Source organism: Lutra lutra, chromosome 1, assembly GCF_902655055.1.
Source record: "Lutra lutra chromosome 1, mLutLut1.2, whole genome shotgun sequence".
Taxonomy (NCBI): Eukaryota; Metazoa; Chordata; class Mammalia; order Carnivora; family Mustelidae; genus Lutra; species Lutra lutra.
Window position 1 is genome coordinate 60,468,080 of NC_062278.1, and position 60,948 is coordinate 60,529,027.

Consider the following 60,948-nt stretch of genomic DNA (forward strand, 5'->3'; position numbering starts at 1 on the left):
GGAACAAGTCCACCTTCCACATTTTGTGAACACAGCTGCTGACTGCCTTATCAGAGGGGCAAAGAATGGTCAGCACAGCCCACAAATTTATTTTTCTTAGTTAAAAATAAAAACATAGCCAGACAGCAGTCTGGGGATTGGCAGCGAATGGAAGGATATAGAACACTATTATGGAAAGGGAGGAGAAAAATGGCAACACTCAGCTCCATGGAGCCTGGCTTTTTTATAATTTTTTAATGTCTGTGAACTGATAGCTATTGATGGAGTTTGTGAAATCAGCTGACTCCAGCTGTATTGAATTTATAGTGAAGATCAGTCCTATCCTAAACTCCCAAACTTCTATGTATAGTACGTTACCCCAGACTTTACTGGGGCCCTCCAAAAAAGCCCACATGCCACAGGTTAGGAGATCGAGGATACTGATTCTCCAGCATTGAATGTAGAACTTGTAAACAGTGTTCTCAACTTGAGCTGCATATTGAAACCCCTCAACAGCTTTAAAAACTGCTAATGCCTGAGCCCTGGTCCTCGGCATTTCTGATTTAATCGAGTTAGGTAACCTTAGGCATCAGAATTTTCTCATTCATCATTTTCTCATTCATTGGTTTTTCTCATTGTAGACAAAACTGAGACCCACTGCTGTGGAATGCCACATCTGAGGTCCAGACCCCCTGCCTGCACACCAGAAGATTCCGAAGGATGGGGAAGCAGGATTTGAAAGAGTGCCAGTGAATATGGTTTTGGCCATATGAGGCAGTCTGTGGCTTTGCAAATCACTTCTTTAAATGATGACTACAGTTTAAGGATGGAAGTCTACCCAAGCATACCCACATGTCTCACTTTCCAACAATATAAAACCTCACAGATATGAGTCAAAACTACAAAGACTGATCAAAGCCTCTCTTTCCTCCTACTCACCAACAATAAGTAGTATTAGTGGGCCAAGGATGAATCCCTCTAATCTGCTATTTGCTTCCTGGATATGACTTTCAGCCTAATTGAACTTAAACTCAGAATTAAATCATGAGAACATATCTTTGCCCCATAAATCAGGTTGACCTGAAAGATATGCTACCTCTTCCCTTATTGCTGTGTCAAACACAGGTATTTGTCCCTCAGAGGACTAGGAATAGGGCAAGGTCTTCAGAATTCTCAGAATTAGAGGTACATCCGATTTGACTTTAAAGATTTCCTGAAATCATGCATTAAACAAAGGCCTTAAGACCTCTCTCTGGTTCCCTTCAGAGTATGTGAGTAATAAATTTATTACCCATGTTACATGAAAGTCCTTTGTGGACTTTTCCAGAGTCTCGAATCTAATCATGGTTAAGCCAACAAAGGGATTATAGCTTTATTGGGAGCTTATTTTGCAGAAGTGCCACATAGCTTTGCCAGAAAGAATATCCTGTTTTTCCCACTATGTTGAGCTCAAAGGTCCCGTTAAATAAAGTTGAGGTCTTCAATTATGCAGAAATATAAACAGATTGCTCAGTGTGATTTGGAATTATATTTTTATTTAGAAAAAAATACTGTCCAAATACTAAACAATGTTGACCTCCATAATTCAGAAACCTGGATATGATAGAAGGAGAAATTCTAAAGTCTCTCCACTGGAAAAAAAGGCAATACATATTCAAAGCATACACACACACACACACACACACACACACACACACACACACTTTGCCATTTTCTGTATCCTAACCATGGAGTCTACTTGATTATTAATGATGCCTAAAGTTTTTCAATGGATAAACTATTAAGAACTATTAAGAATATGGGACAATTTGGGTAGAAAGCTTTGTAAAATCAAGTCTAAACCTTTCTCTTTTTTTAAAGATTTTATTTACTTATTTGAGAGAGAGAGAGTGAGAGAGAGAAAGCACGAGATAGGGGAAGGTCAGAGGGAGAAATAGAGTCCCACTGAGCAGGGACACCCATCCCCCAACACAGGACTCTCCTGGAAGTCCAGGATCATGACCTGAGCCAAAGGCAGACACTTAACTGAGTCACCCAGGAGCCCTAAACCATTCTGAGATGCAATTAGTTTAGCCTAATAGGAGCATATGGTATTTTGTGGGCTTGGTGATAGGTAGCTTGAGAAAAATATTATAGATAGGCTGAGGTGGCTGTATTATGTAGATTTCCATAGACTAAAGATCTAATTCTGCCTTAGTTGTAAGTAAGACAAACTAGTGAAATACCAGGTCCATGCTCACATAGGACTAGATCCAATCAATCACTTTAAAACAAAATAATTTCCAATTATATGTAAAATTATGAACCTCAATTACAAGGAAAAAATCTCTTGTATATCCTCAGATGGCCGTAACTTTCTACTGATAAATGAAACTTAAACCACATCTCCTCAGGTGCATTTCTTACAGTGCAGTGATGAGTGATTTAGTATAAGATGGTGGCAATGGAAGAGGGCTATAGAATTGGCTCTTCTGCAAGGACAATGATAACTCAATTCCACATTGCATTTTTGTCCACTCACATTGTGGCTATAAAAGCAGCATGGTTGAGCCTCTGGCTGTGGCCCCCATGTAATCAAAGAGATTAAACTTTTAAAAATGGTTGCCATAAAATCCCCCATTCTTCTCTCTCTTCTAGTATAAGAGCTTGCCACCCCCCCATCAAGAAGGGAGCCTCATTCCTCTTGGTGTGAATCTGGGCAGAGCTTGTGGCTGCTTCTACTAGTAAAGCATGGTAGAAGTGATGCTGTGTGAGTTCCAAGATGGGTCATAAAAGGTAATGTAGCTTTGTCTTGTTCTCTAGAATACTTATACTTGGAGCCTGGAACTGTCATGTAAGAAGTTCAACTACCATGAGGTCACCATGCTATCAGGAAGCCAAACCACATGGAAACACCACAAGTAGGTGCTGCATCCAACAGTTCCTGTGACACTCCCAGCAAATAGTCAATACCAACTCTCAACCCTCTGAGTGAGTCATCTTGAACATCCAGCCCCATCTAGCTTTCAGATAATAGCTCCAATGACATCTGATTCCAATTGCTGGAGAGACCCCAAGCCAAAACCATCTAGCCAATCTCTTTCCAAATTCCTGACTCAAAATAATAATAATAATAATAATAATGAGCAAAATAAAATTTCTGTTTTAAGCCACTAAGTTTAAGGGGTAATTTATTATGCAACAATAGCAGCCAGAACAGAATCTTTTCAGAATTACTTTTACTTCCTACTATTCAAAATATTTTAGAATTTAAGAAAATCAGAAATTTCTGACCACCTTCAAGAAAGGAGCCTCTTTTTGAGACACTTGACCCTGAATCTTCCAACATCCTGCTGTTCTTAGAATTTTCTAACAACTAACGGCTCTGACAAGCAGTTGTATTATGTAATCAGGTAGAGAAAATTCTATCATTACAACTCTTCTAAGAGAGATTTCTCTATATATTTGGGAAAATACTCTTTGATCACTGAATTGTGGGAATGAGATGAGAGTAAGGCAGAAAGAGATATTTAAGTTCATGTTCAAGTAGTAATAAGTAGTTGCTGAACTTCCTTTTATAGGGGGGAGCCCTATTCACTGTAGTAGACCTTTTTGCTTTGTTAAGCACCTAGCCGAGAAGACATTTCAAGTTTAGGAAAAGAACTGCATTGCTTAGCAAAACAGAGGAAAATGGACCATGTTTGGGAAAATGAAAAGGAGAACACCCTGCTTGCTGAGTAACCAAAATGAGAACTTTGGGGAACAGAGATGCTTAACAGTGTGTTAAAGGAGTTTGCTATTGAATTTATAAGGAAAATTTTATCCCTTTTCAACCTTATGAGAGTTTTTGTAAATAAATTATTGCTCAATAATTCTCTGTTGCTAGTGATCTAGAGAGGTAAAAAGATGTTCAGGTAAGCAAGAGGATGAAAAATAGAGTCCATATAGCATGAGCTGGTAGCTAGGGTATCCATATATTTGTAAGGATGTAGCAGTGAAAAATTATTTTTTGAAAAGAGAAAGAAAACTGTCAAAAAGTAATTTACCCTATATGGTGAGTGCTGTGAAGTGTGTAAGCCTGGCAATTCACAGACATGTACCCCTGGGGCTAATAATATATTATATGTTAATTAAAAAAATAATAATTTACCCTAGCTATCACCCAGTCATGGAAGGCCCATTTTATTTAATTTTTTAAAGTTTTTTTTTTCTTTTTTTTTTTTTTTAATTAGAGAGATAGTGCTAGTAGGAGCAGGGGGAGGGGAAGAAGCAGACTCCCCACAGAGCAGAGAGCTTGATAGGGTGTTTGATCCCAGGACCCTGGGACCCTGGAATCATGACCTGAGCCAGAGGCAGACCCTTAATCTACTAAGCCATCCAGATGCCCCAGAAGGCCCATTTTAAAGGAAGAGTTTTACACGTACTGTTGTCCCTTAAAAATTGAGAAAAAGGACAGGTACACAAAAGAATTCCCGAGCATTTTTTACTATTTGTTTTGCTTTGTTTTTTTCCCCAGTGCTAACAGTTGTTTAGTTTTGATGAAGAAATTTGTGGGAAAAGTTGAGCTGTTGAACACAGAAAGGGTCATTTACCAGAGTCGCATAAAAATGGCCCAATGTTTTTACCAACAGCTAACAGTGAGCTTTGTCTCTTGCTATCAATTTCAACCCTTTAAAAATTTTCTTCTTCTCTGCCCCATTTTTGAGAACAAGTCCTAATGTGTTCTATTCTGATGAACAAATCTGCACTGATAATTAATAACTGGCAATAAGTGAGTCTATTTTATGCAGTTTAGTTCCCTGAGTCATTTGCATTTTATTTGTGGCCTATTTGAACTTTGCCCCACAAACTTGGGCAGGAGGAAAGGGTATTATTTTTTTACTTTTTTCAAATTAAATCCAAGTTTGAGCCTCTTCCCCCCTGAAATTGTAGAAAAATTCTACTTCTGTCATTATTTTTATTGGTAGAGAGAAGTCTTTTCCTTTTTAGTCTCCAATTATAAATTAGGAGCTCGATGTGCTTCCTCAAAATAGAGGGGAAAAGTGTGAGCCTTCCGTCCCTCTTAACCTGCTGATGGACACTGTTCAGGTTCTGTTGCTCTCTGTAGTCTGGTGACCCCATAGTTTCCTCCACCATATATGGATATTAGAGCTAAGGCAGGATCCCTGTACTAGGGTTCAGTCTCCTCAGGTGCAGCATTCCTAGTCCTGTCTCCAGCCTGAGTCTCTTTCATGGGGCAAGATTCTCCATGGAGAGTTTCTCCCTCCAGTCTTGGGAAGTCTCCTTTCCCAAAGAAAATTCACTTCTTTCCCATCTCCCTAGCACAACCCTCTCAAGGACTGGTCTCTGGGAACATAAAAGCCAGGAAGCTCTTCTGCTACTGTCCATACGTCATTTTCCCTTCCCGTACCCATAACACAAACCTCCTCAGAGGCAAGAGAGGGGCTCAGAGAGTAAAGCTACTTTCTTGGGAGAGGGAGAGGAAAACATGTTGCAAAAAGAAAATACAAAGTGATGTTTCAACAAAACACTCCAATATGTATTTAACGAGACCCTGCAGAAGCAGTAATATTTTTACTCAAAGGAAGGGGACTTTTTAAATGGGTCCTTTAGTACTCCTCAGGGCTGGGCAGTGGTCCCTCTCCAGACAGGGTCCACTAAATTTCAAAGCACAATGCATTTGAGAAAATCCTGAGTTTAGGGATGTTGTTCTTGGGGTTGCCCCTTGGCATAGGAGACATGCCTGCAAGGACACAGTCCTTAGGAATATATTTTCCTATCCCGGTCCCTACCCTCCAGGAGAACACCAGCAATAATTCTGGGTTAGTTAGCCAAAAGGCAGGCTCTGCCTTACCTGACTCCTGCCAGAAGCAACTCCCTTTGAACATAGCTTTCTGTGTCAGAAGGAAGGAATAGGACCCTGGCACTGAGCAGACCTCGTACTTCCCTCACACTTGTTTACAGGCAGCACAGAGAAGGGAAAATAAGGTCAAGGAGCTGTTGCTATTTCCCTCTTTACTGAGGGAGGGGGCAGATGATCTTCAGTAGCAGATACCTTGATCCACTGCTTGGTGTCAATGAAGCTGTTAAACCTGACATGTGACTTCAGAGAAGTTCTACTGAAACCCCCTGTTAGTCGTCCAAGAATGGTAAACTTAGAAGTCTAAAGGGATATAGATCTTCGTATTCAAACTAAGAGAGGTATTCTAGAAAATCACAGGTTATATTTTTCATAGGACATTTTTTTTTTTTTTGCCTTTCACTTTGATAAGCAACCATCAGCTGAAGACCTTCTGTCCAGTTTCTTATTTCTTTTAGCAGCCTCACTTTACAGATCAGGTAAACTGAGGCTCAGAGGGATTAAATGACTCATTTCAGATCCCATATCTAGTAAATAATATAGTCCAGGACTGCAAGCTAAGATTTCCGATTGCATTTACCCATTTGTGGTCTTTTTGGGTGAATATTTCACCAAAACATTTTTAGGATTATCTGTTCTTTTAAGATAGATGCTTGAAGAAGACAAGCTTCCTAGCATTAAGAGGGGTTGAATCCGTGTTAGGAAAACCAGACAAGTATTAACAAAATTCTGAGTAAATTGTCTGTCTCTGCAGATACCAGTAGATCACAGTTGGCAAGGGAAGTCTAAACAGTTCTGTCAATTGCTTTACAAAAAGTTGCTTTCTCTCTATGAACCGTTAGCTCAATTTAAGCATTAGTGTGTATATTGTGTGTGTGTGTGTGTGTGTGTGTGTGTGTGTGTGTATTAGAAGGATCCAGCAGGTACACAAACCAAGCTTTAATATAGAGCTGGAAAGAGCCAAAGAATAAGCACATTGTAGACAACAGAACAACTAGAGTGTTCTGTAGCTTTGAAAAACATTGTGGCCAAACAAAATGTTCTGCCAGGGGCAACATGGTTAGCTTTCTATCATTTCAGTATGAACAGGTTATATTTTCAGGTGCTATTGACCTTCAAGGCCAGCCTAATAAACTCTGTACTTGGGTTGTTCATTAAGACCAACAGTGGCATTTGGGGAGCTGAGACAGGAGGAGCTAATGTTCAGTTCCCTACAGAGAACTGCATATTTTCCAGAAAGAATCTTAGTCCTCAAAGTATCCTCTAAAGAAGGGGGGGGGATATGTTTTCTTTAACAAATTATAACATTTTGAAAGCACTTTTTTCAATTGGATGAGGGTTTCATTAGGACCATGTAATAGTAACTTAATTGAATATTAATTAGTAAAAATTAATTGAACATTTACTACACAGAAGTACCATACCAACATGATCTCATTTAATCTTGAAGAAGGCTCAGAACAAAGGCAGCATTTGTCAGACTTTCAGACACAGAAACCGGGGTTCAGAGGTTTTAAATAATTTGCTTACAAAGGTGCTATAAAAAGTGATGAAACTTTCTGATCTCAGCTCAAGTCTTTCTGACTCCCAAGTCTTACCATTGAGCACACATTGAGCACACTGCCTCCCAATTTGATATAAGGGAAATGATACCCACATAGGAGAGGTAGGTGTAGGTTCTAGATAACCAAGCATTAATCTGTGAGGATCCATCCTTCCAAATTAGAGTAAACTTGTAACCTTGATGTTCACTTTGAAGGGAACTCCTTTCCAGAAGCACAGTCTGTATTTTTCCAGTTTTCTGCTGGGTCTGCTGGAGGAAGAAAAGATATTAAAATAAATTGCCTTGAAGGAAACACTACTTTTTTCAACTTCTGGGACATTAAAAAGAGCAACCCAGCCACATAAAATTAGATCAAAATTAATTTACATGTAAAAAATTCTGAGCTAATCACAGAAAGATTATTTTTTCCAAAAGGAAAATTACATGAAAATTTAAATGTCTATTTAAAGACACATTTAATGTCATTTGGATGTTCTTGGAAAGTAAAAATGGTAGCACCAAAAATTGCTAAATTGTGATTGGTTTTGTCTGCTTGGTATTATCAATGCTAAGGTCAAGTAGATAAATCACTTTTTTCAGTGCATACACAGACAAAAATAATGTATATCCATAATATACAAAAATACCTATAAATCAATAGGAAAAAACAATAATGCAATAGAAATATAGACATAAATATGAACAAGCAGAGAAACACATGGCTTAAGAACATATAAAAAGCCACTCAACTTCACTAATAATCAAAGATATGCATTTTAAAATCCTGAAATATTTCTTAAAACATTCAGATTAGCAGAAGGTAGAAACAACAATTACAAGCACTGGAGATAATTTAGAAAAATAAAACTCTTCGTGTGTAAATTGACACAACCAGTTAGAACAATTGGTTGTATTTTACTAAAATTAAATACATAAACCTATTGCCTAACAATTTCGTTTTGCAGATTATCCCCAGAACTCTCAACATATACATAATGAGACACATGGAAGAATTAGCAGCATAATTTGTCATAGTCAAAACGTGGGGAAATATATCAATTGTAGAATATCTAAATAATTGTGATATATTCATATGACAGGATACTACTGAGCAGTAAAAATGAATGAACTAGAGCTAAACACATTATCATGGATGAATATTGCAGACATAATGAGAAGTAAAACAGATATTTCATGAGAATACACAAATATGCATCCATTTCCATTAAATTTAAAATGTGTAAAATTAAATATATGTTATAAGAATACAAACAAATGTGAAAGTTATAGAGATTTTCATAACAATGATACACTCCTAATTTAAGACAGAGATTTATCTCTGGAGGAGAAGGAAGGAAGTGAAATCAGGGTGGGGTACATGGAGGGCTTTAAGTGGGTTTGTTTGTCAGGTTTTATTTCTTAAACTGGGAGATGGCTGAGATATTTCTCTCATACTATTTGCATCTTTTGGTTTCTTGAAAAATTCATACTTTTAAAAGTTCCTCAGTAACCAACATTCCCCCCCAAATGATTAAAGCAAAGTCCTGCTCATCTCCTTTGGAAAACGTTACCTTTTTTTTGATCATGGTTGTGATTGAGTTTTTGAGAACTTACATTTCAGATGAAATAATGCAGACAGCTCAGAAGATCCCATTGTGGAAGAATGTGAAGCTGTCTCAAATTTACAATCTGTGGCCTATCCAACAACACTCAAAAACTCAGTATGGATTCCACGCCCTTGCCCTCTGCCTGGAGCCAGTGTAGCAACGACACTGACTTTCAAAACAAAGCTAGATTTAGGTTTAATTCCACCCTTGCCACTTTCTGGCCTTAGTTTCTTCACCTGTAAAATGGAACTAATAAAACACTTCATTGAACTTTTGTTGAGGATGGAATTAATTACCACATGCAAAGTGCCCACGGTGCAATAAACACTCATAAATAATGTCATCCTGATTTACAGAAATTGTGAGGCTAGAAAGTCATTCTGGTTCTCTTTCTTGCTCTCTCTTTCTCCCAGGTGTCTGCCATTTTGGAGTTTGCCATGTAAGTAAATATTCTCATTCAAATCACTTTTTTGAGGCTTATAGTAACATGCATCCCAATTCATTCTTTGGATAGTCAATTTTCTAGGTATTTCTGAACTTAAAATTGAAATGTTCTATTTATTCACATTTCTTTCTTCCTTAAAAACACTAGTTGAGATCATGAGACCATTACCTCAGAGATCTCAGACATTATTAAAACAAATTACTCTGGATCAGTGTAAGGGGAGCCCTAACACCCACTCTTACAGAGGAGGCTGGGAGGTCCCTTGAGAAGGAGTGAAAGAATGGATCTCTTGTTGGCTCACACATGGCATTATTTAGACATAGCTTGTTTTGCTAATATCAGCAGATGGTTCCCAGCCATATATAAAAAATTCTAACCCACACTGATTTGTTTGACAAGTGTCCCACAACAAAAGTAGTTAACTGGACTGAAAAACATGTGTCTATTTAGGAGAAACCTTATTCAAGGTTCATGTCTGCTGAGGAGAGCTCTTTCTTGCAAATAATAAAATCTTAACGCTAATGAGGAAAGTACTTGCTTGAGCCAGAAATTATGCATTTGTAATTTTATTCTACTACTTCCTGGTGACGTGCATGAGTAAACTGTTTAATTTCTAGGCTGCCATTTCTTCATTTGTAAAGCAGAGATAATAATATGTATCTCACAGTGTTCTAGTAAGATTTAAGTGATTATTATGAAAGAATTTGGAACAGAGATGAATCTACAGCAAACATCCAACAAATGTTAGGTGAAATATTAGTTGACTCAGTAGATCAATTTGAATATGTGTCTTCAAATTTCAGAACCTAGTTTCATGAAGGTAGAGACAATAATGGAGTGGAAAAAGTGTTAAACTTTGAATTAAGAAAAAAAAACTGTACTTACTACTCACTGTGTGGATTTGGGCAAATTGCTAAACCTTTCTGAGTCTTATTTTTTTTTAAAGATTTATTTTTTTTTTTTTAATTTTTATTTTTTTAAGATTTTATTTATTTGACAGACAGAGATCACAAGTAGGCAGAGAGGCAGACAGATAGAGAGAGGGGGGGAAGCAGGCTCCCTGCAGAGCACAGAGCCCGATGTGGGGCTCGATCCCAGGACACTGGGACCATGACCTGAGCCGAAGGCAGAGGCTTTAACCCACTGAGCCACCCAGGTGCCCCATAAAGATTTATTTATTTTAGAGAGAGAGAGGGAGAGAGAGTGTGTGCATGGGTGGGGGAGGGAGGTGGGGGAGAGAGAATCTCAAGCAGACTCTGCACCAAGAACAGAGCCCAACATGGGGATTGAGCCCATGACCCTGAGATCATGACCTGAGCAAAAATCAGGAGTCAGAGGTTTAACTGACTGAACCACTCAGGTGTACCCTGAATCTTATTTTTTTTAATGTGAAAAATGGGACATAATAATAATAATAATAATATCTCCACTCTGCAGTTTCTAGGATTACTGAGGGGGCAAAATTTGTCTCTCTGTATCCCCAACCTTCAGATTCTTCCTTCCCTTCTGTTCCTAAATGTAACAACCATTGTTAAGTGTGTACTTGTGTTCTCTCAAATTACTAACTTCTAATGGAATGAACAGCTTTCAAAAAAAAAAAAAAATCCAGTAGTAGAATTACAGTTGAGTTCTGGAATTCAACAGTCTTTTTTTTTTTTTTAAGATTTTTTATTTATTTATGACACAGAGATAGCGAGAGAGGGAACACAAGCACAGGGGAGCTGGAGAGGGAGAAGCAGGCTCCCTGCTGAGCAGGAAGCCCATATGGGACTCGATCCCAGGACCCTGGGACCATGACCTGAGCCGAAGGCAGATGCCCAACTGACTGAGCCACCCAGGTGCCCCTCAACAGTCTTTTCTGAGGGAGGACTTTATATGCATAGATGAATAGTAACTGCACAGCAGAACACTATTAACAGCAGTGGTTAAGATAATTATCCATCTCTGGAGAAATGCCACCACATTCTGTGACATTATGCTTTCAAATTCAATAAGATGGAGTAATTTAATGATAATTTCAATCTCAGAACTACCTTTACTAAAAGTCTGAATATTCATTTCTGAACACTCTACAAATCAAATTTTACAGCCAATTGGCTGCTTTGTTGGATAAATCAAAGAATAAGCCTAATGAAAGCCTGAGTTCATCAAGGATTCAGACCCAGTGAACTGGGTGGTATTCTAGAAAATAGGGTATGCATGGAAGTTACATAACATTGCCCAGAGGACAATAGCTTGAGTTTGATTTAATTTAGTTGAATAGAAAAATGCTTGAGTTAAGTTCTCTTCTTTCATTGTTCTGGGGGGGGGGACACCTTCTCTTTAATTGATAAACAATACATGAATATATTCTTACTTGAAAAAAATATAAATCTTTTAAAGTTGCAGTCTCTTGTATCACCATTTCCCTTCTCAAATGTAAGTTTGAGTGCACTGTGCACTATTGTCAGTGCACTGTGTAGATTTATTTTTTATTTATTTCTTTATTTTAGAGAGAGAGAGAGATCTTGAGGGGTGTTGGATAGGCAGAAGGAAAGAGAGAAAGAGAGAGAGAAAGAGAGTCTCAAGCAGGCTCCACCTCGAGCATGGAGCCTGACATGGGGCTTGATCTCACAGCCCTGAACCTGAGCTGAAATCAAGAGTTGGATGCTTAACTGACCCCAGGTGCTCCTCATTGTGTATCTTCTATGGAGCCCAATACAGGGCTTGAACTCATGATGCTGGGATCAAGATCTGAGCTGAGATCAAGAGTCGGACACTTAAATGACTGAGCCAGTAGGTGCCCCTGTGTATCCCTTTAACATATTTTCTCTGCCTTTTCTTTAATATGTAACATATTTATAGAAACACATAGTTTTTTTGTGTGTATTTGCCCATAAATATACAAACTGTCCTATAACTAGCTTTTTACCTCCAATGTATGCTAGAGACAGTCCCATGTCAGTACACAGTTATCTGCTTCATCCTTTTTAACTGTTACATAATACTCTACGATGTGAATGTGTTCTCATTTAACTATTTAGCTATTGACTTACAAGGGAGTCATTTCAAATGTTTTGCTCTTATAACTGCAATAACCAGTTCTTAGGCATATGAGTAAATATAAAAAAGTAATTTCTGATCATAAGATATATACTTTTAAAATTATAGCACTGTAAACTTATCTTTCAAGATGTTTATGCCAGTTTATACTCTGAGCAGCAGTATTTCATGGTAACCACTTCCCTATACTTTCACCAACATTTGATAACAATATTTCAATGTCTTGCTTAATGGCAGGAAAATGGTATCTCATTGTTGTCTTTATTTGTATTTCTTTGGTTGATAGCAATACTGAGCATTTTTAATGAATGTATGGGTTGTTTGTACCTTCTCTTAAATAAACCACTGCTAATGCATGCATAAGCTCTTTCTGTACTTTATTCTATTCCTTTAATCTATTTTCATATTTCTACAGAGATGGAACATGTGTTTAATCTAGATTTTTAATATGTTTTAAACCTTCAGGGGAGAGAGTTCTTTTCCATGGATGTTTTCACTTGCAAACTTCTTATGCAAGGTAATAGCTAATCATGTATTGCACCTGTGACCAACAGATAGCTATTACTCTTTATTTCTTAGAAATAAGGAAATAAAACCACAAAATGTACAAAGTCAGATCTAAACCCCAGATTTTTGGGTCTAGTGCCTTTGCCTCTAAAGTTCTGCAAATATACCCAGACGCGAGAAGCTATTAGAGGGGAAGTAGAATAATCTATTTAAACTCCTCATTTACAGATGAGCAAACTAAGGTATGGGAAAGCTAAATATCTATGACATGATACTAGAACACAGGTCTACAGGCTCTCAGTTTGGATTCTTTCCACTAAACCATGTAGATTTATATAATGGCAACATTTCACAAGCAAACTCTAGTGTTTTAGCCCTACCAATCACCTGGAAGGGGAAAAGAGTTGAGAACTCATTGCCAGACTTTTAATTTTGTTTCCATTCTCTTAACTCACAGTTAAAACCGAACACACAAAAGTTAAAGCTCAATAGTCATATATCTTCACAGTGGCTCTGTGAAAAAGACAAAGAGAATAGGGACATCCTCAGTTACAACAATGTATTCTGTTTATCTACTGTCCACCTACTGAATGTTTCAAGTATTTCATGAATAGTGCTGCATCTATAAGCAAAGATGGGCAAACATGTTTGGAATGAGCAGACTTGAGTTTCAAGAGGACTCCCCTGGAACAAAAGTTGATTCAAGCTCTTCCCTTGATCAAGATCCATCACACACTGGTTTTCAGTATTCTCAGCTGGGAAGTACAGGAACACGGGATTTCAACAGCTCTGTGGTTTTACCTGATAACACTTTTGTTTGCCTGGACAAAGGACAAGAATAGATTGACCTGTGTCACAAACTTCAAAATTTTTGTAACTACTCTTGGAAAAACAGATATTTAAGACTACCCTGAAAGAGAGCAATAAAATAATACTAGGTGACTTCAATAACACACTTTCAACACTGGATAGATTATCCAGACAGAAAATCAACAAGGAAAAGTTGTACCTAAACTACACATTAGATGAGATGGACCTAACAGGCATTTATAGAACATTCCATCCAATAGCAGCAGAACACACATTCTTCTCAAGCGCACATGGAATGATTTCCATGTGTTAAGATATAAACCAAGTCTTAATAAATCTAAGAGCATTGAAATAATATCAAGTATCTTTTCTGACAGTGATTTGAAACTGGAAATCAATTAAAAGAAAAAAATAGGAAATTCACAAGTATGTAGAAATCAAGCAGCATGCTCCTGAATAACTGATGTGTCAAAGAATAAATCAAAGTCAAAATTAAAAAAAAAATATCTTGAGACAAATGAAAACTGAAACACAGCATACTAAAACACGAGATTCAGCAAAAGTGATTGTAAGAGGGAAGTTTATAGTGATAAATGCCTGTATTAAGAAAAAAGAGAGGTCTCAAACAGCTTAACATTACACATCAAAGAACTAGAAAAAGAAGAACAAATAAAGTCCAATGTTAGTAGAAGGATGAAAAACTACAAAGATCAGAGGATAAATTAATGAAATAGAGACAAACAAGACAATAGAAAAGAACAATGAAACTAAGAGCTGGCTTTTTGAAAAGATAATCAAAATAGATAAAACTTTAGCTAGACCTACCAAGAAAAAAAAGAAAGAAAACTCAAGTAAATAAAATTAGAAGTGAAAGAGGAGACATTAAATTACAACTGATACCACTGAAATAAAAAAGATCACAAGAGACAACAATGAACAATTTATGCCAACACATTGGACAACCTACAATAGGATAAATTCCTAAACACATACAACCTACCAAGACTGAATTATGAACAAATAGATAAACTGACCAGACCAATTAATAGTAAGGAGATTGAATCACTAATCAAAAACCTCACAATAAGGCCCAGAATCAGATGGCTTGACTAGTGAATTCTACTAACCATTTAAAGAATAATTAATACCAATCCTTCTCAAAAGTTTCCAAAGAATTAAAGAGGATTGAACACTTTCAAACTCATTTTATGAGGCCAGGTTTCTCTAATACCAAAACCAGAAAAAGACACTAAAAGAAAAGAAAATTAAAGCAAATAATGCTGAAAAAATAGATGTGAAAATCTCAACAAATATTAGCAAGAATTCACAGTATTTTTTTTTTAAATCATACATCATGATCAACTAAGTTGATTCCAGGGATGCAAAGATGGTTCAACGTCTACAAATCAATTAATGTGATACACCACATTAACAAATAAAAATTACATGATCATCTCAATTAGTACAGAAAAAGCATTTGACAAAATTTGACACCCTTTCATAATAATAACCCTCAAAGAAATGGATATAGAGGGAACATAACTCAACATAATAAAGTCCACATCCGACAAGCCCACAGCCATCATATTTAATGATGAAAAGCATTAAGAGCAACTGTACAAGAAATAAAAATTAAAAACATCCAAATTAGAGAGGAAGAAGTAAAATCATCTCTGTTTTCAGATGACATGATATTACATATAGAAAACCTTAAAAATTCCACCTAAAAACTGTTAGAATAAATGAACTCAGTGAAGTTGCAGTATAAAAAATCAATATGCAAAAGTCAGTTGCATTTCTATACACTAATAATGAATTATCAGAAAGAGAAATTTAAAAAAACAATCCCACTTACAGTAGGATTCAGAAGAGTAAAATACTTAGAAATAGTATCAAGGACATGAAAGATTTTTACATTGAAAATGATGACCTTGATGAAAGAAACTGAGAAAGATATAAATAAATGGAAAAATATTCCATGCTCATGGAGTTAATATTGTTAAATTATCCATGCCACCCAAAGCAGTCTACAGATCCAATGCAATCCCTATCAAAATCCCAATGGTATTTTTCACAAAAATAGGGAAAAAAAATCCTAAAATTCATATGGAGCCACAAAGTATTCTGAATAGCTAAAGCAATCTTGAGAAAAACAAAGCTAGATACATCACAATTCTTGATTTTAAACTATATTACATAGCTATAACAATTGAAACAGTATGGTATTTGCATAAGAACAGACACATCAATCAATGAAACAGAATAGAGAGCTCAGAAATAAACCCAGGGACAATTACTTTATGACAAAGGAGCCACGAGTATACATATGGGAAATGATAGTTTTTTCAGTGAATGGTGTTGGGAAAACTGGATAGCCACATGCAAAAGAATGAAAGTGGATCCCAATTTTACACTGTACAGAAAAATCTAGTCAAAATGAATTAAAGACTTGAACATAAAACCTGAAACTATGAAACTCCTAGAACAAAACATAGAAAGTAAGTCCTTAACATTGGTCTTGGCGATGATTTTTTGGATTTGATACCAAAAGCAAAAGTAACAAAAGCAAAAATAAACAAATAGGAATACATCAAACTAAAAAGCTTCTGCTCAGCAAAAGAAACCATAAACAAAATTAAAAAAGCAAACTTTGAGATGGAAGAAAAATATTGGAAACCACATAGCTTATAAGGAATTACTATCCAAAATTTACAAGGAAGTCATACCACTCAATAGTAAAAACATAACCCAATTAAAAATAGGCAAAGGATCTGAATAGACCTTTTTCCAAAGAAGACATACAAACAGCCAACAGATACATTAAAAGGTGCTCACATCACAAATCATCAGGAAAATGCAAATCAAAACAATAATGAGATATCACCTCTTACCTATTAGGATGGTTATTATCAAAAAGACAAGAGATAGATAATGCTGGCAAGGATGTGGAGAAAAAAGAATGCTTGTACACTGTCATTGGGAATATAAACTGGTAGTCACTATAGAAAACAGTATGGAGATTCTTCAAGATATTAAAAATAGAACTACCATATGACCCAGCAATTCTACTTCTGGATATACAAAAAGGAAACAAAATCATTATCTAAGACATAATGTATTCCCATGTTCATTGTAGCATTATTCACAACTCAAAGGATACAACCATTATTCATTATTCAGAGTATGGAAATAATCTGTGTCCCATCAGTGGATGAATGGATCAAGAAAATGTGGTATATACATGCAATGGAGTATGATTCAGCCTTTAAAAAGAAGAATTCTTGGGGCACCTGGGTGGCCCACCTGGATAAGCCACCAAGTCTAAATTTGCTTAGGTTATGATCTCAGGGTCATGAGATCAACCCCTGTGTCAGGCTCCAAACTCAGCAGGGAGTCTTCTTGGGATTCCTTCCCTCTCCCTCTGCCCTTCATTCTACTCATGCTCTCTCTCTCTCTCTTTCTCTCTAAAATGAATAAATAAACCTTTAAAAAAAAGAAGAAGAATTCTTATCATTTGTGACAACATGGATGCAACTGAAGGGCATTCTACTAAGTGAAACGAGTCATCACTTATATGTGGAATCTAGAAAGACAGAGAGGGAGGGAGGGATGGAAGAAGGAAGGCAAGAAGAAAGAAAGGAAGGCAAGAAGTCATGAAGTCATGAAGGCAGGAAGCAAAGGAGGGAGGGAGGGAGGGAGGAAGAAAGGACAAAAGAAAAGAAAGGAAAAAAAGAAGGAAAGGAAAGGGGAAAAAGGAAAGAAGGAAGGAAGACAGGAAGGAAGAGAAGGAAAGAAAGAAATGGAGGGAAGAAGGGAGGGAGGAAGGAAAGGAAGGAGGAAGGGAAAGAGAAGAGAAGTTGAACTCATAGAAAAAGCAAAAAAAAAAGTGGTTATCAGAAGCTGGAGGAAATATAGAGAAGTAGGTAAATGGATATAAATTTCAAATATAAGGTCTGAGGATCTAACGTATAACATGATCAACCATAGTAGGGAGCACTGTATCACATAATTAAAATTTGCTCAGAGAGTAGAACTTTCTGCAAACACACAAACTTAATATGTGAGGTGATATATTATAAATTAACTTGGGAGATCCTTTCATAACGTATATGTATATCAAATCATCACATCGTATAACTTGAATATGTTACAGTTTTATTTGTCAGTTTTACCTCAGTAGTGCTGGGTGGAGTGGAGTAACAAATGAGGCTGTCCTTGTCTCAATATCTTCTGGATTTTGAGCCAGAATGAAAACAAAACAAAACAAAAATACAATGCTTGAGGTTTTAACCAAGTTTGGATCAAAGGCCTCAGAACCTCTGCAGGGTAAGTTACACAGCAGGAACGGAAAAGTCCACTACAGGGTCATGAGCCACATAGTTTGAATGAATAATTCCTGCTTATTCTTGGGGTCCCCAAATTTCCATCTTACAACCTGCATGTACTCCATTTGTAGTCCTCAGGCAAATTCTTTAAGCCTTTTGGTTGCATTTTCTATTTCATCTTGTTATAAATAATAAGTCAGAACACATGTCTTGAATAGCTTAAGATCTAAAACATATGTTTGTGCAGTGAGACCACAGAAGTAGAACTACAGAACCTGAAACCAATTTTGTTTTCAGCAGAGACATTGGATGTCTGTTCAACACATTATTAAAAAGTAATTGTTGTTTATCCCATGTGCCATGCTGTCATGAAACATACCAAAGAAGATGACCCACTTCCTGTCCTCCAGGAGCATATAATCATTTTGGAGAGAAAATAGTCTCATTCCTCAATGCCCTTCTTCATGCATAGTGAATACCAGTTTAAGGAACTAGAGGTTCAAAAAAGGTAGTCAGAATAAAGTTAACCTGAAGAGGGATGCATTGTCCCTTTTAGGTCAGTTCCAAGCCAAAGAGAAATCCTTCTATTATCTTTGAGCCCTTTAATAAGGGCTATAGATCTGTCAACTGAGTATGATGGCTCAGGTCTAATTTATAAAAACGTTCCTTTGGCTCCTACAAGAATGCAGTTCTCCTATTCATGCACATAGTTTCCTGGCTCTACAGCAGAAACTTAGATGAAAAACCCATTTCGTAGGTCAGCCTAGCTCCTTTCGATGAGGAAGGTTTTGTCTGCTCAGATATTTCTCCCTTAAACTTCCTGTCTTTCTTCACTAACTTGGAGATAACTTCCTGCTCTCTCTGGAGATTTCTGGTCCGTAAATCATTTTACTTCTTCCTTTCCCTTTTCTCAATTTGCTTGAGGAAGGTCTGGGAGATAACAGTACTGTGGAAAAACCCTGAGTTAGAACTTTGGCTCTCCACCACTTACTAATTAGAGCATCAATGTTCTCAACTGTAAAATAGATAAAATCATTAATAATTGCCTTCCTGGGCAGATTGATGAAATTATTATAGCACACAAAGCTGGTGCCTTTATAAGTATGAGCTTCTGTCTCCTTTTCCTAATGAAACCTTAAACTCTTCCTCTAGGCTGTAGACTTTCACAGGCTGATCTGCAGTTATCTTTACTTCTCAAAAAAGCCTCTGGGGTTCTAGATTCTAAATATATCCCTGAACCAGTTCTTTCTGTCCTGTGAGCATTGCCTCACTTGGACCAACCAGCTTTATTTCCAGATGAAGCTCAGTTTTTTTTTTGTTTTTGTTTTTGTTTTTAAATATCACCACCACTACTACCTACTGTTGTAAACTAAATCATGGTACCACCTTCTCAGGGTGTCTCCATTGTAAACATCCTATAGGTACCAGGAAATTGGTGAATTAGTTTGCTAGGGCTGCCATAGCAAAAATATTACAGACTGAGTGGTTTTAACAACAGAAATGTGTTTGCTCACAGTTCTGGAGGTTGGAGGTCCAAGATCAAGATCGGCAGGTTTGACTTTTTCTGAGACCTCTCTCCCTAACTTGCAAATATCCACTTTCTCACAGTGTCCTCACATGGTCTTTCTTCTGGGCATCCATCATCCCTGGTGTCTCTTTGTGTGTCCATTTCCCTCTTCTTATAAAGACACCATTCCAATTGGATTAGAGCCTACCATAAGGGCCTCATTTTAACTTAACTGCCTCTTTAAAGGCCCTATCAGCAGTATAAACATGTTCTGAAGTATAGGGGTTAAGGTTTCAAGATATGAATATTGGTGGAAAAAAAGATACGAATTTTGGGAAGAGATAATTCAGCCCATAACAACTGGTTCTTTCACAAGGTGCAGGGGATTAAAGAGGGAGCCCTGAGTTGCACCATGATGTAAGTATTCCTACTGTGGCCTACTTCAAGCTACCAATAATAGCTTGGTAACCAATTGCTAAAATTTCCTGAACAACCAATTGCCAAATTGCCTGAACATTTGGTATTCAATCTCACAATCTAGTAAGAGCTGGCTCCAGCACATGGCTAGTACAGATTCTGGCCAAATGTTCTTTCTTTTATTGGGATGGGGGGGGGGTCTCCTCTGTATTCTGTATTACCCTATCAAACTTCGTAGGACATTCTACTATCTCGTTCTTTCACCTGAGAGACCCTTCTAATTTTTAGCCCATTTGCAGTGCTAGTTATTGACATATGCTTGAGCTCAATCTGTTCTCCAGCCCTTCCAGGATTAGATTATAAATTCACTCACCTCCTGAGGATGGTAACTCATTCTCTCTACACTTGAGACGTTGGTAATCTAGAAGTTTTCCTTCCTCCCTCCCTCCCTCCTTCAACTCTCCCTCCATTCTTCCCTCCCTCCCTCCCTCTCTCCCTCTCTTTCTCCCTTTCTCTTTTTCTTTTATTTTCTTTCTTTCATTCATTCTTTTTTTTTCTCTCTTTCTTTCCATCTCAAGTGCAGTGATATTTATTTAAATCCAAAGGGACATATATACAAATAATTTCACTTAGGACCAAAGAAGGAAAAACTTGTTAGATTTTCTCCATTTCTCAACTGATCTTGTGGGAGCAGTTGGATAAGAAAAAAGTGAGTCAACTTTGTGAGAGTTAAACAAGAAAAAGGTTTAGACATGTCCTAGCATGAAAAATAATGGTCTTTATCTTTTACCATTCATGTCCAACACTGCATGATTGCTTATAATTCCAGGTAAAGAGAATCTAGTATTTTAAACAATTTAAGAACTTACCAATCAGTTAGCACTCCAGCCAAACAATGCACCAAGAAGAACAAATCCCCTTAATTTTCTAATTTCTTATTTTATTCTGACAGCTTTGGAAGAGTAACAGGAAGTATCTTTTGATGAAGAAATTTTAAACTGGATTCAACTGAAAAAAATTCTTGAATCTATTTTGTGAGAGACTTTTAATTTCTGGCTTTTGTTTAATCATCATAATTTAATAGATTCAGGAAAGTTTTTGGCCTTCAAGTCAAATAATTATGATACCCTCATTCCAAGTTTGTGTCTACATATCTGAGAGTCAAATGAATAGCAAATCTATTTGATTTTCCACTTTGATTTTGAAATTAACTAGATAGTTCCCAAATTTCTATTGTGTTTAGTACGATGTCTGGCATCCAGTGATCCTCTCTTCCTGGTGTTCATGCCCCCAGTGTAGTTTTTTCCTATATTGAATGGGACTAACCTGTATTAGCAGAAGAATACTGTGCAGAAAACATTGCAACTTCTGCTTTGCTCTTTCTTGGCTTACTACAGCTTCTGTGTCATGAAAGCACTCAAATCCTGTAGGGAGGTTATGTGGGGAGAAACAGAGGCCTCCTTCCAACTGTTGGTATTAACTGTTAGCCTGTAAGTGAACCCTTAGAAGTGGATCCTTCAACCCCAGTCAAGCTTTCAGAAGACGCAGTTCCAGCTGATACCTTGACTGCAACCTCATAAGAGATCCCAAGCAGGAATTGCCCAGCTAAGTTGCCTCTGAATTCCTGGCCCACAGAAACTGTGTGAAAGAATAAATGCTTCTTTTGGTTTTAAACTACTAAATTTTTGGTGTAATTTGTTATATAGCAACAGAAAACTAATACACTCAGGCATTTAACACCCAATATTCAGAGATCCAGTGTTCATAAGTCTTTCAGGGTCAGGAAAAGAAAAAAGGCTCCACTTTAATCCCTGTGATAGACATTTATGGGTTTTTGCAATTCCTTGGGCTTTGAACTCCCCTCTTGTGTTCGTGACTTTTCCACCTTCCAAGTCTTGGTGAGATGTTCCTTCCACTCTAGACCCAGAGAATGCAGAATACTTACTTTGCCAGTCTGTCTGGCAGTTGTTGGACAAGTGCCCAGTCAGGCACACTTGTTCATGGTGATGGTTGTATTGTGCTATGGCATCCACTGTGGTCCAGCAGTTATGACAGCAGTGCTTCTCCTCATTAGACTGGTTTGCTCCTACTCCTTTCCCAGTGCTGGTTTTCCAGCTACAGAGATTCTATGAGTTACCCAGTATTACTAGTTCTCTTTTGTGCATAATCATCATGATGCATTATGCATACTGTATCGTGGTAGGTCCAGTGGAAATCACAAGGGCATCGGATACACCAAAGGTCAATAGGAACTCCCTGAGAGAGAGAATTACTTGATTCTGGCCTCTTGAACTAGTCTTTGAAGGCACAACTTAACTGGCAGAAAGCTGAATTACAATCAGAAAGAAAAAGGTTAACGAAACACATTATCGTTAAGATAAATCATTATAGGTAGGCGTCAGTGCACCCAGAGTTTGGGACCCTCAAACACTGATGATTTATAAATGAAACACTTCTCAAAGTGTGAAGTTTTTCTACTTCAGTAGTTTTATAATTACATGTTTATTAACTTGCTAAAAATTTTTCATACCATTCATTAACTATAAGAAACAAGGGCATCAAGAAATGAAAAACAAAATTAATTTTAAAACCATACTAGTTAGAGCAAGGACACGTAAAAAATGAAATTTAAGTACATAATTGAAACCAGCTATAAAAGTATGAGATAGTCATAAATATCAGAATGTTATATTGTTTTCCTAAGTAATTAAAAAGCCATATCCATGACAGAACTTAGATTTAATGTTTCATTTTTCTCCTCATAAGCCTTTGATTAATTCTTGAGTTATAAATTCTGGCATTTTTAGGATGGTAGACAAATCTTTAGGGAGGCCAGAGGAATTACCTACATGAATAATCAGTAAAAATGCAGAATCACAGCTTTCTATAGGTTAGATTTAGACAGCTCTACCACAGCCTTATCAGGTTTCCCTTTAGAAGCCTGTCAGCTCTAAACTCAATCCCTCTACATGGACTCAGCAAATCTAACTCTTACCCAACCTTTTGGCAAGAAAGTACATTGGGCTGTCTTTTTATCTTTTTTATCTTTGGATTATGCGGAGTGAAATAAGTCAAGCAGAGAGAGTCAATTATCATATGGTTTCACTTATTTGTGGAGCATAACAAATAGCATGGAAACATGGGGAGTTAGGAGAAGGCAGTTGGGGGAAATTGGAAGGGGAGGTGAACAATGAGAGACTATGGACTCTGAAAAACAATCTGAAGGATTTGAAGAGGTTGGGGGGTGGGAGGTTGGGGGAACCAGGTGGTGGGTATTAGAGAGGGCACGGACTGCATGCAGCACTGGGTGTGGTACAAAAACAATGAATACTGTTATGCTGAAAATAAATTTTAAAAAATGGAAATTTTAATTTTTAATTACACTGACTACGTGAACACATTCTTTGTACAAAATCCAAACATTACAGATCAAGCCAAAGCCTCTATTCACTGCTAACCACAGTTCAAGTCCCCTGTACATGCTTGCAAACTTCCAGATGTTTTTTCTATGTACCTACTTGATTATATAGGTACAGGTGTAAAGCTCAACCTCTACTTTAAGTTGCAAAGAAAATAATTAATATTTAGAGTAATTATTCTGGTAGCATAGAAGCATTGTTCCTAGTACATTGGACACTTCCCTCCTCTCTTCTGCTATGGCTGCATAATACTCTCTCATATATATATCTATATATATTCCATTATATATTGTGTTCCATTATAATATTATAACAAAATATTATAATATTCCATTATATATTATTATATTCTATTTTTATATATTCCATAACATATAGATAGATAGATATATAAATAAGATATATATAGATATATAAATAACACATCTTCCTTATCCATTCATCTATCAACGGACTCTTAGATTTCCTCTGTTATCTTGGCTCTTGTAAATAATGCAATAAACATATAAACATAGGGGTGCACATATCCTTCTGAATTTGTATTTTTGTTTTCTTTGAGTAAATACCCAGTAGTGGAATTATTACATCATATGGTAATCCTATCTTTAATTTTTTGAAAAACCACCATATTGTTTTCTGCACTTGACTTACCAGTTTACAGTCCCACTGACAGTATACAAGTATTCCATTTGTGACAACATGGGTAAACCTAGAGGGTATTATGCTATGAAATGAATCAGACTGAGAAAGAAATATACTACAAGATTTCACTCTTATATAGAATCTAAAAAATTTTTAAAAATAAAAAAAATAAACAAACAAAAAGCAGAATCAGACCTGTAAACACAGAGAACAAACTGATAGTTACCAGAGAGGAGAAGTGGTGGGGGGTGGGGGGCAAAATGGGTAAAGGGGAGTGGGAGGTAGAGGCTCCCAGTTATGGAATGAATAAGTAACAGGAATAAAAAGCACAGCATAAGGAATATAGTCAATGACATTGTAATAGCGTTGTATGGTGACAGATGGTAGCTACACTTGTGGGGAGCATAGCATAATGTTTACACTTGTGGAATCACTATGTTGTGCACCTGAAACTAATGTAACGTCATGTGTCAACTCTACTCAGATAAAAAGGTTAATGAAAATAGAATGGGATAAAGATAAGGTACATTTGCTGGGAATTAGGGAAGCATCTGGTCCTCTAAGTCATCTGTCTCACAGGCATTTGTGGAGAAAACCCTTGTTTCCCTCTGCCTGGCTCCTTAGAAATGGAGCCTGCCTTTGCCACGTCAAGACTGAAGAGTAGGAATCAGTCTACTGGTACTGCCTGTTAAAACAAGAGAATCCCTGCAAAGCCATCCAGGTTTTCTTCCACCAAAATTCCCTCTGCCTTTCAGCTTCTGAGTGCTGTCTGGGTGAGATAGCCCCCGAAAAGAATCTGTATTCTCATCACATACCCCATTTCCCTTCTCTGCTCAGCTCAAGGTTGGTTGTTGCTGTTGTTTGGGTTCTGGGGAGGGAAGAGGAAAAACATTCAGAATTCTGTTTCCCTAAAGGAATTTACACTATTGAAAACCAGAGTTAGGAAGAACCATATAGGTCACATTCTTACCCTCTGCCCAAATATGTCTTTTTGTTAAGGTGATGAGCTTAAGATGGCAAAGTTTGAAATGAAAGGGGTTATGGAGAGAATGGAATTGTTAAAAAGACACTGAAAAAAGTTGGTTTTATACTTACTATGCATAAATTATATCATCCTAGTTGTATTATTCTGTAACTTGCTTTTTATTCTTGTTCATATGCCTTGAAGAAATTTCCATGATGCTACATATAGCTCCACATTCGTCTTTCAATATCCACTTATTAAGCTCCTATTATGTGCCAGAGCTGCATATATAGCACTGGAAAAATAGACTAAGTATCTATTCTTGTCAGTTTACATGTTAGAGAAGAAGAAAGATAATAGTCAAATATACACAGAGAAAGAAAGTGAGATAAAGGGGCAAAGACAAAAGTGGTATTTCAGAGAGTAGAGAGGACCCCTCTGTAGGGTCAACCTCATTCTTTATAGCTTCTACACAGCCTAGCATGACATAGCCTTGCAGAAGGATAGCAAGATTTGTTTCTCATTATAAACCATTTGTTGTATTACCTCCTTGTGCACATGAACAAGAGTACTTTGAGTAGATGCTGAAAAACTGAAATGTTGAATCGTCCTTGCAAACTGCCCTCTGAAGTGGCTTTACTGATTTTTACTCTCATCAGAAACTGCTCCCCGTAAATCTCTTAGTTAATACTATCAAAATTATTGATTTTACCAAATGGGTATATCCAAAAAATGGTATCTTGGATTTTTTTTTTTTTTTTTTTTTTTTTTTTTTGCGATTGGCACTTCCCTTTATTACTCAGGTTGAATATGTTGTCATATGTTTATTAGACATTTATATTTCCTATCTTGTAGAAATCGCTATACATAACCTTTTCCCATATTTCTATGGGTTTTTTTTTTTCTTTCTCTTTTGATTTGTTGGAGCTAATGTACTCAAGCTAATAAAGGTTGTCTTACATATGTTGTAAATATTTTCTACCATTTTATTCATACCTTTAATACTCATACCTTCATTAGTCTTTATTATTTTGAATTTTAAATTCAAATTCAGCATACATTTATTGAGTACTTACTACGTATAAGACACTGCACTAGGCGCTTTGGAAAATATAAAAATAGTTGAGGCCTGACATCTGCCCTCATTGATCTTACAATTCGGTGTTGGGGACACACATACACAAATATCTATAAAGCCAAGGGTCTTAATAATCCACAAAGTACTATAAAAAGAGGTACTATAGTGGGGCAATATCTCGCTCAGAACAAATCATGTGCAAAAATTTCACAGATGCAGTAGAATTGAAGAGACAGGCCTGTGAAAGGGAGGATAGGTAAAAGTCTTCATCACAGGAGGAACAGCATAAGCCTGGCAGAAAGTGCGGCCAGGAAGGGCTGGGGAGAAATTTCTGGGAAGGCTGGGGAGTGGCTGTCCACGTAGGAATCAGAGGAGTCAATTCAGTGGAAGACCAGATTGAAAAGGTCAGGTGGAAATATCTTAATCTTCTATCCATAAATAAGAAATAAGTGATAACTTCGACAACTCATAGTCTCCCTGAGAGGTAGTCATTCACGAAAAGAAGAACACTGTTGACTGTGAGATGTTAAGCAAAGATTCGGAGTGACTGGGAGAACACGAATGGCCTCATCTGCAAGCTTGACAACCTCCTAAAGAGGGAAGCTCTGCAGCTCCCCCAGCGTGGGTGTGTGCACTGCCAGTGTGTCTGCTGATTTCCACCGGCCAGAGACAGCCCTCGCCTGAGAACAGCTGCAATTGGCAAGTCTTGAGTCTGTTCTACCGTCCTGCAGAGGTAGGAGTTGGATAGCTTATGCACTATGACTTCACAGTCTTCTGGGGAGGCTGCCAAAGAAAGCATGTTTTGGATAGGAATCTGAAAAAAAATAAAAAGAAAAAAAATAAAAATCTGAAATACCCTAGAGGAGTTTGGCATAGGGGTAAGGTTTCGCATCCAGCTCCTCCCTAGGCTCTGCCATTTAATCATCCTCCAGAACACAGGGGCTGCCATGGATAGTGATTAGGCTTCCTTGGGCTGCATCAGCAAACACCCTCCTTTGATAGGCAGTTGGAAAGTAATGGGATTTGGGTTTTAGTTGCAAGGGAATGGTGGAAAATGTTACAAACAGGCGACCTCCTTTGCCCTCACTGAAATGGCTGCCTTTCTCTGCACATTTTATGTTGCTTTAGGGAGAATGACAAAAGACAGATGCTTCTTGCTGGAATGTGAGTTGTTTAATCTTTCTTTCTAGTCCCAAGACAGTTACTGTAGTTTCTTGGAGCAGACATCTTGGGCCACTCCTTGGTTTTCAGTGTCTTGTAAATGGTGTTGTGTTGTAATTTTCCATTATATGGAATATAGGAAAATCTGTGGGAGAGATTTTTTTTAAGGTGTTGTGTCATAGATGATGTCCTCAGGCCAGAAGCCTTAAATTGGGTGTATATAAATTGTAAATAACCTGTAAGCTGTTGTAGTCAGACACAAAATACATAACTGGACTGGCTTCATCACCTACAGAACATCAGCTAGGTGTACAGAGATGCATATGTCCATTTGAAGGGTCACTAGCAATATACAGAATCATCTTTCCACTAGATGGAAAATAATGACCTATTTTCACAGTACCCACAAAGGAGGAGAACTACTTTCTCTCCAAGTTCTGTGACCCCCATGGAACCCCAGAAAGCTGCACCGTAGACAGAAATGCCCTTCAGAAACAGTAAAACTCATATGTTAGCACAAACCACTCTGCTGTCTGCTGCTGTCTCTTTTCATAAAGACAATAAGTTTCATAAAGGTAATGAGATAAAAGAGAACCTAACAGGATGTGATGATCTCAAGCATTTCCGTCATGTTAAGGCACAAGAGTCACTACCTAATCTCATAGCCAACCTCGCTTTCCCAGGAGAAGCACATTCTTATTAACAGGCAAATCATGACAGCAATTTGGAAGGTGATTCATTTCTCCTAAAAGTCTGAACATTTGATGAAACCTCACAAATCTTTTTCTTTTAGTGCGTCTTATTTAAATTTGTTTTTTTTTTTCTGATTTTGAGCCTGTGTATGTTTTTTCTCTCCCTCTTGTTAAATTTTCAAATTGCCTTGATTAGTCACATGGCCTCCTCCTACCTGTGCAGAGAAGACCACTTCCTCTCTCTCTAGTGATTGTCGTACCTCAGATCTCTTTCCTCAATGTGTGGGATCTTCAAAGTAGGTGACACAACTGGAAATGGAAATCTATGTTTGTGGTTGTCTGTGTGTGGGGTCCTCTGTGTTTTATGTAGGAGAGGTGTTTTAAGGCAGAGCACATTGCCATTTTTTTTTTTTTACTTTCCTATGTGTGCATGAAGACATTTGAAAGCAGGGATTAATAACAAGACATTGTATTTCTATAGCATTTTCCCCAAAGTCATTTATAAGTTTGTAAAGATTATCCTCAAAACTTTCTCTTCACCTGGGTTAAGAACAAGAATTATTTTCATATTTCATTAGAGGAAACCACGATAAAGAGAAGCATCTCAATTCTGCCAGCTTTACCAGATTCAGAAACTGAGTCCTGCCCTTCAGAGATGAGTGACATCATCCCGCCAACTCATTGCCTCTCTAGGCTGAGCTCCCCTGCCTTTCTTTGGTTGTCCACTGTGTATAAGCCAATGTTCTTGGCTCCTTATTTGATCTTAAAATCAGTGTTGGGTGAATCAGTCAGAAGAATTTGGACATTCTGTTCAGAAAATATTATAAATTCATCAAGATTTGCTTGATCTGCAAAACTCTTCTGGCATTCTCAATAGAATAGCAGTCTTGTGTCCCCAGATGACTTTCTGAAATGCAGGACTTGTGTGGGATGATACAGTTTCCCCATTGCCGGGAAAGAGACATGCTCTGTCACAGCCCCCTGCCTTTACCCATGATGTCTCTCCCCTTTCTTCCCTGCCCTTGTCCACCTGTAGCATTCCTATGCATCTTTTAGAACTCAGCTTGACTGTTACCATCTTTTTCACTAAGGCTTCTCAGGCATTCTTCTCTCTGAAGCTCCAGTTTTTGTTTAGGTCTCTATTCATTCCTCTCCCACTAAGATATGTGCCTGGTGAAAGGTGCTGACTTTAGCCCAACTAACTCCACAGAAGTCCAAATCAACACAAAGAAAATCTCTGTCTCTGATTAGATAAAGAATTGTCCTATGGCCTTGGCCAATTAGGTAAAAGAAGAAATGAATGTGGGGCTGTTGGTCCTCACGAGTAAGGTGGAATTTGAGAAAGATATGGTCAACCCTCTCCCTCTGAACATGCCTTATGGTCTTGGGTGGCTGCTGCCTTCTCACTTTCAGTCTGAGGATGAAACAAACACTGAAAATGGCAGAGCACAGATGAGGATAAAATCCAGGCCCGTCAAGATTTCATAGAGCCATTGAAACAACCAAACTTGAAGTTGGTTCTACTTCTGGATGCCTTCTTCTTCTTCTTCTTTTTAATTTTATTTATTTGAGAAAGAAAGAATGAGAGAGGGGGGCAGAGGGAGAGGGAGAAGCAGACTCCCTACTGAGCAGGGAGCCCGACACAGGGCTCAATGCCAGGACCCTGAGATTAGGACCTGAACCAAAGGCAGATGCTTAACCAACTGAGCCATCCAGGCTCCCCTTCTGGATACCTTCTCATGTAAGATAATAAAGGTTTTATTCAGTTAGAACCCTACTTTCTGTTTATTGCAGCTAGAAGCTCCCTAATTCATCCAATGCTTTTCCTGACCTTCATCCCACACTTTCAGCCAGAATTGAGTATTCCTTCCTTTGATTGCTCTGGCACTGTGTACCTACCTCCATTACAGCATCAGTACTAGGTTTTCATGGTCTGCCTTTCTTTGCTGGCTTCTTGTTATCCCTTATATAAACTTTAAATTCCAGATCAGTTTCTTTTTTTTTTTTTTTAAAGATTTTATTTATTTATTTGACAGAGATCACAAGTAGGCGGAGAGGAAGGCAGAGAGAGAGAGAGAGGGAAGCAGACTTCTTGCTGAGCAGAGAGCCCGATGTGGGACTCGATCCCAGGACCCTGAGATCATGACCTGAGCCAAAGGCAGCGGCTTAACCCACTGAGCCACCCAGGCGCCCCCAGATCAGTTTCTTAATCACCCTTTGTTTCTCATTACCTGAGCTGCCAGCTTCTGTCTTCCATGTACTGTTTTCCCCAGGATGTGGGTAGGGTTCCTTCTTCCTTCATTTCTAAATCACCATTAATCACATGAAGACTGTTGTATATAACAGACTTTAACTCAATGCCAACAGAGAGGCATCCTTAATTCAAGAATTCTTTAGCTACCCTGTCATGGAGAATTTACAACCACCCAACTTTCTTTTTGTAGCTAAGATCTAGTCTATTTTTTTTACCTGATTCCTTAAGAGTCCCCAGATTCCCATCATTGAAGCCCAGAAGCAACACTTTTTTAAAAAAAAATTATGCTGACCATTTTAGTTCCCTTTATTTTGGAATTCTCAATACATTCTATGACCTGAGCTTTACCTTTCCTCTCTAATCTGTTGGTGTGTTTCACTAAACAGACAAAATTTCCTCTTCTGTCTCCTCCTGCTTCCAAATTGTAGGAAGGACTGAAGTAAGATTTAAACAAGCAATTTTTAAAATCTCTCCATTGCAATTGTATTCTCAAAGCTTAAATGTGGGGACACCTTAAATATGGCTTCATTGGTTAAGTGTCCAACACTTGATTTTCAGCTCAGGTCATGACTCAGGGTCATCGACCCCTGCGTCTGGCTCTGTGCTTGGCCAGGAGTCTGCTGGTGATTCTCTCCCTCCTTCCCCCCTCTCTCAAATAAATAAATAAATCTTTAAAAAAAAAAAAAAAAGAAAGCTTAAATGTGTTATCCTTGATATGTGGTGATGCTCAATTTTTAATGAGAATATCCAATCCTTCCTTGAAGATAATAATTAGTCTCATGATATTTCATGGGTTATTTCATTTTGTCACCCTTTTGAAGACCCCCATAAATTCCCTCTTGAACCCCAACTCTCACTGCAAACAAAACAAACTGTAAAGTTCACTGTGTGAATGCTCTCATCAGCAAGCAAGGCAGGTCCACACTTCAGCTGGCTTCTTAGTGACACCTGACAGTCAGTTAACTCTGAATGTCTTAGTTTCCTTTTTTTGTAAAACGAGGAAGTTGGTCTACTTATCTGTAGCTTCCTTCCAGCTTTAAAATACCACATAGGCCTCCAAAAGTCTTGGGCCATGAGAAATGGGGTTGGACCCAAGAAGTAGAGAAGGCCAGCTAATTTTATTTGTAGCTCAAACCATCTGCGCTGTTAACACTAACAAGCAGCTATTTGTTCTTTAGTGATTGAAGAACTCAACACTCCATTTAAGAAATAAGTGAGTACTGATCTTGGTTTAACCACCAAGATATTCTCACATTTCCTCTTTCCCTGAAACTAGACTATTAATACCCATCCTTATCTTGTTTGATAAACAAAATATTTCTACCAAAACTAAGTGGCAGGAGTAGTACAATTCAAGTTTGGGAACCAAACATTTTTTTTTTCTCTTTAATTTTAACAGTGGTTTTCTTCCTTCCGTAATTGTCCTAAAATTACCCAAGAAAACCTAAAGAATTAATAAATGTAGAAGCAGTTGAATGGAAAAATTAAAGAAAAAATGCAGGATTACTATCTGAGGCTAGATTTTAGCTTGCTTCAAAATGTTGAAAGAATTAAGTTGAAGCACCATCTAGTGGTTCTCAATTGTGTTTTGCTAAAGGTTGCTCCCAATTTTCCTCAGTTTAGGACCACAATTAATTTGTTGTGCATGTATATATGTATGCATATATGTATTTAGGAAAGAAAATTTTATATTTTTTATCTTTATGTGGGGCTAAGAGGTTGAGAGACAGTAGCTATAGCTTTTTACTCTTCCAGTCTGATATCACACAGAAAATCATGGCAGTGAAGAAGCATGAATTCAGATAAATCTCTTCCAGGAATAATGGAGAGTAAAAAGGATTAACATAATAAAGCCCTATAGATTTCAGTTCCTCTGTTTCTTCTGATCAGATCCTCTCTAAGAGTCCAGAACAGTGTCTTTATCTTCCCAATCCTATAATGTAGACATGTCCTCACATGTGTAGGGATTGGTTGACTATTAGATGATCTTTGCACATTTCCAGATTCCCAAGCCTTTCCTATAACAAGCCCACAGTATCCTTCAGTTTTATACAACCAGCAATTTTTCTGGAACTATCACAGAGATAGCTCTTATACCTATGATTATTACGTTCTGAAGTTACATCTGTTTCATAATCTCTAGGGGAAGAATGAAAATAGAATATGAAAAATGCACATGAATAGAGTATAATATATGTTGCAAGATTAGTAGCAAACTTTGAAATTGGCAAAGTAAGTACTTGTGTTAACCAGGATTAAGTTCAACTTTGTATTGAGTAAAACTCAAAAAAACAGTGGCACGAACACAATAGAGTATTTTCTCTCACATAAAGATGGTAAGGGGCGCCTGGGTGGCTCAGTGGCTTGAGCATCTGCCTTCAGCTCTGGTCATGATCTCAGGGTCCTAGGATTGAGCCCCATATTGGGCTCTCTGGTTGGCGAGGAGCCTGCTTCTCTCTCTCTCTCTTTCTCTGCCTGCTTGTGATCTCTGTCTGTCAAATAAATAAATAAAATCTTAAAAAAAAAAAATCTTATGGTAGGTATTCTAGGGTTAGTATGGCAAGTCCATGTATTAGGACCCAGGAAACTTCTTTCTTTTCCATCATCTTATTGAGTAGCTTCCATCCTCAATGTCATCCATGGCTCAAGTTGGCTGCTGGACCTCCAGTCATTACACCACTATTGTAGTCCAGAAGATAAGGAGGAAAAGTAAAAGAGGATCTCTTCTTTATCTTTAAAGAGATATCCTAAAAATATCACACAAGTTACATGCTTACACCTTATTTGCAAAAATTTTAATGCATAGTCATACTCAGTTGCAATGGAAACTGAGAAATGTCTTACAGTTAAGTGTGTCTCCTTACAAAATAAAACTGGAGTCATGTTATTAAGCATTGTATCAGGGATCTATTACCACAATAATGCTGTGTAACAATCACAAAACTTCTGTAGCAACAATTGCTTAAATGTCTAGGATCATCTGAGGGTCAGGTCGACAGCTCTTCTGACCTTGATTGAGTTTCTCCCTTGTTTAAGAGATGACTAACTGTTGCATTATCTAGGCTGACCTCAACAGTGAAGTGGCAAATGGGACAAGGATGACCCAGCTCTGCTCTACATGTTTCTCAATCTCCAGCAGACTAGCCCAGGCATATTCTCATGGACTAGCAACAGAAATACACAGGACTTCTTGAGATGTAAGCTCAAAACTCGGTACACTGCCATTTCTGCCTCATTTGATTGGCTAAAGCAAATTACATGAGTTAGAGAAACATGTACTTGCTTTATGTTTCCAACTCAAAAATTACTGACAAATTACATGGATAGAGGGAGGCAGAAAGATCTGGAGTCAAGAATGCAATCTTCTACTACTAAGAGAAAGGGGAAGATGAGCATTGGCTCAGGCAGCTAGCAACCAGTATCACAGTGTTTTTGAGTCTGTAATGGAACGATGGCACTAGACTTTTTTCCATTCTATGCCCTGTTTTAAACATGCAGGAGTTATAATAAAAAAGAGAGCGAGAGAGGGAAAAGAGCTAATATAAGCTATAAATGAAATTATTTACTAGTTTATTTCTTGGCTCATGTTCAGTTACTAATGAAGTAGGTATTAATCTTAACACTTGTCCTTTCCTTTCCTATAGGCAGAAACTAGCTGTCTACTAGCTATCTGTACCCAAACCCTGACTCTGTTTCTGCTGAGGCAGCTCCACTACATTCTCCAACTTCCACAGTTAGTGTGGCCATGTGACAAATACTAGCCAATAGAAAATGAGCAAATGTCCTTACTACTCCAGGCCCTGCTCATAAAAACCTCCTATATAAAATCCCTCATTCTCTCTTTTTCCCATTCACCAGCTGAATGGAGAACACTCTGAGGAGGGCAGAGTTATAAGATAAAGTGCTACCTTAGAGCAGAACCACTCCTGTTCCCTCCCCTAGATCCACCAACCTGCCCTGTTGATGAAGTTCTAGAACCTAGGTGAGGTTCGGTGGGCTGAGGTCCGGAGCCGATGACCAAGAAAGAATTCTTGAGACCTCTTTGGTGCAAAATGGTGGTTTATTAAAGCACGGGGACAGGACCCGTGGGCAGGAAGAGCGGCTGCCCGGGATTGTGAGGGATGGCAGGTTATGTACTCTGCGGTTGGGGGAAGGTGACGGGAAGGGAGGTTTCAACTGAGTTTTCATATGCTAAAGAGGGCCTACAAGGTGCCGGGAGACCACTGTTGTCTTTTAGCAAGCCATTAACATCAAGATAGTTGGGAGATTCCTGTCTTGCAGGATTGTGATCTCTGCAAATTAACTATTTGTTTCTCATTTATGGCAGTCAGGGGTGCCTGAGGAATGTTACACATATTACCGAGGGGAGCGGGTGGAGACGAGGTGCAAGGTGCCAGCTTCTGCTTTGTCCTCAGCCAGCCTCCTGTTCCCTCATCACTATGATATGAAGTGAGCAAAAATTAAACTTTCGTGGTATGAATACACTGAGATTGGGATGTTGTTTGTTTCAACAATTAGACTATCTTACTTATATATTATCTTCCAGATAGTAGTATGCATTCATTTTCTCCTTCTGAGACTTGCTAAAAATAAAAGTAATTGCTTGAATCACCTGCCACCTTACACAAGAAATTTTTCCTTTAAACAAAAGGATACTTTTTACTTTAGGATTACCATGTGTACCAATGAAGATAGGGTTCCAGTTTACAGTGGCCCTAGATGTTGGGTTTTCGCCAAGAACTCTTACCCTTCCTAACATTAATCCATTCCAACCTGGAGTACAGATGGGAGAGAATTGAGACAGTGGAGTTCTAAAAGTGAGATTACATTCAGCATAGTCTCCAATGACTCTAAGAGCTCTTTATTTAGGATCCACTTAAAATTCCTTCAGCAATAAAGGCACTACTAAAAATGACTTCTGGCCATTTATTCAATAATCAGGCCAAACTTGTACTAATTGCTAGCAAGCAAGAGAGGGATGGGAGGTTGGCTACAGGTCAACCAGAAGGCAATGTTTGTAGTAGCTTCTGACATTGCAACATTATTTAGCATCTTAAAAGGGCAGAGGAAACAAGAGGAAACAAGAAACAAGGATGAAAGCACTATCCAAAGAACCCAAAGGGGTGTAGAAAAACTGCAAAGCATTGTAATTTGCCATTTCCTGAGCCATCTTCCTCTTTAGGCTAAGAAGCTGGGCTATTTCTTGTTTGCAAATTAGAACTCAGTAAGGCAAAGGGGAATGTAGATAAGTCATCCCAGGCATTTATAATGGCAGGCAGCAAGCCTTGGCATATGTATAAATACATGTTTGCTAAGAGTTTGAAACAGGATTTGACAGCTATCACAGTGATTCACATAAACACAAAGGTAGCAAATAGTAACAGGAGCAGTTGAGTTAAAGGCTAAACCCAAGGTCTGATCTTCATGATGTCTCATCAAATCTAAATTGACTTCCAGATTTTTCAGTTTTCATGCACTATGAAAAAAACATAAAATATATAATTAGCACAATGAATACAAGCCTTCAGAGACAGAGAAACTAGGAAGTGAACACTTAAGAAGCACCAGCTGAACTTCATTTCCCCCACAGAATTCTTGAAGAGTACCCCAGGACAGGCTCTCTCTCAGGAAAGCACTGTAATGAAATAGAAGCTTTTGCCCCAGTGCTGCAGGCATCTCTTCCTGGGCTTCCATGTGTTAACAAAGATTATATACCAAAGAAAAGGCTAGGGGAACAAACATGTGCAAAACAAAAAATGCACCATGCTGTTCCTAGGACATTGTAAACTTAAAGCCTTACGATGATGATTTCTTTCTGATAAATCTTTATTTTTTTTCCTACCTGCAATCATTTGCTCTCTTGAAGTAGATGAATCCCACGGTGACCAGGATAACCAAGAACAGAGAGAATTTCACATAGAGAATGATCAGCAAGTCCGGTGCTAGAAATTCCAGAGTTATGACACCTTTAAATACAGGCAACACAGGCAGAGGTAAGGAGCCATTTCAAGGATCCTTCTAATGAAAAAAGTAGGGTCAATTGTTTAAAAGAGGCATTTAAAATATTCTTAAAAGTTCAGACTATCATAATCAATCCACCTTCTAGATGACAATTCAAATGCTGCTAAGATATTCTTTCATGACAGAGTTTAGAAACTCTATCTGTGTTTTGTAACCTGGTAGATTTTCAATATTTTCTAAATGAATAAATGCACAGTAAGTGTTGCTAATACATCCCAACTTTATAAGAAAAAAGGAAATATGCTTTCTAACTTCCTGTGTAAACGTTAGTCTTTTAGGGTACTATTAATAATACTTTTAGCACTATCTGCTATTTTCCACACAGTGAAGTAATTTTGTCACTGAGTTGCTGTCACCCCTTTAATTGAATATTTTATGTCTTTTTACTTTCATTTATTCATCTGTAAAAGATGGTCCCAAGAATTGCTGAAAAGGTAAAATGAGACTAAGTAGGACTACCATTCTGAAGTTTATTTCTGCTATGAAAATGGCAACCACAAATGAACTTTAAGTACTGTTCTGACTCTTGGCTCCAAAAGTCATGTTGATGAAGTTCTAGAATCTAGGTGAGGTTCGGTGGGCTGAGGTCCAGAGCCGATGACCAAGAAAGAATTCTTGAGACCTCTTTGGTGCAAAATGGTGGTTTATTAAAGCACGGGGACAGGACCTGTGGACAGGAAGAACTGCTGCCCCGGGTTGTGAGAGATGGCAGGTTACGTACCTTGCCGTTGGGGGAAGGTGAAGGGAAGGGAGGTTTCAATGGAACTTTCATATGTTAAAGAGGGCCTGCAAGGTGCTGGGATACCCGAGGCCTTGCGGCTTGATCAATGTTGTCTTTTGGCAAGCCATTCACATTTCTGCTATCAAGCGTCTTTGTTAGTGAGATTTGGGTTTAGAAGAAATTTAACTTTATTTAGGGCTTGAGGAACTGAGTTATTTGCCTCTGGAAATTGTGCTATTGATAAGGTAACTTCTTTGTTTGTAGATCTCTAGGACATTTGTAAACCAAGGGAGACTCTGTCTTGCAGGATTGTGATCTCTGCAAGTTAACTATTTGTTTCTCATTTATGGCAGTCAGGGGTGCCTGAGGAATGTCACACACAGTACCTAGGGGAGCGGGTGGAGAGGGGGTGCAAGGTGCCAGCTTTTGCTTTGTCTTCAGCCAGCCTCCTGCTCCCTCATCAATGTCACCCTGTTAAATAAATGGCTTAAATACTAAACTAGAAGTATGTCAGACAATCTCCTTCTTATGCACTGTCAGGGAAGAAGTCATGGTCTCAGCCTGAGCTCAAAAGACTCACAATCCAACTGGAGTCATCAGAGCCATGCAAATGAAAAGATCACTTATGACAGAACAAACATTGCTCAGTGATCATTACAGATTATAAATCATCTCAGGAGTAAGAACACCGAAACAACTCCAACTGGGAGGTTAGGGTGAAGTGGGATTTGAACTGAGCCTTGCCAATAGCAGGATTAAATAGGTTAAGAAAAGAAGGAAGAACTTCCCAAGGGAAAGAAACAATTTGAACAAAAATTTGAAGAACTCATTAACTTAAATCACATGTGGTAGAGCATAGAGTGGGGTACATCGAGATGATGTCTGTGATGATCTGAACCTAATTCTGTAGCTATTTGTGTGTGTTAGGCTCTATGTCAGACCCTGGATATAGAAATGAAGAATATAGTTCTGACTCTCAAAGAGTTTATCTTGCACTGGGAATCAGAGAAGTTACAATTACAGTGCTACGAAGTACTCTGAGGCATGCATGAGGCATTACATGAGCTCAAAGTAGGAGCAACTAACCAAACTGCAGGGTGAAAAAAAAAAATTAGCCCAGTTTCTAAGCCTTAAAACTTCAGTAGGAGGGGCACCTGGGTGGCTGTCAGTTAATCGTTCAACTCTTGATTTCAGCTTAGGTTCTGATCTCAGAGTTGTGAGATCAAGCCCCGCAATAGGCTCTGTGCTCAGCAGGGATTCTCTCTCTCCCTCTGCCTTCCCCCCAACCTTATTCATTCTAGCTCTCTCTCTCTCTCTCACAAGGAATAAATAAATTAAAAAAAAAAAAAACCACTTAAATCGGAATTGAGCAAATGGAAGAAGAGAGGATGAGGAAAGAAGTACCTGGGGAAGAGGTGGAAATTGCATGTACAATGTACAATTGCATGTACAGAAGAATAAGAAAGATAAACACTTTTGAGGAGTCCAAAGAGGTCCACATGCATGGGGTACAGGCTAAAGATTAGCAAGACATGAGGCTAAGGAGAGTGACAGATCAAGCATTTAAGTAGGGAAGGGCATGTTTTTCATTTTAGGAAAATCATTGTGGTAACAGTGTAGGTGAAAACCTCCTTAGTGGAAGGAGGTAAGTTAGGGGCCAGGAGACCTGTTGCAAGAATATTGTAATAATTCTGGTGAGAGATGACCACAAGCTCAACTAATATGAAGGAAAGAAAAAGGTATAGATTTAAGAAAAAATATTAAGATAAAATCAACAGAACATAGTGACCAATTTTGAATATGGGAAATAGGAAAGAGTGATATTGTATGATATCTTTAATTTTCTGGCTTTAGTCATTTATCAAAGCAAAATACAAGTATGGAGCTTATGAAGGGATAGAGAAGAGGAATACCTTTTTAGGAATATGCAAGTTGAGGTGCCCTTGATACATTCCATTCAGTTGGAAATTGGTTTTGATCATGGCATAGCCAAGGAGAGAAATCTGGACTAAAAAGAGAGATTTGAGGATCAAGAATTAGGCAGTGTTTGCAACCATATGTATGGATGAGGTCCTTCAAGAAATAGGGGTAAATGTGAAAAGAAAATATTTTCTTTTCAGTTCCTATTTAAGATGGAACTCAGAGGGGCGCCTGGGTGGCTCAGTGGGTTAAGCCGCTGCCTTCGGCTCAGGTCATGATCTCAGGGTTCTGGGATCGAGCCCCGCATCGGGCTCTCTGCTCAGCAGGGAGCCTGCTTCCTCCTCTCTCTGCCTGCCTCTCTGCCTGCTTATGATCTCTGTCTGTCAAATAAATAAATAAATAAAATCTTTAAAAAAAAAAAAAGATGGAACTCAGAGAAATGCCTTCCTTCATGGAATGAAGAGATGGAAAACTATTTAAGGAGACTAAGAGTTTACTGAAGATTAAGAAGAGAACCAAGTGATTATGGGAGGAAAATAGGTGAGAAGAGAGGAAAGAACACATCAAATATCACAAGGCTAATTAGTAACTACAAATTAAAATTTTATATTTTGCTTGGCATTTGAGAGATCTTTAGCTTTTCATTGGAACATTTCTTGTGCAGAGAGATGCAAGAGAGTTAAGGAGTGGATGTGAGGTGCCATAGAAGGGGCAGTGAGGGTAGATCCTTCTTTTTAAAAAATCTTGGATGAGTGAAGGACAAGAGCTAAGAGTTTAAAGAATGCACAGCATCTACTTTAAAAAAAATTTTTTTTATTAACATATAACGTATTACTACATAGCATCTACTTTTAAACTCAGAAGGAAAAGAGGCAGATTCATATAATCAGCTTTAGGGAAAAGATCTGTAGAATAAAAAAGACTGAACAAAGGAGAGCAAGGGTAATTACTGAAGCAAAGTCTCTCAGGATATGGGAAGGGAAAAACAAGTATAGAGTATAGGTTGAATATTTGATCTATGGAAAGGAGTGTCAGGTGGGACTGCAGATAAATGCATATGTCTAGAGACAAGAAGTATAAAATAAGAATGTAGAGATGGTGGGAAATTGATAATAGAAAACAATGACTAGAAGTGAATGTATTAGTACATGCTACAGCATTGATGATGCTTGAAAACATTACCCCAATGGAAGAAGCAAGTAACAAAAGTCATATATTATAGGGTTCCATTTATGTGAAATGTCCAAAATAGGAAAATCTATAGACAGGAAGTATATTAGTGGCTACCTAAAGCTGGAAGATTTCTGGGATTATAGAGTCCTGGCTAAAGGATAGACTTTTCTTTTTGGAGTAATGAATACGTTCTGAAATTGATTGTGGTGATGGCTGCACAGCTCTGAATGTGCCAAAGACCACTAAGTGGTACACTTTAAATGGGTGAATTGTAAGGTATATAAATTAGGTCTCACTAAAGCTGTTGCAAAAAAAATTAATATGAGAGATGTTATGAACAATAATTAATAGGATATGATGATCTTAAAATATGATAATGAATATAATAGCTAATACATATTAATATAATAAGCGTAATAGCTAATATTTATTAATATAGAAGCTAACATTTGTCAGTAGAGTAAATATAGTAGCTAAAATTTACTGAGTACCAACTATGTGATAGCTATCATGTTAAGTAAATATATTCTTCTTTTAAATTATTATGATAACTCTGTGAGGTAGGTTCTATCATCCCCTTAACAAATGAAGAAATCATGAGACATTCACTAAACTAATTGTAGTGATAATTTTGCAATATATACAAATATCAAATCATTATGTTGTATATCTAAGACTAATTTATTATTATATGCCAGTTATATTTCAATTTTTTAAAAAGCCATGAGACAGAGAGATTAAATATTGTTCCAAGTCACATAGCTGGTAAAGGAGAAGCCATATTATACCAAAGATTTTGCTCCTAATCACCAGGTTATACAGCCTGGAATGATATAAGACATGCACCTTGTCTTTTCATCTTTACATGATTGCTTCAAACACATAATAACAATAAACAAATATTTGGCAAATGAATTGATGTATAGGTTTCAGAATGCAAGGGAGAGGGGGGCAAAAACTTGTCTCCTACTCAGACTAACAAAAAGTGGTGAATACTACATAAACTATAAAAATCAAGAAGGGAATAATTATTGTTCTTGTCTCTGAACAGAATCAGTATTGTTATATTATATAAAATTATTGCCATTTTATATGAATATTAATCTCAAAGTAAAAATCAATAGATATTAAGTTAACAAAATTTTTGTGGCTTCCAGAATAAAAGGTACTTAGAGAAAGTAGAGATAAGAAGTTATTAAATTAATTTCTTTTATTTGATAAAGGAATAGGAATTATTTCCCTAGCATACTAAGGAATTAATTACCCAGTTAAGTTTTAGAGAATATCTTCAAATGAGTAGTACAAGATTCCTTACTTTGTTCTTGGTTACTAATAATCTGTGGAAGAAAATGCTAAGCATCAAGTTCATTACTCTACAAAAAAAAACAAACAGAAACAAAAACCCAGGTGATTACCTTGATTCAAGTTGAAGTTCAAGTTGAAGGACAGATTCTTGTTGCCAGTCAAATGGGACACAGAGCAGAACACATTAGATACCTGGCGGTCCTCCCAGTGGCATGTACTCTGGACAGTCACTGTACCATTGCCCAGCGGTTCTTCCTCAGTGTGACAATCTCCCCCCGGGGTCCAGAAGATCTGTGCAGATGGCTTCCCTGCAGCTGCCCTGCACACGATAGTTCCATTGCTGCCTCGAAACAGAGTCACCTTGGGGGGCACTGCAGAGGCGCAGGGGAAAATGCTTCAGGCTTAACACATGGGGTATGGAATACAGAGACACATTTGATTCAATCCGAGATATGGTTATGTGACGTACCACAATATGTCATGCTCCTTACCTAACACACGGAGGCAATATGTATGACCGAAATGCCCATCAGGTGCAGCCACTTCACACCTGTAATATCCATCATGAGTGATGGCCACGGGATCAATCTGAAGGGCAGGATTCTGATCAGGTCTGGACTGCCAGGATATTCTCGCATCAGTACAGTTTCTTTCACTGGTCTCATTGTTGTCTCTCCTGTAGGCTCTAGTGCAGGGAGGCTGGTCTCTGGAGCTTATTGTCCATGTTACCACCAAAGCTGTGGGGATGTCAGGAGGACAAAGGAGCACAGCCTTTGTATCCACGGGTATGGACAGAAAAGTGTTAGCTGGACACACACACAAGGAGAATGATGAAAGAAAATCTTAATTAAAAAAACCTCAAGTTGCGGGTGCCTGGGTGGCTCAGTGGGTTAAGCCTCTGCCTTCGGCTCAGGTCATGATTCCAGGGTCCTGGGATCCAGCCCCACATCCGGTTCTCTGTTCTATGGGGAGCCTGCTTCCTCCTCTCTCTCTCTGCCTGCCTCTCTGCCTACTTGTGATCTCTGTCTGTCAAATAAATAAATAAAATCTTAAAAAAAAAAAAAAAACCAAAACAGACAAACCTTCAAGTGTTACATTTTCCAAAACATATTATATAAAGTGTACTAAAGCATGACTTTGTTGGTCATCCTATTCCAAAATATTAGACTTACATAAAAAATTAAACATGCACAAAATGTGTATAACACATTAAAACTAATCCAAAGATGAACCTGTTTTCCTCCTATATTCATATTATTAGATAAGCTATATTTATTATCTGTGTGAAAAATATTTTAAGGGCTTAAAATAGCCTCAGGAGTTTTATTGAAACACAATATAAGAAACACAATATAAATTAAAGGACAAAGTCATCTAAGTCTAATCCTTCAGTCTAAGAAACTATTAGACTTATCTTGTAACTCATGCTCCTTCCACAGAAAGTGGAAAAATTGGTGATGTGATTTTCTCCTCCTAGGTTTTGATCAGAGACAATAAATCAGTAGTATCAGAATGAAATGCCTATACTGAAGGGTACCCCTTTGGACAAACACAAAGAAAAAGTATCAGATGGCATTCAGGTTGAACAAACTGGACTTTCTTAAGCTATTCTTTATTTGGAGATTCACAAAGTCAGTAAAATCAACAAGCCAACCTTCTTTCCTTCCTTCCTATTCAGTCACACATATACTGCCAAACAGTCCAACTGTGAACTTTGTTTACAGATCTTATTTATGTTTTACCTAATTATGAGGATTAAATGAAGAAGGTTACTGCTTTTGCCCATCTTCAGTGTAAAAAGTTAGCCCTGAAACCTACAATTATTCTCCAATCTAGAAGCTCCAGCTCTCCCATAAACACTCATAATGCATCCATGACTGGCTTTGCTGAGAGAGGGTTAAGGGTGTCAGGTACAATATACCTGCAACCTGGGTGAGTGGCAGTGAGCTCATCACCTTAATAGGAGCAGAGCCAGCTGAGGTGGAGCAAAGTCATTATGTGGATGAAATTCCTAATGCTAAACTGTGCATGTGTGGTCTCTCCTCTCCTCTCCTCCTTTGGTTCATTTGCCTCTTCTGTGATGGACTCAAGCCCTTGCATTTCACAGCTAAATCAAGATCCCATAGCTATAGGAAGCAAGTGGGGATGGATTTTAGAGCAGATCTGAGAGGCAGTTGAATCCATGTTCCTTCCCCCACTGCAAGTGTGTCCCTACTCCGTGCACGGGGACCCTGCAACGTGGCCAAAGCTTAGAGGTGAGCAGCAACACAGGGGCTTGGAGATCAGCTAGAGGTGGGTGTGGGTGAGCACACAGGTGCCCGAGGGTAGGATGCAGAAGAGGAACCCAGAAAGAGAAGAGGCTGGTGAGAAGCAGGTTGAGAGTGTTCTCTGTTTGCACTTCAGCTTATGAGCAATCTTAGGCTTTCATATTTGCCTGACACTTATTCTCAAGATCTGGCTCTATTATTTTAAAGGAACCTATGAGCCTGATCAATCAAACATATGCATTTTAACAAGGGCACCGTCTCCTGTGAAGAAGCTCCATCAGTGAGGATCCCGTGCACCATGCATAGTCTCTGCTCTTTCTCCTTGCTCTACTCTGTGACCCTCCAGCATTCCTCCTTCACTCTCAATGAGACTTCTTACCTGATTGCTGTTATTCACCTTTTCCTAATCCTCTTCTTCCTCTTTTCATACCCGTTGTGATAATTTGCCAATGCCCAGTCCCTCCCCCACACTCAATGGGTTGGCCCTTGTCCAACAAATATAATCTCCACATAGCCCTGTGATCAGCTATGGTGACTTCCCCTCCCCCTTCACAGAGGGGTAGCAGGTAGGTTCTCATATTTGCTCCAGAACAGCAGTAATGTCCCAGCGTTGCTGCATCCTGTGTCTCTGACTCCCCTCCAGTCTCCTGCAGCCTTCTGCACACAGACAATCCCTTTTCCTTTCTCTTCTCACTGCCATACCCTACTTTAAGACCCCATCACCACACCTGGGTTACTACAGAAGACTCCTACCATCTTCTCTGTCTCAAAACTCTCCTCTCCTCAGCTCTCAGCTTACCTTGCAGCCAGGTGCAGGATTCTGTAACACAGGGGTGATCCCCTCCACTCTGACACCCTTCAGAGATCTCTCACTGCCTAAAGACAACACTGACATGTCTTTGTGCTGGCTTTGAAAGCCTTCTTTTTCAAATTGACTCACCTTGGCAATCTTATCACCCCTCTGTTGCCCGCACACTTCAGAATCGAAACAGCAAGCACGACTGCATATCTAGGTCTTCCCTCTGGTCCTTGCAGTCTGGGATGCCTGCACAGCACTTCTGTCAATGAAATGTTTCTCTTCCTTTAAAAGCCAATTCACATGCTGCTTACTCCTTGAAGCCTTCCCAGAGCCTTGGTGCTCACACTCCCTCCTCTACATTCCCACACACTTTATGTGAGGGCTTATCTCCCCTACTTTATATGGCATCTGTGTTTATTTCTGGGCTCCCCACAAAACTGAGCCTCTTGGGGTGCTCTGACAGTGTAGCTCACCTTGCTCATCTCTATTCCCCACAAAGCCTGGCACAGGGCGTGATAGAGAACTCCAGAATCTTCACATGGAATTGAACTGCTTGGGGGAGGAGGACCGGGTCCCCCACATTGCAGCATTCAGTTCACCATACTCTTCAACTGGGCTCAAGCCTGGCCTCATGACCAGATCATCAGATATATTTATTTTTCTTTTTTTTTTTAAAGATTTTATTTATTTGACAGACAGAGATCACAAGTAGGCAGAGAGGCAGGTAGAGAGAGAGAGAGAGGGAAGCCCCACTGAGCAGAGAACCCGATGCGGGGCTCGATCCCAGGACCCTGAGATCATGACCTGAGCTGAAGGCAGAGGCTTTAACCCACTGAGCCATCCAGGCGCCCCATCATCAGATATATTTCTAAAGAAGTTCCACACTTCCCCCCTTTAGTACTAGTCTCTATAAAAAAAAATTAAAAATCATATTACCTTCTGTAGGAGGTATAAGCATCCTCTGCTTTCTGTTCACAGATGAACTATATGTTGAAGCTAGAAAATATTTAGAGAAAAATAAATCAATTTTAGGTGCCTAAAAGTACAAACCACTATGTATCCACAAATCTTACAGACACCATGATAGAAAATCAGTTAACTGTAACTGAATTCCATGAAAAGCTTTGCAAAACAGAAATTATAAGTTATTCCATTATTAAGTGGAAATTAAAAATTACATTATAACTTCTTAATCAACAATTTCCTGCCTATGGGACACTATGCTGCACACTTGATCACCATTTTGTCCAAGATAACCCTGCTCCCACCTCTTTCCTAGCCGCTGGTTTGGCCCATTGTGGGTACCTCACATGAGCTGGGCTTTCTCCTGATGCCACCCCCAAGATTAAAGTTGTTTAATCCAGTGGTGGGCCTCACCTAGCTGCACAAATGAGGTTACTTTCAGGAAAATTTGGAACCAGATTCAGAGGAATAATTCTTCCCTTTTTTCCCCCATTTTTCCTACTGTGACTGCTAATTTTATGTGTCAGCCTGGCTTGGACATGGTTCCCAGGTATTCAGTTAAACAATATTCTAGATGTTTCTGTGAAAATAATTTTTAAAATAAGATTAACATTTAAATGAGTAGACTTTCAGAAAAGTAAATTACCCTCCATAAGTGAGTGGGCCTTGTCCATTCATTCAAAGTGAAAAAAGAGTGACCCCCTGGGGAAGTGAGTTCTATAGCATATTGCCACAGACTCAAACTTCTGTACTCTCTGGGTGTCTAGCTCTGGCCCACCCTGCAGATTCTGGACTTGCCAAGGCTCTGCAATCATGTGAGCCAATTCTTTAAAATAAATCTCTCTCTCTCCCCCTCAATTCTTCATCCCTCCTCCTTCTTCTCTCTCTCTCTCTCCTTCTCCTATTATTCTGTTTCTCTGAGGAACTGATTAATATGCCCATCTTGGGAAGAATGAACAAGAAGCAGAAAGATAGATAATGATACGCTTCACCTCACTCATTTCTAATTCCATAGTTCCTGAGATCCACATGCATTCCTTCACTTAGGGTCTACAAAGTTTCTGACAAAGTACTCCTAATGTACTTCAAATCTGGGTTCTGAGAAATTATTTACTGAAGTGACTTTTATAAAAACCTTTCTTTTGAAGCTATGATATATCCTTTGGAATATTCTGTGTGTGCTTAGAAGATAGTGTTCTGCTGTGTTTGGAAGAAATGTTCTGTACATCTCTGTCAGGACTACAGGTCTACAGTGTTGTTCAAGTGCAGTGTTTCCTTACTGATTTAATGTCCGAATGATCTATCCATTTTTCAGTGTGGGGTATTACAGTTCCCTACAACCCAGTATTGTTGCCCATTTCTCCTTCAGTTCTGTTCCTATCTGCTCTACATATTTAGGTGCTCTGATGTTGGATGCATAAATATTTACAAGTGTTATAATGAATTCACTCCTTCACCATTAGATAGTGACCTTCTTTGCCATTAGTTACATTTTTTTTACTTAAAGTCTATTTTCTCTAAATTAAGAATAGCTATTCTTATTAGCATGGAGCACTTTTCTCCACCCCTTCACTTTCAGACTATTGTATCCATAGAGCTAAAGTCAGTCTCTTACAGGTAGCATATTGTTGAATCTTGATTTTTTTATCCATTCAGTTACTGTATACTATATGATTGGAGAATTTTTTCTATTTATATTAGGATAACTGATAGGTAAGTACATACTATTGTCATTTTGTTCATTGTTTTCTGACTATTTTGAAGTTCCTTTGTTCCTTTCTTCCTCTCTTTCTGTTCCTTTGTGATTTGCTGGTTTTTCATAGCAGTATGCTTCAATTCCTTTTTCTATATCTTTAGTGTGTCTACGATATTTTTTGTGAGTGTGGTTACTAAAGCTTATATAAAACACCTTATGGTTATTTTAAGCTGCTTACAACTTAATTTCATTACATGCAATATTCAATGTTTTTACTTCTCTCCCCTTTTTATTTTATTGATATACCAATTTGCATTCACTAACAGATTATTATAACTATAATTATTTTTTATCCTTTTCTTTTTGACATTTGTTTTAGAGTTAAAAGTGCTTTACACAACACTGTTACAGTATTAGACTATTCTGAATTCAACTATGTATTTGCCTTTAACAATGTGTTTTATTTTTCATATTTTTCATTGTCTTCATTAGCATTCTGCCATTAAACTTGAAGAGCTCCCTTTAGGATTTCTTCTTTTCTTAAGATTTTATTTATTTTTTTTGAGAGAGAGCACAAACAAGAGAAGCAGCAGGCAGAGGGAGAGGGAGAAGCAGACTCTCCACTGAGCTGAGACCCCAACGTTGGCTTGATCCCAGGAACCTGGGACACTTAAACAACTGAGCCACCTAGGTGCCCTCCCTTTATAATTTCTTGTAAGCAGGTCTAGTACTGACAAATTTCGTCAGCTTTTATTTTTCCAGGAAAGTTATTATCTCATCTTTATTTCTGGTTTGTCAAGTAAAGTATTCTTCCATGCCAGGCTTTTTCTTTCAGCTCTTTGAGTATATCATCCCACTCCTCTAGTCTGTAAGGTCTATGCTGAGAAATCTTCTAGTTTTGTGGGGCTACTTTATATGTGATGAGTCACCTATCCCCTCCTGCTTTAAAAGTCTCTCTTTTCCATTTGATTATAATGTATCTCAGTGAAGATTCCTTTATGGTTAGTCAAGTATTTGGGCTTCTGGATTTTGATGTTAATTCTCCATACCCATTGCCCCCAAAATTTTATGAAGCTGTCTCTCATTATTACTTTAAATTAGATGTCTGCTCCATTCTTTTTTATGTCCATTTGAGGCTCCCATAATGCTTACATTATTTTGTTTATTGGTGTTTCATAAGACCCATAGAATTTCACCACGCATTATTTTGTTCTTGCTTTTCTATCTCTGACTAGATGATTTCAAATTATGTCTTTACATTCACTGATTCTTTCTTCTGCTTGATGAATTTGCTGTTGAAACTATATTGAATTTTTCAATGAAGTCATTGCATTATTCAGCCCCAGAATTTGTGTTTGTTTCTTCTCATGACTTCTATCATTTTCTTGAAACTTTGTTTTGTTCATGTACTGTTTTCCAGATTTTGTTTTGTTGTCTATCTGTGTTTTCTTAGAGCTCACTGAGCTTCCTTACATAGACTGTTTTTGATTTCTTTGTCAGACATGCAGATATCCATTTCTTTATTATCAGACCCTGGAGGTTTTTTTTTTTTTTTTCGGTGATGTCATCTTTCTTTAATTTTTTGGACTTTTGCATTGCTAGGGTCTTCACATTTGTGGAAGCTGTCACTTCCTTCCGTCTTTACTGACTGGCTTCAGGAAAAAAAAAAAAGGTCTTCAACTGTCAGCCCAGCTAGTGATTCTGGTAGGTTTCTAAGACCTTTCCTAAAGATGCATTCCTTCTTCATTCCCTCTGGCTCCTTCTCGGGGTAGAAGTCTTAAGATTGTGTGTCTTCTTTTAAATCCACAAAAACAGACAGAATTCTGAAAGTCTTCCATTTATTTACACTAGGAAAGTACCCTGAAGTGTTCAGGGTTGTGTTCCTATTCAGCAGAATAAAGTGAGTACTCTTATCCATGCACACTAACTAAGGAGGTGCACACCATCTGTGGTATAGTGGTGCTGGCCATAGAGAAGGTGATACGATTCTGTAGTACCAAGACAAGGTGACAGCACTTAACAGTCACAGGAAAGTAGATAACCATAAACACTAGCAAGGCCAGAATGACAATGAAGAGGCTCTGACCTAAAGGATTTGTGAAAAAAGTTAAGTAAACCTTAACCTGGGATAAGATGAAAGGGCAGCCAAAGAGGGTATGGCTTGCCTTATATAACTAAATCAAGTGTAAACAAGCATCTTAGTTTTGCCTCTTGCAACAAAACCACCATAGGGTGGCTTAGATAACAAACATTTTTTTTTTCCTCACAGTTCTAGAGGCTGCATAGTATAAGATCAAATCAGCAGCAGATATGGTGTCTGGTGAAAGCCCACTTCCTGGCTTATGGACAGCTGCCTTCTTACTGTATTCTTATATGGCAGGGCCAGAAGGGGAGAGAAAGACATAAAGCAAGCTCTCTTGGGTCTCCTTTTGTAAGGGTACTGATCAAAAGCACCACCCTCATGACAAAATTCCCTCACAAAGCTTTCCTCTCCAAATACCATCACATTGGAGATTACATTCCAACATATGAATTTTGGAGGACATATTCAGTCCATAGCAGTGAGTAAAGACTCAGGTTAGCTATCATAATGGAAAATGATGATCCTTCACCAGGTTTCTATAACCCAGTTCTCAGACACAAAGTCACATAATTATGAGTTCATATTCCAAAGTTACAAAACACAGGGGGGGGAATGCAACCACAAAATGAGATAATGTACTTTTTATTGGCTGCCCTCTCTTTCCTAAACAGGAGAATAAGATTCAGAACTTCAGAGTTTAGAATGATTAAATGTAGGGTATAAAATAAATGTATGGAGAGTGTTTAAAGAAATAAAAGCAGAATAAAAAAAAAGAAGAAGAAATATATACTCTCCTCACATATTCTCACGCCCAAAAAACTATACCAATTACAAGAGCACAGCAGAGGTCTCATTGTTACTCATTGATTCTTTACTTACCCAAACTGAAAAATGAGAGAGAACAACACAAATATACATGAAAAGAAAAAGGCAATAGAATTTCACAAAGTCCTTTAGGACCTCTTCTTTCAATATAAGTTGGTTTCATTTCCATTAAAAATCTGTTTTTTATTGTAGCCACCTTCATGAATTATCTGAGCTAGATCTGGATAACTTGCTACAGCTTCTACATCAGCACTTGCTGTTTTACCTGGCACTTTTATAATTTGGAAATGGCTTTTTCCTTAAACCTCATGAACCAACCTCTTCTAGCTTCTCACTTTTATTTCTGCAGCTTCTTCATCTCTTTTAACCTCCACAGAATTGAAGAGAGTAAGGTCTTGCTCTAGATTTGGTTTTGGTTTCAGGGAATGTTGTGGCTGATTTGATACTCTATCCAGATCACTCAAGCTTTCTCCAAATTAACAATAAAGCTGTTTCATTTTCTCATCATTAGTGTGTTCCTTAAAGTAGCACTTTTAATTTCCTTCAAGAATTTTCCCTTCACATTCACAACTTGACTACTTCTTGGCACAAGAGGATTAGATTTTGATCTGTCTCAGCTTTCAACATGCCTTCCTCACTAAGCTTAATCCTTTCTAACTTCTAATTTAAAGTGAGAAATGTTACTCCTCCTTCTACATGAATATTTAGAGGTCATTTTGAGCTTCATGTTCAATATTGTTGTGTCTCAGGAAAGAAAGAGGCTTGAGGAGAGGGAGAGAGACATGGGGAATGACCAGTTGGTGATAGAGCTAGAACACACACACATATGTGTCATTTGAGTTCACCATCTTCTATGGGCATGGTTAGTGACACAACAAAAAAATAAAAATAAAAATAAATTAAAATAGTAACATCATAGATCATTGACCACAGATCACTACAACAAGTTTAAAGTAATAACAAATTTTCAAATATTTCTAGAATTACCAAAATGAGACACAGAGAGGCAAAGTGTGCAAATGCTGTTGGCAAAATGGAGCTGATAGTGTTACTCCATGCAGGATTGCCACAAACCTTCAATTTCTAAAAACCACAATATCTGTAAAGTGCAATGAAGTGAAACACAATAAAACAAGATATGCCCATATACCTAATAAGAGTTTCAAAATACATAGGCAAAGTTGACAAAATTAAATAAAAAACACTGTAACAAAAATGAAGAATGTCTTTGATGAGCTTATTAATAAATAGGCTATGGCTGAGGAAAAAAATCTCTAAGCTAGAGAATATATCAATATAGACCTCCAAAACTGAAAAGCAAAGAGAACACTAAAAACAACAACAACAACAACAAAAAACAAATAACAAATCCCACACACACAAAGGATATCCAAGGACTATGGGATAACCATGAAAACATGTAAAACAGGGGAGGAGCAAGATGGCAGAGGAGTAGGAGACCTAAATTTCATCTGGTCCCAGGAATTCAGCTAGGTGGTTATCAAACCATTCTGAATACCCACAAACTCAACAGGAGATCAAAGAAAAGAATATCAGCAATTCTATGAACATAAAAGAAACCACTTTCTGGAAGGTAGGACATGCAAATTAGTGAATCAGAGGTGATATACTGGAAGATAGACTATGCGGGGGGGCAGCTCCTGGCAAGTGATAGAGCAACAAAGCACAAAATAGGAACATTTGGAAGTCTGTTCTACGGGGGGACATCACTCCAGTGAATAAGTGGGGGGTGGAATCCTTGATGGGACAGTGTGGTCTCAGGAGCCTTGGAGTCACAGAAAGACCAGGGGTGCCTAACTGTAGCAGAGCTCCCAGGTTTCAGAGTGGAGAAACCAGCTGCAAGGACAGAGACAAGGAGTGGGCTCTCAGCTGAGGGTTTCCATGAACCATGATCCAAGTCACATTCAGGCCACTGCTCTTTTTTTTTTTTAAGATTTTATTTATTTGAGAGAGAGAAAGAGATCACAAGTAGGTGGAGAGGCAGGCAGAGAGAGAGAGAGAGGAGGAAGCAGGCTCCTCACTGAGCAGAGAACCCGATACGGGGCTCGATCCCAGGACCCTGGGATCACAACCTGAGCTGGAGCCACCCAGGTGCCCCAGGCCACTGCTCTTTGAGCAGGGACCCCATAAGTGTCAGATCCAGGGAGACTCTCCTTCCTCCACCAGAAGGAGTAGCACAAAAGTGCGCTGCAGGAATCTGCTGGGTTTGGAGACAACAAATGTGGTCATGTGCCAGATAGAAATGCTTGGTCACAAGCTGGGTGAACTCAGAGTGTGGCCAGAGACTAGGGAGACAGGAGTGATTGATTGCTTTTCTCTGAGGGTGCACTGAGGAGTGGGGCCCTGAGCTCTTGGCATCTCTGGGCCAGAGATTGGGAGGCCACCATTTTCATTTTTGTCCTCCAAAGCTGTACAGATCTTTCAGAGAACAAAAGCTACTGAGAGCAAACCCGACCGGATTCCTTAGCCTGGCCCCTGGCAAGGGCAGTGCAATTCCACCTTGGGCAAAGATATTTGAGAATCACTGCAACAGGCCCATCCCCCAGAAGATCAGAAAGAGCATCCAGCTGACACCAAATTTACTGATCAATGAGAACTGCAAAACTCCAGCGCTATGGAAATAGAGCACATGGAATTCATGGCTTTTTATCCCATGATTTTTTAGTCTTTCAAAGTTAAATTTTTAAATTTTCTTTATTTTTTTCTTTTTCTTTTTTTAAAATTTTTCCTCTTTCTTATTTTAAGAAACAACATATCAATACTCTTTTTAAAAATCTTTTTTAATTTTCATTTTCAAGTTATATCCCTCCATTGTATTTAACCTTATTTTTTATATATATGTACGTTTTTCATTCTTTAAGATTTTAGGGATATAGTTTTTTCTAACAGACCAAAATATACCCTAAATATAGTGTCTGGCTTTGTTCTAGGTTCCTGCCTGACCACATTCTCTCCCTTTAAAAAAAAAAAAAAATTGTTTCTCTTTCTTTCTTCAACCAACTTCTTATCAATTCCTTTTTAAAAATATTTTTCAATTTTCATCTTTACAGTCATATTCCATCCCTTCATCATATTTACCCTTATTTTTTTGTGTGTATATATATACATATATGTGTGTGTATATATATATATTTTTTTTTTCTTTCCTTAAAATTTGGGAGGCAGTTTCTTCCATCCCAAAGCAACAGAACGCACATTCTTCTTTAGTGCATATGGAACATTCTCCAGAATAGATCACATCAGTCACAAATCAGGTCTTTACTGGTATCAAAAGATTGGCATCATTCCCTGCATATGTTCAGACCACAGTGCTTTGAAACTAGAACTCAATCACAAGAGGAAAGTTGGAAAGAGGTAAAATAAATGTAGGCTAAAGAGCATCCTACTTCAGAATGAATTGGTCAACCAGGAAATTAAAGAATCAAAACAATTCATGGAAACAAATGAAAATGAAAACACAACTATTCAAAATCTTTGGGACAGAGCAAAGGCAGTCCTGAGAGGAATGTATATAGTAACACCAAGACCAAACGATGGAAAATAAAGAAGCTGAGAAAAAGAGAGATAAACAACTACTGAACCACGAAGGGAGAATTCAAAAGATAAGTGATACCATCAGATGAAACTATATCAGAATAATTGGGATCCCAGCAGAAGAAAAGAGAAAGAGAAGGGCAGAAGGTATATTGGAGCAAATTATACCAGAGAATTTCCCTAATTTGGAAAAGGGAACAAGCATCAAAATCCGGAGGCACAGAGAACTCCCCTCAAAATCAATAAAAATAGGTCAACACCCCATCATCTAATAGTAAAACTTACAATCACAGAGACAAAGAGAAAATCCCCAAAGGGGTTTGGGACAAGAGGTCAGTAACCCACAATAGTAGAAATATTAGATTGCAGCAGACCTATCCACAGAGACCTGGGAGGCCAGAAAGGACTGCATGATATATTCAGAGCTCTAATATGAGAAAATAAGCAATCAAGAATACTATATTCAGCTAGGCTGTCATTGAAAGTAAAAGGAGAAATAAAAACCTTCTAGGACAAACAAAAACTAAAAGAGTTTGCAAAAACCAAACAACCCTACAGGAAATATTGAAAGGGGTCCTCTAAGCAAAAAAAGACACTAAAAGTAACATAGACCAGAAAGGAACAGAGACAATATAAATAGTCACCTCACAGGAAATACACTGGCACTAAATTCATATCTTTCAGTAGTTACCCTGAATGTAAACGGGCTAAATGCCCCAATCAAAAGACACAGGGTATCAGAATGGATTAAAAAAAGCAAGACCCATCGATATGCTGTCAGCAAGAGACTCATTTTAGACCCAAAGATATCTCCAGAGTTAAAATGAGGGGGTGGAAACCATGTACCATGCTAATGGACATCAAAAGAGAGCTGGGGTGGCAATCCTTATGTCAAACAAATTAGATTTTAAAAATCAAAGACTATAGGGGCACCTGGGTGGCTCAGTGGGTTAAAGCCTCTTCCTTCGGCTCAGGTCATGATCCCAGAGTCCTGGGATCGAGCCCCGCATTGGGCTCTCTGCTCAGTGGGAAGCCTGCTTCCCTTCCTCTCTCTCTGCCTGCCTCTCTGCCTACTTGTGATCTCTGTCTGTCAAATAAATAAATAAAAATCTTTAAAAAAATCAAAGACTATAACAAGAGATGAAGAAGGGCATTATATCATACTCAAAAAGGGTCTGTCCAACAAGATCTAACAATTTTAAATATCTATGCCCGGAACACAGGAGCAGCAAATTATATAAGCCAATCAATAACAAAATCAAAGAAACACATCAACAATAATACAATAATAGTACAGGACTTTAACACCCTGCTCACTAAAATGGACAGATCATCTAAGCAGAAGATCAACAAGGAAATAAAGGCTTTGAATGACACACTGAACAAGATGGACATCCACATATATTCAGAACATTCCAACCCAAAGCAACAGAATACACATTCTTCCCTAGTACACATGGAACATTCTCCAGAATAGATCACATCTTGGGTCACAAATCAGGTCTCAGCTAGTACCAAAAGAAGGGATCATTCCCTGCATATGTTTAGACCACAGTGGTTTGAAACTAGAACTCAATCACAAAGGGAAAGTTGGAAAGAACTCATATATGGAGGCTAAAGAGCATCCTACTAAAGAATGAATGAGTCAACCAGGAAATTAAAGAAGAATTGAAAAAATTCATGGAAACAAATGAAAATGAAAAAAACAACTGTTCAAAATCTTCAGGATGCAGCAAAGGTGGTCCTAAGAGGAAAGTATGTAACAATACAAGCCTTTCAAAAGAAACAGAAAGGTCTGAAATACACAATCTAACCTGACACCTAAAGGAACTGGAGAAAGAACAGTAAATAAGGCCTAAACCCAGTAGGAGAAGAGAAATAACAAGGATCAGAGAAGAAATCAATGAAGAATCTATAAAGAACTTATCAAATTCAACACCCCAAGAACAAATAATCTAATCAAGAAATGGGCAGAGGACATGAACAGACATTTCTGCAAAGAAGACATCCAAATGGCCAAGAGACACATGAAAAAGTGCTTGACAGCACTAGGCACCAGGGAAATACAAATCAAAACCACAGTGAGATACTACCTCGCACCAGTCAGAATGGTTAAAATTGACAAATCAGGAAATGACAGGTATTGGCAAGAAGGCGGAGAAAGGGGAACCCTCCTACACTGTTGGTGGGAATGCAGGTTGGTTTTCATTATGGAAAACAGTATGGAGGTTCCTCAAAAAGTTGAAAATAGAATTACCCTATGACCCAGCAATTGCACTACTGGGTATTTACCCTAAAGATACAAATGTAGTGATCCAAAGGGGCATGTACACCCCAATGTTTATAGCAGCAATGTTCACAACAGCCAAACTATGGGAAGAGCCTAGATGTCCATCAACAGATGAATGGATAAAGACCTGTGAGATATATATATATATATTACAGCCATCAAAAAGAAATGAAATCTTGCCATTTGCAACGATGTGGATGGAACTAGAGGGTATTATGCTAAGCGAAATAAGTCAATCAGAGAAAGACAATTATCATATGATCTCACTAATATGAGGAATTTGAGAAAAAAGACAGAGGGTCATAAGCGTAGGGAGGGAAGAAACAGAACAAAATCAGAGAGAGTGACAAACCTTAAGAGACTCTTCATCTCAGAAAACCAACTGAGCATTGCTGGAGTGGAGAGGGTGGGGCAAGATGGGGGCAGGGTCATGGACATTGGGGAGGGTATGTGCTATGGGGAGTGCTGTGAATTGTGTAAGGCTGAAGAATCACAGACTTGTACCCCTGAAGTAATACATTATATGTTAATAAAAAAAAAGAAAAAGAAAACATGCAAAACACATGTAATGGAAAAATTAGAAGGAGAAGAAAGAAAGGAACGGAAGAAATCTTTGAAACAATAATTGAGTATTTCCCCGAGTTACTATCAGATACCAAACCAAAGTTCTAGGATACTTGGAGACACCAAGCAGGCAAAATGTCAAACAACAACAACAACAAAAGTCCAAAAACATAAAATAAAACAAAACAAAAAAACAGCGCCTGACATATTATATTCAAACTACAGAAAATCAAAGATAAAGAACAAATTCTGAACTAAGCTAGAAAAACAAAACATCTTATAGAGGATCAAAGGTGAGAATTATATCCAACTTCTTCTAGGAAGCCAGGCAAGAAAAAGAGAATGAAGTAAATTTTTTAAATTTTTTTTTATTACATTCTATTAACCAACATAGAGTACATCATTAGTGCTTTTTTTATTTCTTTTTTCTTTTTTTAATTTTTTTAAAAGATTTTATTTATTTATTTGACAGGGATGACAAGTAGGCAGAGAGATAGGCAGAGACAGAGGGGGAAGCAGGCTCCCTGCTGAGCAGAGAGCCCAATTGGGGCTTGATCCCAGGACCCTGAGACCATGACCTGAGCCAAAGGCAGTGGCTTAACCCACTGAGTCACCCAGGAGCCCCAGTTCTTTTTTTTTTTCTTATGTTAAGTTAGTCACCATACAGTACATCATTAGTTTTTGATGTAATGTCCCATGATTCATTGTTTGCATATAACACCCAGTGCTCCATGCAATATGTGCCCTCCTTAATACCCATCACTGGGCTAACCCATCATCCCTTCCCTCTAAAACCCTCAGTTTGTTTCTAATCACCATACAGTACATCATTAGTTTTTTATGTAGTGGTCAATGATTAATTAGTTGCTTATAACATCCAGTTTTAAATGTTAAGAGGGAAAAAACCTGCAACCTAGAATTCTATATCCTATGAACTTACCCTTTAAAAGTGAAAGAGAAATAAAAGACTTTCTCAAGCAAACAAAAATTGAGGTCAGTTGATTCCAGTGGACTTGCCTTGCAAGAAATGTTAAGAGTTTTTCAGGAATAAGGAAATAATGTAACAAGAAACTCGGATGTACATAAAGGAAGAAAGAGTATTGGAGAATAAATAAGTAAAGGAAAAATAATAGATTTTATTTTCTTCTTAATTGACCTAACAGATAACAGTTTATTCAAAATAATAAAACAATGACATATTCTTTAGGTATATACTTATATGCTTTCTCTATATTATATATATAAATATATATATTTATATATATATATCAGATATATTTATATATTATATAAATATTTAACTATATTATATATCAGATATAAATATATATAAATATATCATATTTATAAATATATCAGATATTTTTATATATAAATATATATCAGATATATTTATATATTATATAAATATTTAATCTAAATATAAATATATATAATATAGAAATACATTTATATATGCTTAATTAGATAGAGTATATTTATATACAATTGAAATGAGTGACATCAATAATACAAGAAATGTCCAAAATCTATTAGTGGTCACTAATAAAACCAAATATTGGCAGTGCTGTGAAACAGCATGGACTCAATGATTACCAGTGGAATTGAAAAATGCTACAGCAACTTTGGAAGATAGGTTGGCAGTTTCTTAATATACTAAACCTACTCTTACAATATGATCAATCAACAGCATTGCTTGGTATTTACCTAGTGGGATTGAAGATGTATGTCTTCATGAAAACCTGCAACCAGATGTTTGTAACAACTTTATTCATGTTTATTCAATGCAATGGCAACATTGTCAACACCTGGAAGCAACCAAGATGCCCTTCAGTAGGTAAATGGCCAGATAAACAGAGGTAAATCCAGACACTGGAATATTATTCAGAGCTAAAGTCAATGAGCTATCAAGCCATGAAAAGACTAAGAGGAAACTGAAATACATATTACAAAATGAAAAAAAAAAACAAAAAAACCTTTGGAAGGCTACATACTGTGCAATTCTAACTGATATTATGCAAAAGGCAGAAACTGTGGAGACATTAAAAAGATTAGTGGTTTTCATGGTTTAGTGGCAAGCGAGGATGAATAGACAGAACACAGAGGAATTTTGGGGCAGTGGAACTATGCTATATAATATAATAGTTGTGCATATGTGTTATTATACTTTTGTTCAAACTTATAGAATGTACCACCAAGAATGAACCCTGTGTGAACTATGGACTTTGGGTGATAATTATGTGTCAGTGCAGGTTCATCACTTATAACAAATGTAAAAGTCTGGTGGGGATGTTGATAATGAGATACAGGCTATGCACAGGTGGGGTCAGGAGGGATTTGGGAAATCTTTTACTTTCCTCTCAAGGTTGCTGTCAACATAAAACTGCCCTTAAAAAAAAAAAGAGTCTTAAAAAATTTTTTTTTATAATGAATGGATGTTTAATTTTATCACATACATTGTGCAACCTTATGTTTTTTCTCCTTCAAACCCGGAATGGAGTCAATTACATTAACTGGTTTTAATTACACTCTTTTCAATTACACCCTTTTGTTGCCATCTCTTTCCTGCCATGTCTCAATACTTCTCTAGCACTTGTCATGAGTCAGATCTGTTATTCCCTGTCTTTTGAGTTCTTCCCAAGTGTTCCCCCCTCCCTTCCAATTTCTTTCACATTTTCCTCACCTTAGATTCCCACTTTTCTTTCTCCTAAGAACTGGTTCTCTTCTCCCTTAACTGACATAATATGGAAATGTGAAAACCAGTGTTTCTCAGAATGTTTTGGAACTTTTTTTGCAATAATTGCAAGGAACACAGAATGGATTCAAGTTTGTTTCCACCTGTCTAAGACTGCTCTAATTTTAGTCACTCTACTCGTTTCTTCTATCTGTTCATGCTGTGGGATAAGATTCCCTTTATCTAAAGTATTCTGGTGTAGACATGAAATCCTTGACTTCAAGTACTTATTTATCATTTATATATTCTTATATTCTCTGATCTTCATTTTCTGAAACAAATTTTACCCATTCATTTTTGCCTCTATTTTAAAATTTAACAACCCCAAATGGAAACATAGGGTTTCCTTCTTAGCCTATGTGCTAGAAACATTAGAAATATCAAAGGAGAAAAAATAATTACACATTAACAAATATAAGGCCCAAAAAATAAGAATTCAGGGAGACAATAAAAATACAAACCTAGAAACTGAAGGAAACACTGCATTTTGTCTAGTCACACAAGTTCAGTTTCACTCCATTCCAGGGCCCCCAGCATTACCCTGGACTCAGCTAGACAACTAGTCAGTACACGAATGGCATAAGGTAAATATGAAGGTTTGCTGGATAATATACAAATTTATCACTGCTACTAGGACAAATTAGAAAACATTTTATGAGTGGCTAACGAGGCTCCTTGTCAATATTAAAATACAGCTTTACATTTTGCTGAAAATGCTATAGCATCATACTTACCAGATATGATGATATTGATAGAGATCACTACTCTCAAAGTTGAAATCCTCCCCAGAGTATGCATTTGGAGTGGTTAGCCACCAAGTAGCCAAGGACAGGAAATGTCACTGAGTTTTGTTGAGCAATGAAGCAATGAAGCAAAAAAGCCAATACTTAAGATCGTTGTTTCTCCCACAGTACTGAAGTGATGCAATAAATCATATAGCAATTTACTTAGAAAGCAGCATTTTAAGATGCATAAATTACATATGGTAAAATGCAAAAATATTTAGTGTACAGATTGATGAGTTTTTATATATGAATGAACTCAGATAATGACTTCCAAAACCAAGGTAAGACCATTTCCACTATTCAAGAAATTTCCTTCACGCTATTTCTCTGTCAATAGCCCTTCTCCAGAGAGAAATACTACTCTAACATCTATCACCATTTTGCCAGTTTTTTAATTCCATATAAATGAAATTATTTACATAGTTCATTTTTGTAATACTGTGTAGTGGTTTTCTAATCTGATCATGCCATAATTTTTTCAGCCATTTTGCTGTGTACTTGGATTTTCTATTTTAAGACTAACACAAATAAATCTTCTATGAACATTCCTGTTTTGTACATATCTTTTAATCTACTTATGAATTTGTTTCTTGCATGTATACCAGGAATAAAATCAGAGAATCACATGATAGGAGTAATGTGTGGCTTTAATAAATACTTCCCGTAATGAGTTGACTTTTGTCCTCTCAAAATTCATATGTTGAAATTCTAACTCTCAGTACCCCAGAATGTGACCTTGTTTTGAACAGGGTCATTGCAGATGTAATTAGTCACCATAAGGCCACTCTAGAGTCAGGTGGGCCCTAATCCAATGATTGGTATCATTATAAAAACAGGGAAATTGGACACAGATACATGCAAAGGGAGAATGCCATATAAAGATAAAGAGAGAGATCAAGGCAGACCCTGTGCAACCCAGTGAACTCCAAAGATTTCCAGCAAACCACCAGAAGGTAAGAGAAAAGCAAGGAACATATTTACATTGTATCCTCACATGGTAGAAGGGAAGAGCTAAC

General features: G+C 37.8%; 1 protein-coding gene across 1 annotated transcript; it reads right to left on the bottom strand.

Moving 5' to 3' along the window:
- Nucleotides 1-34,711: 34,711 nt before the first annotated feature.
- Nucleotides 34,712-59,954, bottom strand: LOC125078542 (cell surface glycoprotein CD200 receptor 1-like). The gene is made up of 6 exons (XM_047691465.1): nt 59,882-59,954; nt 45,374-45,433; nt 41,863-42,177; nt 41,482-41,742; nt 36,074-36,197; nt 34,712-35,707 (listed from the first exon to the last, which is right to left on the bottom strand). The coding sequence occupies exons 1-6, from the start codon at nt 59,943-59,945 to the stop codon at nt 35,701-35,703; spliced, it is 831 nt and encodes a 276-aa protein (XP_047547421.1). The 5' UTR covers nt 59,946-59,954; the 3' UTR covers nt 34,712-35,700.
- Nucleotides 59,955-60,948: the final 994 nt, after the last annotated feature.

What these genes read in the sequence shown, in the direction of transcription:
- LOC125078542 (XM_047691465.1), bottom strand. Translation starts at nt 59,945, where the DNA reads ATGCATACTCTGGGGAGGATTTCAACTTTGAGAGTAGTGATCTCTATC. An exon ending in GCTTATACCTCCTACAGAAG is followed by an intron (nt 42,178 to 45,373) that starts GTAATATGATTT and finishes GTGTGTGTCCAG; the next exon opens with CTAACACTTTTCTGTCCATA. An exon ending in ATATTGCCTCCGTGTGTTAG is followed by an intron (nt 41,743 to 41,862) that starts GTAAGGAGCATG and finishes GCGCCTCTGCAG; the next exon opens with TGCCCCCCAAGGTGACTCTG.